Genomic DNA, 72,089 nt, shown 5'->3' with positions numbered 1-72,089 from the left:
AGTGGTAGGCATGTTGTGTAAATCTATTTTATTTCCAGGTTGTAAGGCAACAAAATCGAAATAATGCCAAGGGGGTGAATACTTTTGCAAGGCACTGTATTTGGGGAGTTTATGTCGTTTCTCCCATTCTTCTCTGCAGATCCTCTCAAGTTCTGTCAGGTTGGATGGGGAGCGTCGCTGCACAGCTGGTTCAAGTCCGGGCTCTGGCTGGGCTACTCAAGAACATTCAGAGACTTCTCCCGAAGCCACTCCTCTATTGTCTTGGCTGTGTGCTTAGGGTTGTTGTCCTGTTGGAAGGTGAACATTCGCCCCAGTCTGAGGTCCTGAGTGCTCTGGAGCAGGTGTTCATCAACGATCTCTCTCTACTTTGCTCCGTTCATCTTTCCCTCGATCCTGACTAGTCTCCCAGTCCCAGCCGCTAAAGGACATTCTCACAGCATGATGCTGCCACCACCATGCTTCACCGTAAGGATGGTGCCAGGTTTCCTCCAGACGTGACACTGGCATTCAGGCAAAAGAGTTCAATCTTGGTTTCATCAGACCAGAGAATCGTGTTTCTCATGGTCTGAAAGTCCTTTACGTGTCTTTTGGAAAACTTCAAGCAGGCTGTCATGTGCCTTTTACTGAGTTGTAGCTTCCGTCTGGCCACTCTACGATAAAGGCCAGATTGGTGGAGTGCTGCAGAGATTGTCCTTCTGGAAGGTTCTCCCATATCCACAAAGGAACTCTGGAACTCTGTCAGAGTGACCATTGGGTTCTTGGTCAGCTCCCTGTCCAAGGCCCTTCTCCCCCGATGGCTCAGTTTGGCCAGGCGGCCAGCTCTAGGAAGAGTCTTGGTGGTTACAAACTTATTCCATTTAAATATGATGGAGATCACTGTGTTCTTTGGGATATTCAATGTTGACATTTTTTTGCTACCCTTTCCGAAATCTGTGTCTCGACACAATCCTGTCTCCTAGCTTTACAGATAATTACTTCGACCTCAAGGCTTGGTTTTTGCTCTGACATGCACTGTCAACTGTGGGACCTTATATAGAGAGGTGTGTGACTTTCCAAATCATGTCCAATCAATTGAATATACCCCAGGTGGACTCCAATCAAGTTGTAGAAACATCTCAAGGATGATCAATGGAAACAGAATGTACCTGAGCTCAATTTTGAGTCTGAATACTTATGTAAATAAGGTTTTTCAGTTTTATTTTTAATACATTTGGAAAAATGTCTTAAAATCTGTTTTTACATTGTCATTATGGGGTATTGTGTGTAGATTGATCAGATTTAAAAACTTTTTTGAATAAGGTTGCAACGTAACGAAATGTGGAAAAAGTCAAGTGGTCTGAATACTTTTCCGAATGCACTATAATTCATATCTAGAATCCGTTAGTATCAATATAATCTGTTTCCACATCTTTACGTAAGCTGGCAATGGCAAGACATCTGAGCCTCTATATTGGATTTTTTTAAACCCTTTGGCAGTGTGTGGGTATTTATCTTTCTGCTCGAAACCTATGCCCCTGTGACTGACCGTTTATTAGGGACTGAGAAAAAGGAGCAGACGGCAACGTACTGTTTCTATGGTAGCAACCATTTTACTTTCATTAGCTATTATCCTACTATAGCTAACATCCATCCTAAAATAGTTTCTCTCTGTAGGAACTTAGAAAAGCATTGAAAGTCCTGTACCTGCCAGGCCGTGTCACAGTGGTTCCTGTATTGTAGTGTGCTCTCATAGCAGTGTTCTCCTACATCACGGTTAGGGTTCCTCCACGACACAAAGACAACATCAGAGCTGTCAGATAGGTCCAAACAAATTTTGTCTGGGTTTATAGCTGGAAAAAAAATGTTGTCAGTCACTTTTATGGTTATATAAAAAGGTTAAGGTCCCAAATAGCTTTAATACCCTGTGAGTTTGGATGAGGCCTCAACAGTCCAGTGTTATGGATAGGATCCTTAAGAAATAATATATTAATTTAGGATATGAGAAAATATTAATGCATTGTAAGACTTGTCATAAGCATGTGTGACCCCCTAATGTCTAATTGTCATCTGGTAATGATCCTGACAAATGTCAGCCATTTTTGATCAGTCGAAAATCCTTCATATGGAGACATAACATATATTATAAGACATTATAAAAGCCCACCCAATTGTTGTTATTAAATAATTGCTTACAAAAAAGTAAAGAAAGCCATATACAGTGCCTATGGAAAGTATTCAGACCCCTTGACTTTTTCCACATTTTGTTAAGTTACAGCCTTATTCTAAGATTGATTAAATAGTTTTTCCCTCATCAATGTACACACAATACCCCATAATGACAAAGCAAAAACAGTTTTTTTTTAATCAGATGTGTGCTTTTATAGACAGCTGTGTGCTTTTCCAAATCATGTCCAATCATTTGAATTTACCACAGGTGTACTCCAATCAAGTTGTAGAAACATCTCAAGGATGATCAATGAAAACAGGATGCACCTGAGCTCAATTTGAGTCTCATAGCGTCCCACATGTCCCAGAGAGGTGACGTGAAGATCAGTCAATCCGGAAAATTTCAAGAACTTTGAAAGTTTCTTCAAGTGCAGTCACAAAAACCATCAAGCGCTATGATGAAACTGACTCTCATGAGGACCGCCACAGTATAGGAAGACCCAGAGTTAGCTCTGCTGCAGAGAATAAGTTCAGCCTCAGAAATTGCAGGCCAAATAAATGCTTCACAGAGTTCAAGTAACAGACACATCTCAACATCAACTGTTCGGAGGAGACTGCGGGAATCATGGTAGAATTGCTGCAAAGAAACCACTACTTAAGGACACCAATAAGAAGAGACTTGCTTGGGCCAAGAAACAGCAATGGACATTAGACCGGTGGAAATCTGTCCTTTGGTCTGATGAGTCCAAATTTGAGATTTTTGGTTCCAACTGCTGTGTCTTTGATGAGACGCGGAGTAGGTGAACGGATGATCTCCGCATGTGTGGTTCCCACCGTGATGCATGGAGGAGGAGGTGTGATGGTGTGGGGGTGCTTTGCTGGTGACACTGTCATTGATTTATTTAGAATTCAAGGCACACATAACCAGCATGGCTACCACAACATTCTGCAGCGATATGCCATCCCATCTAGTTTGCGCTTAGTGGGACTATAATTTGTTTTCAATACACCTCCAGTATGTGTAAGGGCTATTTGACCAAGAAGGAGAGTGATGGAGTGGTACCTCAGATGACCTGGCCTCCACAATCACCCGACCTCAACCCAAATAAGATGGTTTGACATGAGTTGGCCAAGAATGTGCAAAGCTGTCATCAAGGCAAAGGGTGGATACTTTGAAGGATCTAAAATATATTATGATTTGTTTAACACTTTTTTGGTTACTACATGATTCCATGTGTGCTATTTCATAGTTTTGATGTCTTCACTCTTATTCTACAATGTAGAAAATAGTAAAAAATAAAGAATGAGTAGGTGTGTCCAAACTTTTGACTGGTACAGTACACTGAGTGTACAAAACCATTGGGAATGCTCTTTCCGTGACATCGACGTAGATTGACCAGGTGAATCCAGATAAAAGCTCTGATCCCTTATTGATGTCACCTGTTAAATCCACTTCAAATCAGTGTAGATGAAGGGGAGAAGACAGGATTTTTAAGCCTTGAGAAAATTGAGACATGGATTTTGTATGTGTGCCATTCAGAGGGTGAATGGGCAAGACAAAAGATGTTAGCGCTTTTGAACGGGGAATGGTAGTAGGTGCCAGGCGCTGCTGGGTTTTTCACACTCAACAGTTTCCCATGTCTATCAAGAATGGTCCACCAAACAAAGGACATCCGGCCAACGGCAGGCGACCTTACAGAGTTCCACTTCTTTCAGCAAAAAATCAAGAAATTGCGGTTGCGGTGGGCTAACGAACGAAAACGCTGGACACTGGAGAATTGGAAAAACATTGCCTTGTCTGATGAATCCTGGTTCCTGCTGTTACACGCTGATGTGAGGACTAGGGTATGGAGAAAACCACATGACGTAGGTGCATACATCATGCCACGTGTCAACATTGCAGGCTGGTGGTGGTTGTGGTGGGCCATTCATAAAAGTGGAGCAATGTTTTGAATGCCACAGGATATCTGAAAATCATTGCCAATCAGATGCATCCCTTCATGGCAGCAGTGTATCCATCTGCAAATTGATATTTTTCAGAAGGATAATGCCCCATGCCAAAAGGCTAGGATTGTCCAGGAATAGTTCCACGAACATGACAGTGAATTCAGCTTACTGCAGTGGCCTGCCAGGTCACCAGATCTCAATCTAATTTATCATCTGTGGGATGAGATGGAACAAGCTATTCAGAGTAGAGCCACAACCACTAACGTAAGGGAATTGGGGATTTTTTTCACCCAACTTTTAACCAAAATCTAAAGACATGGTGACATTGTTTTGTTGATTTCATATTGAATTCATGTTAGTTGACAACTCAACCAAATGTAAATCAAAACTAGACATTGAAATGATGTCTGTGCCCAGTGGGTTGTCACTTTGTAATCATGAACGTTTAATAAATAACCTTTTTCATTGTACATACCTGTCTTTTGGCTGTGTTTGACGTGGGATCCTAGCTATCTGCTTTTGACATACATTTCCGATAAGTGCAAATATTATTTGTTTTCTTTCAAATACTTTGAGTGTTTTGAGCCTTGCACTTTTGGGACTATTACATTGATTCTATTGCACCAGGCAAGCTCAATCAAACACAGCAAAGATACAGTATTTCAAAGAAAATATATGCTATTTGAGCCCAGGTATGCAATCTGCGATCATTTACGAGAGGGGGAAAGGAACGCGTGAAGAGTTTTGGAAAACAGACTCATGTATTTTGTTTGGAGATGGTTTGCTGTGGCAACCTGATATATTTTGCAGTTAACTAATTTTGTGTTAACTACTGTGCACCAAATTCCTAAAGACCATAGTTGATTCTTACCATGGCACAGTATAGAGTGGCACCAATGTGTGAATATTTACATGTAATTACATCAAAATGCTATTCATGAATGGTAACCTGATCATTTACAGTAAAGCCCCTCTTACCTTCTCTAATGGACTTTTGATGATCTAATGGTATTCTTATTTCTTTGGTCTTCTTTGGATGGTCTTTCCTGGCTTCGGAGCAGAGCACCAGTATAGACAAGAGCCAAGCGAAGAGAGCACTGGTACACATGGCATACTACCCTAAAACATCTCCCTACACATACACAACACTCCACACACACACCTGCCCCCCTTACTCTGCAGATACACACTCCTGACCCCTCTGTAAGCAGGCACAAACACGTGAACGCACCTGCCCTCTACTCCTAGAAAAACTCTCTGTATCCTAACCGTTAGATTCACAAACACACACTCTCATAATCTGAGCTACTGTCACTAGCCACCACAGAAGGACACAGTTTCAGCTACTGAAGTCAGTGTCAACCACATCAAGACACCTCCACCTTACTCAGAGGTGGCTCATATTCTGACGTGTGATGCCTCACCAGGCAAGTGTCATATTTCATCTTTCCTCATGCCTCCCACTGCCTTCCTGCAGTACCCATGATGCTACAGTGTATTCCTGCTCTTCTGCCTATAAAAGGGCATCCGTACCCACACACAGGGGACTCCCCAGATACTAGATGCCCACCTTGTTACCCCCCACCAAAGGCTGGTAGTAGGGGGGAAAAATGTGTTAGAGGTAAACAAAGGCACAATAACCTTGCAGTGATTCGATGTGTGACGAGGCTCTCTTCTTCGATCACAAATACCAGTATTAGGGGAAAAATGTCCCCTCAAAATTAGGGGTCAACGGGATAGGACACAAACCATTTTGATTTTATATTGAAGCTTTGTTGTATCAAAGCTCCCCTAACTTCTGCTCTCAAGATTTTCAATCACATAGCTGAATGGCGAAGGTGTAGATACTTTCTGAGTTTGGTGTACAGAATATTATAATAAATGTATCTGCTCCCATTAATGTGATTCTTGGGTCGTCTTGCGTAAATTCAACTCAATATGAATTTTCTTGACAAAAATGTATGCTTGTATTCTTATCTCGTATGAGACAGTGTGTGTGTGTGTGTGTGTGTGTGTGTGTGTGTGTGTGTGTGTGTGTGTGTATCTTTATCTGTTAGATGTGGTCCAGTAATCTGCCTGACCGGAACAGACTGGACAGTCTGCGAGTGAAAAGTTTGCTCTCCATCGCAGCACCACTGATATGAGAGATACCGCTCCATAGCTCTAAACCACACATATGCTAACCTCGTTTCTAGGCTATTGCGCACAGGGCATATTAGCCTGGTACATCAACCATTCTAAGTTGGCCTCAGTGGGAGTGACCATAGAATGTTATGGGAGGGAACCTACTGAGTAAAGTATTTGTTATCATTTACTTTTGCGAATCAAACGACTGCAAGGCTTGGTTCAGAAACCAATTCCTATTATGGCAGGAGTTTCACACGTCTTTCTTATTGGCTAACAAAGGCCAAATCTGACGCATTGGTCCATCAGTTTCTCCTCGCAATTGGGGCGGAAGTGAGTCTGGGAACAAGATTACAGATATGCTAAGATTACATTTTTGTACAACCTCATATACATACAGTTTGAGTAAATCTTGTTTTTTGGGGGTATTTCAGATAGATGTTAACACAAGCTGATAGTGTGATTTAAAAAAAATCTGGTTAGACAAAATACTGAGACCGCAGAAACAAACATTAGCCGTGTCTGAATACCCATACTTGAGTCCTAAATAGTAGGCCGTTTGAGGAAAAAAATATAGTTTTATAGTATGTGAAATTTAGAAAAGCAAGTATACATGAAATGAAATGCCAGGATGTCATACTAAATTAGTTTTTTCATCTAATAGAATTCGATGCACACTATTGAGGAAGAGAATTGTTCTTTCTTTATGTCCGACAACAGCTGATAATTAGAATAGGGGATGCACTCTACAGAAATGTATGAATGGTGGGGAACAACAGTGTTTCTATCACCGTCCTGACCATAGAGAGCTCTTATTTTCTATGGTAGAGTAGGTCAGGGTGTGACTGGGGGGGGGGAGTTATCTAGTTCATTTTCTCTATGTTGTTTGGTTCTAGTTTCTGTTTTTCTATGTTGGGGTTTTTGGATGATCCCCAATTAGAGGCAGCTGGTCATCGTTGTCTCTAATTGGGGATCATATTTAAGTAGTTGTTTTTCCCACCTTTGTTTGTGGGAGATTATTTTGAGTTAGTGCATGTTGCACCTCTTTGTCACGGTTTGTTGTTTTGTATTAGTTTATTGTATGTCTTGCACAGTTTCACATATAAATATAGATGTGGAACGATACGCACGCTGCGCCTTGGTCTCCTTCATACGACGAACATGACAGCTTCATTTTGTAAATTGGGAGGTGTCGGATCAGAAAGTGAGCGCAAGAGAGGGGTGACCTGGGGAACGCTGAGGTACCGGAACACATGAAGGGGAAAGAAATCACTTTTATAATAAGGCATTGCATGCATATCAACGCATTGGCATAGTCCGGGAAAAATGTGGCTTTTTATGAATGCATTTCATGCAATTGTATGTAATTTGACATAACTGGAGACTTTGGCAGAATCTTTTTAAAACCACACAAATGATCGAATTCACAGCTAGGCAATTTTTTAAGAAGCTATTGATCCTCTGTGGCTAATTAGAGGCATTTTCATGGAGTAGGCTATTCTAAATTATTTCATTTGTTTCTGAACAGACAGCAGTAGCTCTATAACTTTAGCAAATTTATTTCAATTTATCACGGGTGCTGCAGCTCCAGAACCCTTCACGCGGCTATGATTCTATAAGGAAATAAATGATGAAGTGCAATGCTGTAGAGATGAGTTGTAGGCTCACGTCTATCACAGCATAGAGAGATCATAAAAAGTGAATCTCAAATAGGTTCTGGAAAGAAACAGTCCAAAATGGAGAGGTGCAGGATCCAGCTCAAATTAAGCACTGGGAACAAGTGCGATTGCACATTCAGGTGACACCTTCTCAGTATGGATGACTAGTATGTTAGTATTTGTTGCTCATTGCATACGTTTTTACTAAGCAGTATGTTCTAAATAGTATGTAGTACGATTAGTATACAGTATGCAGTTTAAATAAGTAGTAGGCAAGACAGATTTCGGACACCACCACTGTGATATGGCTGCACAAGCAGATGCTACCTACAATTGTGCTCAAAGCTGTAAAATCACTAAGGCATTTTTATCCTAATGAGTATGATACTAATCATACATCGAGATAAAAATCATCCTTATCCTCTTCAAAAAGTCCTTCTTAAATGTTTTCAATTATGATTTTTTGTTCGATGACTGATAACACAATGCATGTTCACCCTGGCCATCCCATTCTCAATCAAACCATCAACACACTGATGGAAACCAAACAATTCCAAAGGCGCTCGTGATCAAATCAACAACAGGACAACAATGGAAATACCTTTTTAAATGTTTTTGTGTTATCCTCAAGGATTTTTAAATGCATTGCATGTGTTTTAATTTTTTTGTCAAATAAAAACATTTCCCCACAGTTTCCACAGCCACTAACTACAGTCGACTCTGTGACATGCTGGAGGCTGAGTGTGAACCGTTTATCTCCACGGCCCATCAGACAGTTCTGTGAACATCTCACCTCAGCCAGACAACAACATTACTTAGAAGCTGTCCCCAGTATTAGGAGGAGGAAGAGGGGGGAAGACAGAGATGATAGCCAAGCTCTCTTTCTCTCTCTCTCTCTCTCTCTCTCTGTAGGATGGGGGCTAGAGGTCTGTCGCAGTGCTCTAGTCATATCAATCGTGATATTTTAATTTGGTCTGGAAATGTGGCAGTTGTGTTAATGCATGTACGTAGCATTTGACTTCTGTGCATTTGACTTCTGTTTGGTAGTGTTGAGGATATGTTGATCTGTGTTGCTGTAACAGAAACCACTACATGGTATTGCGAATTTTCTAATTTGACTTCTCTGGGGTCATCTATGGGAATTGCCTTTTTGGGCTAGACAGCTAAACTGCAATACTGGAGCTAGCCTGTAGATGCAGTGGAAAGCGTGCTTCAAGACCGGAACCCTGGGGCCTTCCTTGCACGCTGCACTTTCTATTACACACTCACTGGCTACTCTTAGTTTCCACACTGGACTGTGAATCCAAACCAAAACTAAAACAGTAGCCTATACAAACAATTGTGACAATTTAAAATACCAAACTTTTTTTTCCAGTTCAGCACACCTGTCTTAAATAATAAACTAATCATAATCGTCCAAAAAGATCTCAATCAAGTTGAAAACAATTAAGAGCTAGGCTGGAACAAAAGCCTGCACACCAGGGCTGCAGTTCCTCAGCCTTGATTCTCTACTCATGGTACTCCTGGGCTGGGCTGTGGTTTCGGGATGAGAGGTGTCAGACACTCACAGACAGAACAGGTCAATGTGGGGAGGGGGAAGGAAAGCAAAGAGTCAAAGAAAGAAACCGGAGAGGATAGGCAAAGTCTTTGAATCCCGCAGAATTCCTCTCCTCCTCCACTGCATGCATCCTCTGGGAAGAGATTGGAGCCTGTGGTGAGAGCAAGGTAAGACAGGGCCTGTCAGGAACAAAGCTCCAAATTCACATGATATGTTTAGCTAAAAGGGTGAAAGATAAAATGAATCAAAGCTTTGGCAGGATAAGTGACAACGGAACAATAAAGTCAAGGCATTTGCCGTGGGACCAGCAGGAGACAAACATCATTTATAAGTTGTTCTCTGGGTGGGGTGGGGGTTAAGAATAGTATGAGGGTTAAGAGCAGGGGTCAGCGTTTCACAGCGAGAGAGAGCTACTGCCTCGTCTGTTTTAACCAGCAACAATCTGTTATCAGTGGCTGAGGGCCACCAACTTCAATTGCACTTGCACAAAAATAGATTCATGGTGCACTTCGTAGCCAACATAAATATCTACTCAACACAAACCACACAGGCTAAGTTGTCTATTTGTTTTGTGGTATAAAGTGACACAGGGTTACGAATGTTCTCGTGAACTGTTTGAAAATGAAATCACATCCTGCCAGATGTAGTAAAACAATGCTGTTTATACATGTAACTATAGATTTGAAAAGCAGAATATTGTTGCCTATTGATGTAGTTCTCTGCATACACAGTAAAATTCACCATCTTTGATAGAGATCAGATTATACTCATTGTCATGGGAACAGTGACGTCATGACAACTTGTGTTTAGTGTAATAGTTCCCCAGGTGTCAACCACAACCCAGACCACAGGTTCCTCTCAGCAGACAAGACGGAGCTCGAGTTACAATACACGTCAAAAAAAAAAAAAAAAAAGGCCTAGAGCAAGTATAAAAACAAGTCATATCTGTTGCTGTGTTTCCTTCCGTTATTGGGGGAGGACTTACATTTTTGGCAAAATATTCAGAAAAAAGACTAATGATACAGTGCCTTCAGAAAGTATTCATACCGCTTAACATTTCTGACCAATCTCCACACAATATTGCATAATGACAAAGTGAAAACATGTTTTCAGAAAGGTTAACAAATGAATTGAAAATTAAATACAGAAATATCTCATTTACATAAGTATTCTTTGTGGGCAATACTCGGCCTTGTCTCAGGATGGTAAGTTGGTGGTTGAAGATATCCCTCTAGTGGTGTGGGGGCTTTGGCAAATTGGGTGGGGTTATATCCTGCCTGTTTGGCCCTGTCCGGGGGTATCATCAGATGGGGCCACAGTGTCTCCTGAGCCCTCCTGTCTCAGCCTCCAGTATTTATGCTGCAGTAGTTTTTGTGTCGGGGGGCTAGGGTCAGTCTGTCATATCTGGAGTATTTCTCCTGTCTTATCTGGTGTCCTGTGTGAATTTAAGTATGCTCTCTCCAATTCTCTCTTTCTCTCTTTCTTTCTCTCTCTCGGAGGACCTGAGCCTAGGACCATGCCTCAGGACTACCTGGCATGATGACTCCTTGTTGTCCCCAGTACACCTGGCCATGCTGCTGCTCCAGTTTCAACTGTTCTGCTATGGAACCCTGACCTGTTCACTATGATTACTATTATTTGACCATGCTGGTCATTTATGAACATTTGAACATCTTGGCCATGTTCTGTTATAATCTCCACTCGGCACAGCCAGAAGAGGACTGGCCACCCCTCATAGCCTGGTTCCTCTCTAGGTTTCTTCCTAGGTTTTGGCCTTTCTAGGGAGTTCTTCCTAGCCACCGTGCTTCGACACCTGCATTGCTTGCTGTTTGTGGTTTTAGGCTGGGTTTCTGTACAGCACTTTGATATATCAGCTGATGAAAGAAGGGCTATATAAATACATTTGATTTGATATTCACACTGCATTGCTATTGATCCTTCTTGAGATGTCACTACAACATGATTGGAGTCAACCTGTGGCCAATTCAATTGTTTGGACATGATTTACAGTATAATTGGCTCATTCATCCCCCTCCGCTCCCCTGTAACTGTTCCCCAGGTCGTTGCTGTAAATGAGAATGTGTTCTCAGTCAACTTACCTGATAAAATAACGGTACAATAAAATAAAAATACAATTTGGAAAGAAACACACCTGTCTATATAAGGTCCCACAGTTGACAGTGCATGTCAGAGCAGAAACTATACTATGACGTCCAAGGAACTGTCCGTAGATCTCCAAGACAGAATTGAGATAAGGCATATATCTGGGGAAGGGTATGAAACCATTTCAAGTGGGTTGAAAGTTTCCAAGAACACAGTGGTCTCATCATTTAAAAAATATGAAACTACCCAGACTGCCTAGAGCGGACCATCTGACCAAACTGAACAACTGGGCAAGAAGGACCTTGGTCAGGGTGACCAAGAACCCAATTAACTCTCTGACAGAACTACAGAGTTCCTTGGTGAGATTGGAGAACAGAAGGACAACAATCTCTACAGCACTTTACCAATCTGGCCTTTATGGGAGAGTGGCCAGACGGAAGCCACTCCTGAGAAGGCAAAATGTTCTGTGATCTGATGAGACAAACACTTTACTGTAAAGCGCTATGTCTGGGGGAAAAAAACAGGTACAGCTCATCACCCGTCTAACACCATCCCTACCATGAAGCATGGTGGGGGTAGCATCAGTGGAGCAGGGACTGGAAGACTGGTAAGGATAGAGGGAACAATGAATGGAGCTAAATACAGGCAAATCCTTGATGAGAACCTGCTCAGAGTGAAAACGACATTAGAATGGGGCAAAGATTTATATTCCAACAGGACAATGGCCCCAAGGATACAGCCAAAGCAACACAGAACAAGAATGTGAAAGTCCTTAAGGGGCCCAGCCAAAGCCCAGACTTGAATCCCATTGAAAATCTGTGGAATGACTTGAAGATTGCTGTTCACTGCCACTCCTCATCTAACTTAACAGAACTTGAGAAAATCTGCAAAGAAGAATGGGAGAAAATCACCAAATCCCGATGTGCAAAGCTGATACAGACATACCCATGATGACTCAAAGCTGTAATCGCCACCAAAGGTGCTTCTACAAAGTATTGACTCAGGTTTGACTACTTATGTAAATGAGATATTTCTGTATTCCATTTTCAAAAAATGCAATTGTGATGTATGGGTAATTAATGTTACTATTAGGCTACATAAATAACTTAGCAGTTTCTAAGTCAATTGATGTAGGTTAGTTGAGCGTTCAATATGTTTATTGTGTGGTTAAGGCAAAGGGGGTATGTTAAGCGGTATGAAAACGATAAAACATGTTCCAATTAAAGCTCTGAAAATATAAACCAATTGGCCCAAATACTAAAATGCAACTATTTTCATTTTCCATCCTACAGTGGAAGTGACAGCAATGAATCAATGCCCAAAATAATGAGGGGTAAAATAGGTGATTATATTGAACGCACAAAATTAAGAAATACAGTGCCTTCAGAAAGCAGTCACACCCCTTGACTTTTTCCACATATTGTTGTGTTACAGCCTGAATTTAAGATATTTTGTCACTGACCTTTGTTACACAATACCACAATGTCAAAGTGGAATTATGTTTTTTGAAATTTTACAAATGAATAAAAAATGAAAAGCTGAACATTTGGACTTTGTGTGCAATAATAGTGTTTAACATAATTTTTTTGAATGACTACCTCATCTCTGTACCCCACACACAAAATTGTCTGTAAGGTCCCTCAGTCGAGCAGTGAATTTCAAACACAGGTTCAACCACAAAGACCACAGCGGTTTTCCAATGCCTCGCAAAGGGCACTTATTGGTAGAAGTTATTTTTTTAAGCAGACACTGAAAATCCCTTTGAGCATGGTGAATTTATTAATTACACTTTGGATAGGGTATCATAAACCCATTCACTACAAAGATACAGGGGTCTTTCCTAACTCAGTTGCCGAAAACACACACACACAAACACACACTCCGCTCCACCACAACATGCAAGCTTGTATGATTGACAGTCACAGTAAACATGTTGCAGCGTATTGTGTGTGTGTGTGTGAATGAGTGGAGATGAGACCAAGTCTGTCTGCTGCTAGCTGAGATTGCCCCCATGAGAGATCCAAAATAACAAGAAAGGGGCCCTCAGTGGGTCGGATGAAAGCCCGTCTCCAACCATTTCAGCACGGAAAGAAACGGAAAGTCCCCTCCCCTACTGTAGGTCTGACTAACTGACATCACACTCATCTTTTAGGAAAGGAAAGAGATAATCTCTAGTTGTCTGTTTGACTATGATGAGGTTTTCCACATACAATGTTACCTAATGAGATAATGTCAAAATGAACACTCAATTCTCTCCATTTACTCTATTCAATTTTTCACATATTCCATCTTACATGGGTGAGTGAGTGAGTGAGTGAGTGAGCGAGAAGGGCTCTGAGCATTTTACACAAAGTAAGTTGTGATACTGTACATGGAACATAATTATTTACATCATTTGCACACACTGTATAGATTTTTCTATTGTGTAATTGACTGTACGTTTGTTTATCCCATGTGTAACTCTGTACTGTTGTTTTTGTTGCACTGCTTTGCTTTATCTTGGCCAGGTCGCAGTTGTAAATGAAAACTTGTTCTCAACTGGCCTATCTGGTTAAATAAATAAAATAAAATAAAATAATTCACAAAAACATTTCACTAATTAGAAATCTTGGCATATTTCAGACATTTTGTCTTATTAGTTATTATGATACATGTAATTGTTGTCGAAAGTTGATACATCATCTTTGGTGACAGACAGGATCCAGCCAAGTTGTGAAAATTGTCATCTGTCCCCTTAAACCTGCTGATATACGTTCATGATCACACGGTCCACACATACAGTTCTTTCCTTGAATATTCCTCCTCTGTCACACCTGAGAGATACACATTAACAAGACTCCAGCAAGTCTCCATTGTTATTTCAAACTGGTAGAAGCACTCCTGTTATTTTTTCTTCTATCTTTGAAACAAATTAATGAAACTCTTCCTAATTTGAACAATTGTGCAAATCAAATGTTAGTTGAGGAGCTAGCTATCATCTCACTAATAATCTGAAGTAGTGGTCTGGTCAGTAATTATTTACAGTTGAAGTCAGAAGATTACATACACTTAGGTTGGAGTCATTAAAACTCGTTTTTCAACCACTCCACAAATTTCTTGTTAACAATCTATAGTTTTGTCAAGTCGGTTAGGACATCTACTTTGTGCATGACACAAGTAATTTTTCCAACAATTGTTTACAGACAGATTATTTCACTTATAATTCACTGTATCACAATTCCAGTGGGTCAGAAGTGTACATACATTAAGTTGACTGTGCCTTTAAACCGCTTGGAAAATTCCAGAAAATTATGTAATGGCTTTAGAAGCTTCTGATAGGCTAATTCACATCATTTAAATCAATTGGAGGTGTACCTGTGGATGTATTTCAAGGCCTACCTTCAAACTCAGTGCCTCTTTGCTTGACATCATGGTAAAAATCAAAAGAAATCAGCCAAGACCTCTGAAAAAGAAATGTAGACCTCCACAAGTCTGGTTCATCCTTGGGAGCAATTTTCAAATGCCTGAAGATACCACGTTCATCTGTACAAACAATAAAACGCAAGTATAAATACCATGGGACCACGCAGACGTCATACCGCTCAGGAAGGAGACGCGTTCTGTCTCCTAGAGATTAACGTACGTTGGTGCGAAAAGTGCAAATCAATCCCAGAACAACAGCAAAGGACCTATGGGTCGTCCCTGTGGCTCAGTTGGTAGAGCATGGTGTTTGCAACGCCAGGGTTGTGGGTTCAATTCCCACGGGGGGCCAGTACAAAAAAAAAGCAAAAATGCATGAAATGTATGCATTGACTACTGTAAGTTGCTCTGGATAAGAGCGTCTGCTAAATGACACATTTTTTTTTAAATGAATGCTGGAGGAAACAGGTACAAAAGTATCTATATCCACAGTAAAACAAATCCTATATCAACATAACCTGAAAAGCCGCTCAGCAAGGAAAAAGCCACTGCTCCAAAACCAAAATAAAAAAGGCAGACTGGTTTGCATCTGCACATGGGGACAAAGATTGTACTTTTGGAGAAATGTCCTCTGGTCTGATGAAATAGAACTGTTTGGCCATAATGACCATCGTTATGTTTGGAGGAAAAAGGGGGAGGCTTGCAAGCCGACGAACACCATCCCAACTGTGAAGCACGGTGGTGGCAGCATCATGTTGTGGGGGTGCTTTACTGCAGGAGAGATTGGTGCACTTCACAAAACAGATGGCATCATGAGGGAGGAAAATTATGTGGATATATTGAAGCAACATCTCAAGACATCAGTCAGGAAGTTAAAGCTTGGTCGCAAATGGGTCTTCCAAATGAACAATGACCCCAAGCATACTTCCAAAGTTGTGGCAAAATGGCTTAAGGACAACAAAGTCAAGGTATTGGAGTGGATCATCACAAAGCCCTGACCTCAATCCTATAGAAAATGTGTGGGCAGAACTGAAAAATCATGTGCGAGCAAGGAGGCCTCCAAACCTGACACAGTTACACCAGCTCTGTCAGGAGGAATGGGCCAAAATTAATCCAACTTATTGTGGGAAGCTTGTGGAAGGCTACCCAAAACATTTGAGTTAAACAAGTTAAACAATTTAAAGGCAATGCTACCAAATACTAATTGAGTGTATGTAAACTTCTGACCCACTGGGAATGTGATGAAAGAAATAAAAGCTCAAATAAATCACTCTTTACTATTATTCTGACATTTCACATTCTTAAAATAAAGTGTTGATCGTAACTGAGCTAAAACAGGGAATTTTTACTAGGATTAAATGTCAGGAATTGTGAAAAACTGAGTTTAAATATATTTGGCTAAGGTGTATGTAAACTTCCGACTTCAACTGTAGGTGCCTTTTAGTTCCATTTTAAAGAATGATTAGACAATTAACAAATGGATTGTCTAAAAGCACACATGAATAGCAGTGATACTGTACTTAACAAATTATTGTAAAAATTGTTGATCATCACACATTTATTTGAATTGATAGTTTTGTCAACTCTGAAAAATAGCACAATATAGTACGATATGATATCACTCTACAGCATAGACTTTCTTTCAGAATAGCAATTTCTTAGTTGCACAACAATTAAACAAAATGGGAGTAGACAGACAATCTCAAAATGTCACTACAGACACCCTGGTTCAAATCCAGACTGTATCACAACTGGCTGTGATTGGGAGTCCCATAGGGCGGCGCACAATTGGTCCAGCGTTGTCCAGGATTGGCTGGTGTAGGCCGCCATTGTAAATAAGAACTTGTTCTTAACTGACATGCTAGTTTAAAGAAATAAAAGGCTCTGTCGCAGCTGGATGCAACCAGGAGACGGCACACAACTGGCCCAGAGTCATCCAGGTTAGGGGAGGGTTTGGCCGGCAGGGATACCTTGTCCCATCGTGCTTTAGCAAATCCTGTGGTGGGCCAGGCGCATGCATGCTGGCTCGGTTGCCAGGTGTACCGCGTTTCCTCTGACACATTGGTTCAGCTGGCTTCTGGGTTAAGCGGGCATTGTGTCAAGAAGCAGTGTGGCTTGGCTGGGTTGTGTTTCAGAGGACGCACAGCTCTCGACCTTTGCCTCTCCCGAGTCCGTACGGGAGCTGCAGCGATGGGACAAGACTGTAACTACCAATTGGATACCGCAAAATGGGATACAAATGATTTGTTAACCATACTTGTGTAAGAACTTGCTCCTGCAGTTCCTTTCGAGGTTTACATTTTTTGCAGAGAAAAACAAGACAATTTTGGTGAAGACATACTGTATATTGGTGTAGCTTCACTTTAACTCTAAAATATTCATGTTGCTGTTTTCTTGGCCAACATTGCCCTCATGTGGGTAAAATATGGGGTGCACTAAATACCTCACTACTCAGCAACAAAGCAGGTCCATGGGTCTATATACCTTTGGGATCCCATACTTGGTATGGTTATGCTGTAGGTATTTAAGTACACATCAAGTAAGTATCAGAAAACAAAGAGTGAAGTGTCATTAATGTCCACACAGAAGTAAGCTCATATACAGTACCAGTCAAAAGTTTGGACACACCTACTCATTCAAGAGATTTTCTTTATTTTATACATTGTAGAATAATAGTGAAGACATAAAAGCTATGAAATAACACGTTGAATCATGTAGTTACCAAAAAGTGTTAAACAAATCAAAATATATTTTATATTTTAGGTTCTTCAAAGTAACCACCCTTTGCCTTGATGACAGTTTTGCACACTCCTGGCATTCTCTCAACCAGCTTCACCTGGAATGCTTTTCCAACAGTCTTGAAGGAGTTCCCACATATGCTGTCACTTGTTGGCTGCATTTCCTTCACTCTGTGGTCCAACTCATCCCAAGTGATCTCAATTGGGTTGAGGTCGGGTGATTGTGGAGGCCAGGTCATCTGATGTAGCACTCCATCACTCTCCTTCTTGGTCAAATACCCCTTACCCAAAACACACCTCCAGGCTGTGTCATTGTCCTGTTAAAAAACAAATGCTAGTCCCACTAAGTGCAAACCAGATGGGAATGAGTATCACTGCAGAATGCTGTGGTAGCCATGCTGGTTAAGTGTGCCTTGAATACTAAATAAATCACTGACAGTGTCACCAGCAAAGCACCCCCACACCATCACACCTCCTCCTCCATGCTTCACGGTGGGAACCACACATCTGGAGATCATTCGTTCACCGACTCTGCGTCTCACAAAGACACGGTGGTTGGAAACAAAAATCTCAAATTTGGACTCATCTGACCAAAGGATAGATTTCCACCGGTCTAATGTCAATTGCTCATGTTTCTTGGCCCAAGCAAGTCTCTTCTTATTAGTGATGTCCTTTAGTAGTGGTTTCTTTGCAGCAATTTGATCATGAAGGCGTGATTCATGCAGTCTCCTCTGAACAGTTGATGTTGAGATGTGTCTGTTACTTGAACTCTGAAGCATTTATTTGGGCTGCAATTTCTGAGACTGGTAACTCTAATGAACTTATCCTATGCAGCAGAGGAAACTCTGGGTCTTCCATTCTTGTGGCGGTCCTCATGAGATCCAGTTTCATCATAGCGCCTGATGGTTTTTGCTACTGCACTTGAAGAAACATTCAAAGTTCCTGACATTTTCTGGATTGAGTGACCTTCATGTCTTAAAGTAATGATGGACTGTCATTTCTCTTTGCTTATTTGAGTTGTTCTTGCCATAATATGGTCTTGGTCTTTTACCAAATAGGGCTAGCTTCTTGTCCGCTTCTTCTCCGCTACCTTGTCACAACACAACTGATTGGCCCAAACGCATTAAGGAAAGAAATTCCACAAATTAACTTTTAACAAGGCACACCTGTTAATTGAAATGCATTCCATGTGTGTTATTTCATAGTTTACAATGTAGAAAATAGTCAAAATAATGAAAAACCTTTGAACGAGTTGGTGTGTCCAAACCTTTGACTGGTACTGTATGCATGTACAGTAAGTACACACATATATACACACACAGATACACACTGATCAAAAATATAAACGCAACATCTAAAGTGTGGGTCCCATGTTTCATGAGCTGAAATAAAAGATCCCAGAAATGTTCTATAGGCACAAAAAGCTTATTTCGCTCAATATTTGTGCACAAATTTGGTTACATCCCTCTTAGTGAGCATTTCTCCTTTGCCAAGATAATCCATCCACCTGACAGGTGTGGCATATCAAGAAGCTGATTAAACAGCCCGTGCTAGGGACAATAAAAGGCCACACTAAAATGTGCAGTTTTGTCACACAACTCAATTGGCATGATGACTGCAAGAATGTCCATCAGAGCTGTTGCCAGATAATTGAATTTATCATATCAGTTTTTAGAGAATTTGGCAATAATTCCAACCGGCCTCACAATCGTAGACCATCTGCAACCAAGCCAGCCCAGGATCTACACTTCTTTACCTGCGGGATCGTCTGCGACCAGCCACCTGATAAAACTGGGTTTGCACAACCAAATAATTTCTGCACAAACTGTCAGAAACCGCCTCAGGGAAGCGCATCTGCATGAAGTTTTGAACAGACTGCAGTTCGGCATCGTAACCGACTTCAGTGGGCAAATGCTCACCTTCGATTGCCACTGGCACGCTGGAGAAGTGTGCTCTTCATGGATGAATACCGGTTTGAACTGTACCAGGCAGATGATAGACCGCGTGTATGGCATTGTGTGGGCGAATGGTTTGCTGATGTCAACGTTGTAAACAGAGTGCCTCATGGAGGCGGTGAGGTTATGGTATGGGCAGGCATAAGCTACGGACAATGCGCACAATTGCATTTTATCGATGGCAATTTAAATGCACAGAGATACCGTGACAAGATCCTGTGGCCCTTTGTTGTGCTATTCATCTGCCACCATAACCTCATGTTTTTGCATAATGCACAGCCCCATGTCGCAAGGATCTGTACACAATTCCTGGAAGCTGAAAAAGTCCCAGTTCTTTCATGGCCTGCACACTCACCAGACATGTCACCCATTGAGAAAGTTTGGGATACTCTGAATCGACGTATGACAGTGGGTTCCAGTTCCTGCCAATATTCAGCAACCCATTCATCCTGCAGGCTTTCCAACTCAACACTGAAATGAAAGTTTCAAACAATAAACCTATTTCAAATCAAATTTTATTGGTCACATACAAGTGTTTAGCAGATGTTATTGCGGGTGTAGCGAAATGCTTGCGTTTCTAGCTCCGACAGTGCAGCAATATTTAACAATTTCACATATACCCAATACACACAAATCTAAGTAAACGAATGGAATTAAGAATATATAAATATATGGATTAGCAATGTCAGAGCAGCATAGACTAAGATACAGTAGAATAGAATACAGTATATACATATGAGATGAGTAATGCAAAATATGTAAACATTATTAAAGTGACTAGTATTCCATTTATTAAAGTGGCCAGTGATTTCGGGTCCATGTAGTTAGGCAGCAGCCTCTAATGTGCTAATGATGGCCTTGAGAAAGAAGCTGTTTTTCAGTCTCTCGGTCCCAGCTTTGATGCACCTGTAATGACCTCACCTTCTGGATGATAGCGGTGTGAACAGGCAGTGGCTCGGGTGGTTGCGGTCCTTGATCTTTTTGGCCTTCCTGTGACATCGGGTGCTGTAGGTGTCCTGGAAGGCAGGTAGTTTACCCCGGTGATGCGTTGGGCAGACCGCACCACCCTCTGGAGAGTGCACCCCCTGCGGTTGCGGGCAGTGCAGTTGCCATACCAGGCACTGATACAGCCCGACAGGATACTCTCAATTGTGCATCTGTAAAAGTTTGAGGGTTTTTAAGGTACCAAGCAAAATTTCTTCAGCCTCCTGAGGTTTAAAAGGGGCTGTTGCGCCTTCTTCACCACACTGTCTGTGTGGGTGAACCATTTCAGTTTGTCAGTATGCCGAGGAACTTCAAGCTTTCCACCTTCTCCAATGCGGTCCTGTCGATGTGGATGGGGGGGTGCTCCCTCTGCTGCTTCCTGAAGTCCATAATCATCTTTGTTTTGTTGACATTGAGTGAGATTATTTTCCTGGCACCACACTTCGAGCCCTCACCTCTTCCCTGTAGGCTGTTTCGCCATTGTTGGTAATCAAACCTACCACTGTTGTGTCATCTGCAAATTGATGATTGAGTTGGAGGCGTGCGTGGCCACAGTCATGAATGAACAGGGAGTACAGGAGTGGGGCTGAGCACACACACTTGTGGGGCCCCAGTGTTGAGGATCAACGAAGTGGAAGTGTTTCCTACCTTCACCACCTGGGGGCAGCCCGTCAGGAAGTCAAGACCCAGTTGCACAGGGCGGGGTTCAGACCCAGGGCTTCGAGCTTAATGATGAGCTTGGAGGGTACTATGGTGTTGAATGCTGAGCTATAGTCAATGAACAGCATTCTTACATAGGTATTCCTCTTGTCCAGATGAGATAGGACAGTGTGACGGCAATTGCATCGTCTGTGGATCTATTGGGGCGGTAAGCAAATTGAAGTGGGTTTAGGGTGACAGGTAGAGGTGATATGATCCTTGACTAGTCTCTCAAAGCACTTCATGATGACAGAAGTGAGCTCTATGGGGCGATAGTCATTTAGTTCAGTTACCTTTGCTTTCTTGGGTACAGGAACAACGGTGGGCATCTTGTAGCACGTGGGGACAGCAGACTGTGATAGGGAGAGATTGAATATGTCCGTAAACACACTAGCCAGCTGGTCTGCCCATGCTCTGAGGATGCGGCTAGGGGTGCCGTCTGGGCCGGTATCCTTGCGAAGGTTAACAAGCTTAAATGTCTTACTCACGTCGGTCACGGAGAAGGAGAGTCCACAGTCCTTGGTAGCGGGCCGCGTCGGTGGCACTGGGTGAAGAAGGTGTTTAGCTTGTCTTAGCTCATCTTAGTTTAAATCAGGTGTTACAGTGCTGAGCTGGAGTTAAATCCTGCACACCATAGCTTTCTGAGACCAGGATTAGGTGACCACTGCTGTACACAGTTGCATTAACATTTAATGAAATGTTAACATTACAACATTGTTATTCAAAACACAGGGACAAATCTGATTTAAGACAAGCCCCGCCAAAGCAGAAAGACTGCAAACACATGGTTACAAATAGTGTACACAGAGAGGAAAAGAACACAACAGCTGAATTATTTCAGACAAAATATTTATTTCATTATTGAAACAATTCAGACAGGACAATTGTCAAACGGCAAACAACGAAGTGTTGTGGTGGTCTCAAGTCTAACAATGTTGGGAAAGTGGTCAGTTAAACCATGTTGGTTGTCTTTGCTGTCATCAGCTGTCATGACAGTTTTATGCTACCAGTTCTCAGTCTCAGAATTAGAAGTTCATCCATGTTTCTCAAACGTCAAATTTAGAAGTTGTTCCAACCATCACATTTTGAAGTGTTTAAGGTTAAGTTTAGGCATTAACTCTGAATTGTTGTGGTTAAGTTCAGGCATTATCTCAATGGTTAAGGTTCGGGATAGGCTTACGCTCATCCATCATCTCCAACACCCTTAGCACAGCGTTTCCCAAACTTGGTCCTCGTGACAGCAAATTAAAATGAGCAAAGCTTGATGATTAGTTTATTATTTGAGTCAGCTGTGTAGTGCTAGGGAAAAAAACTAAACATGCACCCCTTGGGGTCCCGAGGACCGAGTTTGGGAAACCCTGCCCTAGCAAAACCAAAACCAACTTGAAGGTAACGGCACTCACTGTTGCCACTAGTGGCCGGTTTCCACGTCATCTCCCTACATCCTCAAAAATGGATGGACGTCGAATACTGACTTATATCACGGGTGACCTGGCTGGCTTAATGACAAAGATTTCAAGGATTACTGTGAGATCCAAGTCAGCTGCATAGACATACCTCTGGTAGTGTCTATATTGCAGTGTTTGAAAGAAATGTCTTCACTGTGGTCCATTGAAATTCACAACATTGTGGTCCATTTTTATAATGAATTAAAAGTCAAATTAAACTGTCTTGGTCATTGTGGGGAACGGTAACATGTCTCAAAGCCAAGGGAGGTGGCGGCTCCGCAGTCACAGAATCTATCATCCAAAATAAACCCCCAGCCCCATTTCCCTAACACTTCCTGACCCCTTTGAAGATCAACATGAAATGGATGGGTAAAAGTAATATGGAGTGAGGCCCTGTCTGAATACCTCTAAGAGTCCTTCCTTCCTACCTTTCTTGAAGTAATCGTTGATCTGATATGACAGGATGGCTGTAAGCACAGTTTGCAATCACCCATCCCTGCGTCATGTCAGATCAATGAACCTTTAGTATTTAAACAGGACCTCAGTGTCTAGTGGTTGGGGCAAGAGTTTGATTCTAGACTGGGGAGGTATTTCATTGATTTATTTTCTTTATTGGTTTCAAGGTTGTTTGTCTCCAAGTCACTCAGCGACACACAGGATGGCATCCAGGAGGTTGTGTGTGTGTTTGACTTGCGCTGTGGTGAAGCCGTGGCTCTTCAGTAGGAGGCTGTATTCAGAGGCGCTCCTTTGTCTCCCCTCGGTCATACTGAGGGCCTGAAGTAGGCCTCTGCTCGGCCCCTTCCTGTCCTCATCCAAAAAGATCTCACTCACCAGCACGCAGCAGCCTGGGACGGGTATGGCATACACAGGATGTATGCATACATATTTAACGTTGTGTATACAATCAGTATTAACATTAGCATGTGAAAGTCACATTCATAATATGCAATAAAGGCATTTTGAACTATGATACACATAAATTGGACTAGTCAATTGGTAGTTTTTTTTAATAAGGCAATCATGTAGTATTTCTTAAAAGCAGAAACAGTCAGGTACCTAGGCTAGTCAATGATGTGTGCCCTCTGCTTTTCACTTTTGATTTGCAGAGTTTAACATGCAACTTGCACACTGTTAAAACACTACGCTGTTATAGCCTTGTGGTTCATTCCGTTTAGGCTTGAGCCAACTCCTCTGTTCATTAGAACTTATTTAATCTGCCTAATAAACTTATGCTTTTTACACCCTTTGGTGGGTGGGCAACAGAACATATCATCGCATGACTCAAAGTTTACTTTGATATGATGGTTGTTATTATCAATATTTGCGTATAAAAGCGTTTACACTGCAAATGTCACTATCCATTTCACCGACTAAAATGTGAACACTAGGACATTTTACCGAAAGATTTTCTGTTTTTATCAGGCCTGTCGTGAGTTTTTTTTTTTTATGGGTCAGGTAATTCATCCACATAAAATTGTTGGATGGAAATGTTAATTCTGTTGCTAAATGTATGAGTAATGTATGGCATGACAACAACAGATGAGTTGGCTTTGGCACATACACCATGGGACAAGGCTAACTCTTTACACAAGCACAAGTGATACACAAAAAAATGTCTAGCCAATGTGTGAATCATTATCCTTATCAGGGTCAGAAATCAGAATCCAAAAAGAATATATTGTTTTTCACTCTTACCAGGATTGCATGCTTTCGCAATTTTACTCAGCAAGATGTGTACTTTCTCATCCGACCAGTCGTGGAGAATTCTTGCCAAGATGTATACGTCTGCCTTGGGAAGCTCATCTTTGAAGAAATCTCCTGTTCAGACATTACAAAGAAAAAAACATTCATTACTTTTTACATGTAGCCTGACAGAAAACAAATTCATGATCAAAATGACACGTATTGCTAAATGTAAATGTTATTGTGCATCTACAGAACACATTACCCATGATGATAACAGTATTCTAAAATCCATTCCACCCTCTGCACGTCATTAAACAAACCTGCTACAAAAGATACTCTGTCGTCTGCGTCATGTGGCCGGAAGTGACCGCTCATCTCAATGACTTCAGGTAAGTCGAACATGGTCACAGACAACCCCGGGTGTGCTTTGGCAAACTCATACGCCATGGCCCCAGTGCATCCTGGATGAAGGAAAAAACACTGATGATTGGTATGGATTGATTCCGATAGGGAATCAGGTGTAGCCTATTTAAGGGCATACTTCTAGCCAGAGGCTTTCTAATGTAAATCACATTGCACACTGAAGATGATAACAGAAGGGCCATTTGAGATTTTACTACAATATTGTAGCAACACAATGTGATGGCCATTTTAAATGGAATTGAGGTTTAGGTTACTATGACCACACCTCCCAGGTCACAGGCCGTCTTATATTTGGAGAGGTCAAAGGCCGTTGCCACGTCTCTACCAGAAACCTTTGCGATGCTGTGCATGGCCTTCATGAATCGCAGCTTCACTTCATGTCTGCTGTAGTAGGCATCCTATAACAATGAACAAAAAAGGACGAAAACAAAAACAGTTACCGCTCCAATACTCAGTTCTACAGTGAGAAAACAAAACATTAGGAACACTTTCCTAATATTGAGTTGCACATCCTTTTGCCCTCAGAACAGCCTCAATTCATCAGGGCATGGACTCTACAAGGTGTTGAAAGCATTCCATAGGGATGCTGGCCCATGTTCACTCCAATGCTTCCCACAGTTGGCTGGATGTCCTTTGGGTGGTGGACCATTCTTGATACACACAGAAAACTGTTGAGCGTGAAAATCCCAGCAGCGTTACAGTTCTTGATACAAACCGGTGCACCTGGCACCTACTACCATACCCCATTCAAAGGCACTTAAATATTTTGTCTTGCCCATTCACCCTCTGATGGCACACATACACAATCCATGTCTCAATTGTCTCAAGGCTTAAAAATCCTTCCTTAAACTGTCTCCTCCCCTTCATCTACAAGGACTGAAGTGGATTCAACAAATGACATCAGTAAGGGATCATAGCTTTCACCTGGATTCACCTGGTCAGTCTATGTCATGGAAAGAGTAGGTGTTAATGTTTGTATATTCAAATGTTTACTTATAAACAATAATACAAAACCATTCTATCTGGTGTTAACTGGAGAGCTGCATGGACTGTACATTTTAATCCCAGCTGAGTGCCTTCACACCCGATACAACTAATCAACGCATCTCCCACACCTTGACTAGCTGATTCTGCTAAGCTTGAACAAAAAGCTGCCGTACTGTGGCTCTCCAGGAACAAGACTGATCTGCTGGATAATTACCAAGGTAACTGGAATGTGACATGAAACTTGAGATTGTTATTACCTGGAAAAGGTTATCAGAGGATTTTCCGAAGGCCTTCTCGTGCTGGTTGGTCCCCTCCCTCACAGCGGTCTCCAGGTGGGTGAAGAGAGGCCACACCAGTTCGTTACAGTGCTGGATGTACCCCTGCAGAGAGAGGGGACCGTCCGACAGCAGGAAATGCCTGGACATCGCTGTGTTTGCGTACTCTAGGGAGAAATTGGCATGTCAGAAGACATGTCACAAATCACTCCGTGACACACACAGCTAGACGCCATGAACAATGTCTATGAAAAAAGAAAGAATATGTCTAACAGAAGGAAGCAAATTATAGAGGAAGACAATGTGAGAAATTGAGACAGTATACCTTTTCCCGTTCTTTGCAGGAGTCCCAGAGAGACGCAGGCCTCCAGCAGGCGTTCGGTCCCCTTCATAGAAGCTTTGATCTCCTGGGCCACATCCTCAGCCTGCAGCTCCCCTGTCTTACTGCTCCTTAACACGTCAAACACATGCAGCTTGGATGCTGTGAACAACACCTAGGAGACAAAACAAAGGGAAAACGTTCAATGCGAGACTAGAGAAAGAAGAGGAGTAATAGAAAATTCCAATTCATGTTTTAACCTACCTCAAGCAAAAGTAGTTTGATTAATAAGCCTAAAATTAAACTTCATGCAACCTCAGCTTGAACATGAATAACATAAAACCTAGCAGTATGGGGAACTAAAACACAATAGCAAGGAACTCAATGTTTTATTACAGTACATACAGTTCAAGATGGAAGTTTACATACACCTTAGCCAAATACATTTAAACTCCTGACATTTATTCCTAGTAAAAAGTCCTTGTTTTAGGTCAGTTAGGATCACCACTTTATTTTAAGAATGTGAAGTGTCAGAATAATAGTAGAGAGAATGATTTATTTCAGCTTGTATTTCTTTCATCACATTCCCAGTGGGCCAGAAGTTTACATACACTCAATTAGTATTTGGTAGCGTCGCCTTTAAATTGTTTAACTTGGGTCAAGCATTTTGTGTAGCCTTCCACAAGCTTTCCACAATAAGTTGGGTGAATTTTGGCCCATTCCTCCTAACAGAGCTAGTGTAACTGAGTCAGGTTTGTAGGCCTCCTTGCTCGCACATGCTTTTTCAGGTCTGCCCACAAATTTTCCATGGGATTGAGGTTAGGGCTTTGTGATGGCCACTCCAATACCTTGATTTTGTTGTCCTCAAGCCATTTTGTCACAACTTTGGAAGTATGCTTGGGGTCATTGTCCATTTGGAAGACCCATTTGCGACCAAGCTTTAACTTCCTGACTGATTTCTTGAAATGTTGCTTAAATATTTCCATGTAATTTTCCTCCTCCTCAGGCCATCTATTTTGTGAAGTGCACCAGTCCCTCACTACATGATGCTGCCACCCCCGTGCTTCACGGTTGGGATGGTGTTCTTCGGCTTGCAAGCCTCGCCCTTTTTCCTCCAAACAAAACGATGGTCATTATGGCCAAACAGTTCTATTTTTGTTTCATCAGACCAGAGGACATTTCTCCAAAAAGTATGATCTTTGTCCCCATGTGCAGTTGCAAACCATAGTCTGCTTTTTTTAATGGTGGTTTTGGAGCAGTGGCTTCTTCCTTGCTGAGCAGCCTTTCAGGTTATGTCGATATAGGACTCGTTTTACTGTGGATATAGATACTTTTGTACCTGTTTCCTCAAGCATCTTCACAAGGTCCTTTGCTATTGTTCTGGGACTGAAGTACGTTCATCTCTAGGAGACAGAATGCGTCTCCTTCCTGAGCGGTATGACGGCTGCGTGGTCCCATGGTGTTTATACTTGCGTACTATTGTTTGTACAGATGAACGTGGTACCTTCAGGCATTTGGAAATTGATCCTAAGAATGAACCAGACTTGTGGAGGTCTACAATTTTTTGTCCTGAGGTCTTGGCTGATTTCTTTAGATTTTCCCATGATGTCAAGCAACAAAGGCACTGAGTTTGAAGGTAGGCCTTGAAATACATCCACGGGTACACCTCCAATAGACTCAAATTAAAGCCATGACATAATTTTCTGGAATTTTCCAAGCTGTTTAAAGGCACAGTCAACTTAGTGTATGTAAACTTCTGACCCACTGGAATTGTGATACAGTGAATTATAAGTGAAATAATCTGTTTGTAAACAATTGTTGGAAAAATTATGATGAAAAATTAGATGTCCTAACCGACTTGCCAAAACTATAGTTTGTTAACAAGAAATTTGTGGAGTGGTTGAAAAACGAGTTTTAATGACTCCAACCTAAGTGTATGTAAACTTCCGACTTCAACTGTAAATACATATCCATCCACAGGATACCTTTGAGGCTTTAAATCCATCCATGAGCTCAATCATCTTGCTCAACTTTTCCTTGCCGTCTTCCGTCTCGTTCTCCCTCACATTCTGCATCTGCATGGTGCCCCTGCTGGTCAAGTTTGGTGCTGCAGGGTCGCTGGTGCCCTGGGGCTCATCCTCCCCGTTCTCAGAGCACTTAGACAGGTTGTTGACCAACGTCCAGGGCACCTCGCCCTCTCCACAACCTCTCTCCTCCTGTTTCCCCTTGATGGATGGATGAATGGGATAAATTATAAATGGATTCAATTCAATAAACTTTATTGTCCATGTAACACATTAAAAACAATTCATTCAAAACACCAACACTGACATATGACAAATGAAGTGTTGTGCAATAATTGCTAAGGGTAAAAGACGTATTTCAATGCATTGACATGTGTACTGACGTGGGCTGTGCTGGCTGAAGGGATGTTTTGTCCTTGGCTGTCCGGAGGGCCATTATGGATTGGGCTGCCTGGGGGGCTGCTGGCGGCTGGCTCGGCTGGAGGGACCGTGTCGACAGGGCTGCCTTGGGGGCTGGTCTGGGCGCTGTTGTGTGTCAGGCTGCCTGGGGGGCTGAAGATGAGACCCAGCTTCTTGCAGAACTGGTTGAGCGGGAAGCCCACCACATTCAGGAAGTCTCCGTGTACATACTCCACCAGCATACCACCCAGAGCCTGGATACCATAGCCGCCAGCCTTGTCCCTGTCACACACACACACATACAGAGAGACCCAGACCCATGCACACACACAAACAGAGAAACATACACACACACACACACACACACACACAGAGACACAACACACACACAGGTCTCACACAAATTGAGAGACAGTGAGACACACAGAGAAAGAGAGCGATAGAGAGAGAGGGGCCACATAGAAAGACATGACACCAAGAAACAGGGAACGAACACACACACACACACACAGGGGGCAATCATGTGACGTGTCAGGCAATACTGTGTCAGAACTGGCCACGGTATTCGAGACCACACAGCAGAACATGCTTCTATGATTGAACTAAGGCTCATTGACCCTCACTTATTTGTTTCAGGCTGAAATTATATAACAAAATCCATACCTTATCTCAATAAAGTGACGCAAGCATGGACTGGTGGGCGTGTATCAAAGTCCACAAATCCATGGGTTCACAAGGTTTGAATTCAGTGAAGTGACCCCAATTGCCTCTGTGAGGTGAGGTTGGGTTCTAAACTTAGAAAAATCTATTGGCATTACACCATAGCCAGTAATGCAAACAGAAGAAGAGAGGTGAAACTCACATGGGTTCTCCGCTATTGATGTACTCCCAGAGTAAATCATCAGACAGATCTGCAAACTTCACCTTGGTCTCCTCATAGAAGTCAATCACTTGATAATCAATCTCTTCATCTGGAAAGAACGGGACCTAGTCAGTTGTAAAACTGAATGCATTCAACTGAAATGTGTCTTCGCATTTAACCCAACCCCTCAGAATCAGATAGGGAACCATTGAATATTCCATGACAAAAATAAACATGTACAACTTTAAAGCAGACAACTTCCCAACCTACCCTTTTACCTATTTTATGTTTAAGGCATACCTTCTTTCTCATGGCAGAGAATGATCGCCACTCCGGTAAAAACACTGTGTTCTTTACCACTCAACCTGTTCAGAAACACAAAAACAAAGATAAAATGGGATAACTACATTTTCCTATTGTTATTATTATTTTGAAATGTACACAGAATTAGCCAGAGGCAAAATTCTCTCAAAACCTTGAAAGCATTCGGTAGGCATCTTGCTTGTCCACTGGCTTCTCAAGAATCAGTCCATCCACTGTCTGAGAAAAGAAGACAACCAATACAGTGTAAAGGAGATAATAACCACTATGATATGAAGGATAGAAGACATTGATATTGCTGTCTTTGCTTACAACAACAGTGTCTGCTCCGATCACAATGTCTGGAGTTTTCAGGTGTTTCTAGAACAAATTAAGAAACCACAGACATTCAAAAGTATATATTTGTTTGTTCAGTGAGGTAAGCATATTAACAGACAAATATGGTAATGATATTGTAATAATAATAACAGTAAGCAAAGGCTTCACTGACAAATGGCATCCTCTTGGCCACCTCCAGGGCCTTCTGCTTGGCAGTCTCCACAGCATACTCATGGGGCGTTTTGAACAGCCTCTTGTCTAACGTTTCCTTGAACCAGGATGGGACAACCTCAAATCGTAAACCCTGTGACATAAACGGAATAACAAGGCATCATCACCATCAGATACTACATGTCATTACTGTACCTTAGAGGCTCAGTTTGAATAGGCTTTTAAAAAAAAAAGTTTGCTTTCTTACTCCCTTAACGGAAGTAATCATTTCACTTTCATGACATGGATAGGTGATTGCAAATGTCCAATATTGTAGAAACCTTGCTTTCACTTATTTATCCTATCAAAGAGGAAGAGGGTAAGGAAGGAGGCCTCGGTCTTACCACATTGGTGAGTATCTCCAGCCTCCTTGGAGATGCACTAGCCAGGACGACCAGCTTACCGGTCAGCTTGGAAATGACAGGATTCATCAACACCATGGTGACCTCACTGCAGCATATACAAGTTAAACATTAGGCTACTAGTTCGTCTCTGTCTGTTTGGTGTCAGATGCCTGTGACTTTGCCTTGAAGTAGCCTTGTACATACCATTGTACACATGCCTTGTACATACCATTTGCGGTCACACTTTACTGCGTACATACAATGCACGTGTTCCATGTTAATGGTATGCAGAGAAAGACAATGAACTACAGTGTGTACTGTGGCAGGCTCTGTAGCCCTGTGGTAATGCCATGTGGTAACTGGTGCAAAAGGCACACATGTGGCCTCTACATTCATTTCATCAGGTCAATATGCTTTTGTAGGCTACACCTCATTGTTCTCTTGTATCAAAAATACACTGACGTGGAATTTGTGGCAATGGATCAAAGGGCTATCCTAGAACGAACCTATTCATTGACGCTAAATACCTTTCGCACCTATTGGCAATATTATCTTCTGCCTGGTGTAGTTTTGTTGAGAGCCCCGACGATCGTTCTGAACGTTAAAACACATTGCATGCGGTACGGTTTTGGAAACACAAGGAACATACCTTTCATATCAGCTATACATTTTTTTTTTTTTACTAAAAGGTTAAATTACTTCACACCTTTATAGGGTTATGGTTAAGTTTCCCACACGATCATTTTTCCACGTTACTACACTTGTTTAGGGAAAACAGATAGAAGACAGAGGCATGCCTGTGCTAATTAGCTAACTGCGTCTCTGAACACGTATGTAGACAGAAGACACACACCACGAATGTGTTGACGCTGAAAAATACTGCTGCAAATGTATATTTAAATATACAATAACTGTATATTTAACATTTGTGAAAAGATTTTTATTGCGTTTGTGAAATTATGTAGAGCGTTTTATGTTTAAAGAACCAGCCCGCAATTAAGAATCGATTCAAGTTTAGATGGAGTGTTTGAGTGTTTTAGCTGCCAGAGCCAATTCCCATTTAAAAAGAAAATGTAAGGTCACTGGACAATAAGGTCGGAGTAACGTTAGGCTCCATTTAGTCCTTTATTGGGCTATCCTAGAATATGCTATGAATAGACCGAATTATTATGTTAGCTGGCTTAGAAGTTAGTTGACAACTTGAAAGGTCTGGTTAGTGTTTGTATGGATCAGTGATAATTACTGACATGGAAACAAGTAACGTTAACGTTACCATGTTCCACATTTCACTGCTTAGCTTGAGAAACTCTTCCTCGGACCATGCAAGTTCAGCTATTCAGTTAAGACATCTCAATCCTCAAGAAAGGTTTACAACATGCAGCATACAACCTTGGGCAATGCTGCTTAAGTGTAATTCAATAAATTACACTTTGAAATCTACGGCCGCTAAATGAAAAAAACATTACCTGCAGATCTTCCATACGAATGAATTCCTTGTTGCGCTACAAGAGAACGCATGCGCAAGCATAGCGGAAGAAGAATCGAGAGGTTCAGCCAATCCTATGACATCTTTTTGCGTGTCATCATAAAACGTACAGTAGCCTACCAGCCAACAGAGGGCGTACATCAAGTAAGAGCAGAATGAATGGAGATTCATGGGAATTAATCCTCATTGCAAACAATGCGTCAGAATATGGATTATATCATTTAGCTTTCTGAAACATTGTGCAGTCTTTGTCGGCTTGTAATGCTTTATTAATAGAACAGCTATGCACCTATGTTGAGCACCATAATGCCAGTATGCATAGCCCATGAGGTGTTAAAATGTACTCATCATGAAGAGGGTATTCATAGAAAGTGGAATGGAAATATTAAGATATTTCTGAGTGGATATTATACGTGTACTCCTAGCCATAAAGAAGTGGACATCCTTTTTTTTCCAAATAGAAAAATTATTAATTCAAACGAGAAACAGGAAACCTCTATTGGATAGTTTTATTTAACTTTTTTTTCAAATCTCTTCATGAAAACTAACAAAACAGAAGGAAAGTGTCTTAACAAGAATGTGATTTTACTGTCATGTGCAAAAAATATCTAAGGCATGTTACACATATCTATAGCATAACATACTGCAGTTCAGGCATCAGCTGAATCCAACAGTTCACAATTTGGTAGAAAACCGTGCAAACAGTTTAGAAAATGTAGAGACTTTCAACAGCATCAAACTCAGCACCTTTAATGTTATTTTGCCTCCTTTTCATCATGACATTTAAGTGGCAGGAGTTTTTGTTGATCATGTAACCGGACCAGGAAAAACTCTGGGCCCTAAATCCATGATGAATAATTATGTTCTTCTTGGCTCAAGTGTGAAATACTGCTTTATAAGACAGTTCACGTCACCTTATGTTTCCTAACACAAAAAGCTACTGTCTATGACAACTAGAAACACGATGTAAGGATTTTCATAAGTCACATTACACAAGGGAACAATTGACAAAGCATATTGTTGACAACCTAAACATTTTCCTCATCTCCTATCACACACTCAAACGCTGAAACACACATGCACATACGCACACACAATTATTTGCTTAATATATTCTAAAGGTTCTACATCCAACACTGCAAATACATTTTGAATATCTTAAATATAATTCTCACTACTTCATATAATTTATTTGTGATAAAATCTATAGACTTTCTTTGAAAAACATCCCAGTCAAATGGAATCACTAAAAAGGCTTATAAATATGATCTCACTTGATGAGGTATTCCTTAGTAGAGACAGACACATAAGGGAAGATTACATTACACAGATACATTTTAGCCCTGGACTAAAAAGCTTCTCCCTTGACCATGCTTTTTATTCCAGGACTAGGCGTAATCTGTGTCCGGGAAACTGGCTTATAATGTGCTGCCTCAGGTACACTCTCATTAAAACAATGACACAATGTCTCATGTGGAATATACAAAATATAACTATAATATATATGTATATATAACTGTTATCAGGCAGTGGTTTCTGAAATGAGTGAATGTACCAGACGTGTAAACACCACGGATGAAGTATCCTGTCATGAAACAACTGTACATATAGTGTAAAAAAAAAAAAGCATCATGAATGGAGGTCATTACCCAAGGGTGACACAACATGGGAATAACACACAGGTAAGAAACAAACATCTTCCACTGGATATCATAAGGTGAATGCACCAAGTTGTAAGTCGCTCTGGATAAGAGCATCTGCTAAATGACGTAAATGTAAATGTCTATAACTTCGGTCCCATCATGCTTAGAGAACATTCTCTTGTGATGTACAGTATACAACCAAATGGGAACACAATGAAAATGTTTCCATTATGTTCTGGGAATGTTTGATTTTTGTTACCCTCTTCCTCCTGTCGGGGCGGGCCAATCTTAAAAGCCTTTCACATTATTTGCGCAAAGGTTTTGATGCAGAAGTGTCGGAAAGTTCAAATGATGTGACCTGTGAGTGCAGCTCCATCAACCCCAAAGCCGTGTTGTTTAGTAATGCACAAACCTACAATCTGGCAGCCCAATACGCATCAAGAATGTGAAAGGAATATCAGAGCGGACTACGGACTGGACTAATCTTCACTACTCTTTTCCGAGCCTGTTCCCATGGCGATGGCCTCATAGCAGTGATCTGCCGCAACGTGTTCTGGCGACTGGCCGCTGGGGAGCTCGTAACCTTTGCTCGCTGAGCCCATGCATTTGCGAGTGCCAGGTTGGTAGAGCTGCATGGCCGGTCGGTCCTGTATGGAGAGGAGGTAGGAACACGGGAGAGAAAAGCGACAATCTGGTTCACAACGCAAAATGGCTGCTAAACAATCAGTTGTTTTCCTGGACACACATTGAGCCTAGTTCTGGACAAAAAAAGCTATTTCAATGGAGATTCTACATTGAGAGCGCTTTTAATCCTGGACTAGGCTTAATCTTTGTCCGGGAAATCATCCCTAAGAGGGCTATTTACAGTAAGTGAATAATGTTCATTCTGACAGAGGACAGAAAATGAAACCTGTCTAATAGATGTTTACTGTAAGATTCTGATAATGTCAGAGTTTTGTGCCTAGATCTACATTTTTATCGTTGAGAATGGGAGTGTCTATATTAATTTATGAATTAAACGACTGAGTAATTGAAAAGCTCTATAAGTTACATGTGAACTCAGCAAAAAAAAGAAACGTCCTCACTGTCAACTGCATTTATTTTCAGCAAACTTAACATGTATAAATATTTGAATGAACATAACAAGATTCAACAACTGATACATAAACTGAACAAGTTCCACAGACATGTGACTAACAGAAATGGAATAATGTGTCCCTGAACAGGGGGGGGGCAAAAATCAACAGTCAGTATCTGGTGTTTCCACCAGCTTCATTAAGTACTGCAGTGCAACTCCTCCTCATGGACTGCACCAGATTTGCCAGTACTTGATGTGAGATGTCACCCCACTCTTCCACCAAGGCACCTGCAAGTTCCCGGACATTTCTGGGGGGAATGGCCCTAGCCCTCACCCTCCGATCCAACAGGTCCCAGACATGCTCAATGGGATTGAGATCCGGGCTCTTCGCTGGCCACGGCAGAACACTGACATTCCTATCTTGCAGGAAATCACGCACAGAACGAGCAGTATGGCTGGTGGCATTGTCATAATGGAGGGTCATGTCAGGATCAGCCTGCAGGAAGGGTACCACATGAGGGAGGAGGATGTCTTCCCTGTAACGCACAGCGTTGAGATTGCCTGCAATAACAACAAGCTCAGTCCGATGATACTGTGACACACCACCCAAGACCATGACGGACCCTGCACCTCCAAATTGATCCCGCTCCAGAGTACAGGCCTCGGTGTAACGCTCATTCCTTCGAAAATAAACGCGAATCCGACCACCACCCCTGGTGACACAAAACCGTGACTCGTCAGTGAAGAGCACTTTTTCCCAGTCCTGTCTGATCCAGCAACAGTGGGTTTGCACCCATAGGCGACATTGTTGCCGTGATGTCTGGTGAGGACCTGCCTTACAACAGGCCTACAAGCCCTCAGTCCAGCCTCTCTCAGCCTATTGCGGACAGTCAAAGCTAATGGAGGGATTGTGCATTCCTGATGTAACTCGGGCAGTTGTTGTTGCCATCCTGTACCGGTCCCGCAGGGGTGATGTTCGGTTGTACCAATCCTGTGCAGGTGTTGTTACAGTCTGCCACTGCGAGGACGATCAGCTGTCCGTCCTGTCTCCCTGTAGCGCTGTTTTAGGCGTCTCACAGTACGGACATTGCAATTTATTGCCCTAGCCACATCTGCAGTCCTCATGCCTCCTTGCAGCATGCCTAAGGCACGTTCACGCAGATGAGCAGGGACCCTGGGCATCTTTCTTTTGGCGTTTTTCAGAGTCAGTAGAAAGGCCTCTTTAGTGTCCTAAGTTTTCATAACTGTGACCTTAATTGCCTACCGTCTGTAAGCTGTTAGTGTCTTAATGAACATGCACCTGTGGAAAGGTCATTAATTGTTTATGATTCATTGAACAAGCATGAGAAAGTGTTTAAACCATTAACAATGAAGATCTATTTGGATTTTTACCTATTATCTTTTTAAGACAGGGTCGTGTCTTTTTTTGCTGAGTTTTATTATTATTATTATTATTATTATTATGGGTTCAGCACCTAAGCTGGTGAAATCCTATTGTATTTGTTGCCGTTGATTATTACGGGTTCAAGCAGTGAAGCTGGTGAAACCATTTTTGTATTTCTTCTCGTCATTATTATTATACCAATTCTGCAAATTTGGTGAAAAAAAACCAACAAATTCCCATGAGATAAGGCCTAGGAAGAAAGAAAGTTGCATGATGGTAAATGGCCATGGGCCACTCCCGCTGATGCAATGCCATTAGCCACATGGTGACGCTACAACAAGCAATTGAAAATGCAACCTTTAAAAAGGTCACGCCCTTCACTCCATAATTTGGTACATAGGTCCCTCTCCTCACAAGGAACAAATTTGCCTCATGAACCTGTAAGGTCCACCATAATGGATTTTCTGCCATTTAGAATTTTGTGAAAAACACTTAAATGACATCTACTCCGGAACCACTGGACTGATCTAGACTAAATGTAATATATAGCATCTATGGATAAAGGTCTCAACACAATATGTTCCAGGTCAAGACTCAAAATATGCAAGCACATTGAGAGCGACCACACGGTGGTGCTATAATGGGCACGTTTATCTCTCTTGATCTGTTTGACTCAGTGATACAATTTGGCATAAATGCTCAGGGATATGAATCTAGCTAACCTGTAAAGTATGGTTCAGTTCGGCAGCATGGTACTTTTTTGCTCCAAATTACATCAAAAGCATATTGTTAGATGTTAGATGCTGTACACGCAGATGCCCCAGATGACCTGGGTTTAAAAAGTATTTTGTCTTTCTTTATGGGCTTTTAATTGAGCTTGCCTGGTGCAATAAATTACTCCCAAAAGTGCAACCCCCCCCCCCCCCTCATCCCACATGTAGAAAGCCTAGCTGTAGCTGTACCTTGGTAGTGGAAGCTGGTAGTAGAAAGGATAGCTGACTGTACCTTGTTTGGCAGAGCCCCTCCTATCTGGTGTGGCCCCTCTGACTGGGACGTCCCTCTGTCCTGATGGGCTAACACAGACTGAGAGACACGAGCCTGGATCAATAGGAGTAACGTGTAGATATGTAATGTTCTTATGTGTAGTGCATATGTACTGTAATTTTCACTGTTTTCAACACGATGTAGGATGACAGTACATACGATCATCTTATGATGTAAATCATCTCATGCACAATAAAGTTGTATTGAAATAAAAATGTCTCCACTGCACTGTAACAGTATAACACTGTCTTCACAGCTGACGAAACACAGACTTGGGTATACATGCTGCATGACAAACAGCTGGAAATGTGTTCAGTGGTTCCTCCTTTAAAAGTCACGTCATACTGTGGCACACTTTGCGTGCTGCCGCAGCATTCTGTGGCACGTCATTTAATTCTCAGCCATTTTTTCTGTTACTGCAAGTTATTGCTAGTTTGACCACCAGAGGGCATCTTTGAGAAGCATTTGATAGTATTCCGTATTGGCATTACCAGAGATTTTAAAACCTTTCCTGTAATAACATAGAATATGGGATTCATTTGATTAATATTATGGTGTTTCTATTCAGAGAAAAACGAAACCCTCAGGGTTTCCGTTAGGATGGAAAATACGGCGATGTACAACATGATGGTTGGGAGTAGGCTACAGGATTGGAGGATTCTAAATTGTTTGCCTTCATTAGACAACTTATGTAAATATTTATGTAAATAGGTGATATTTATTCCTATAGTAATTCGTTATGGATCCATAACTAAATCAACATCTGCATTTTGAAAGAGTCCCATGTTAACTACAGTATGTATTGTAGACTGCACAGTAGCCTAATAAACAAACACATTTCGTTAATAAAATAATTATTTAAAAAAACTTTCAAAATGCAGATGTTGATTTAGTTATGGATCCATAACGAATTACTAAGGGGAAAAAATATCACTGATTTACAGAAATATTGGAACAAAGTTGTAACCACAGCGGCTATGTATTCTGTGCCCACTCGTGGTATCTCTCTTCGGTTACACATCCTTGGAATAGCAGAAAAGCATAATGGCGGCCCTTGCTGTGCCTGGTGAGCAGTTGGTCAAGTTCTGTTGTCAGAAGAGGAATGGAAATGTCAGGGTGAACCGAAAACCTGACGAATCCGCCACGTAATATATGTTGACTCTGCCTGTCAGAGGTCACAGGTGTGCCTGGCATGGATTGTGACGCCATATATATATGGGATTAATTTGATTAAAATTATATATATATATATATATAATTTTTTTAATTCTCAGAACATTAACCATGTGTGTTTGCTTGTTTTGTAGTTGACCCAATGATTCGTCTGACAAACAAAGAACTTTGCGTCCTGCAGGCCCAGGCATGGATCAAAGCTGGCAAGACATTCAATAATGTCAGCTTCACAGAAGAATCAACCGTGGCCCTTCAGCAATTTGCTCAAAATTGCTACAGAAAAAGGAAGAAGATCAAGAAGATTAACGAAAGCATAAAGATGTTGATGAAGAAATGCTGTTTTGAGTTAGAAATGTAACACTTTAGAGTACTTAAGCATCGAATACATTGCAAGTTGAGGGACTTTCACAGCAGTAGTCGGGCTATAAAAAGTATATTGTCCTGCTAATAGGAATCATTTGCATGATGGGCTACATTCTTTATTGTAACCACAATGTCATACATAATTTGTATCTACCTTTTCAATTACTTTTAGAGTTTGGGAATTACAAATGTGCGCTTTATTTTTAGTTACATTGTTTGTTCGAACGTGCAGAGTTTTTCTTTTATGTTTCTGTTCAAACGTGCAGACTTTTTCCTTTTGATGATTGTTCTATGTAGGATGCTACATTTTTGACCAGTTGCAATTGTAAGTAGGCCTAATAAAGCCTATAACTGGCTGAGGTAGGCTAAATTATTTTATATAGGTCTAGGCTCCAAAGAAATAGACTCCAATTAAGCCCTCTTGTTGTTTGGCACTCGCACATCTGAGCTATCTTTTTTGCAGGTGCACAGCCGGATAAGATGAGGAAAAAGAAGAAGGAACCCGCACACTGCCTTTGACCGTATCACTGATCTTTAATAAGCTTTACGTATCGGCCTCAAAGCCTTCGTCAGAGCTTTTATGAGTTTTTTTAAATTAGCACCCTTATGTAGACCTAGCCACACCACATCATAAATATTCAAATAAAGTGTGTACATAAAACGTATTAAACACGTCTGTAAAACCACAATGAGGACATCGACCTACCAAGCAAGTTTTCATAAATCATTGGGTCCAGTGTAAGTAAAACGTCAGAGTAATCTGAAATAGGGGCATAATTCATGTTGAAATTTACAACATAACATACATAGGCATTGCATAATTAAGACCTTTAGGAAATAATGTCTGGAGGGTGAAAATCCCAAAACATTCTGGCTGATTTTCTTTTGTGGCTGGCAGTTGGCATGGACCAATTTATCGTGTAAATAAAACATGCCAGTGTTTCTTGACCGCATCTCCCACTTTTTGCGTGTTCAAAGTATATGTAGTTGTGAACATTAGAGTGTTCTTTAGCGGGTCTTTTTTGTAGCAGTTCATTGTCGTGGTTTCCCCAATGCCAAATTAAGAGTTTCATGCACATTGTGGAGAATAGCCTCCTCTTAGAAACCTTTTGCGCATCTCCGCTGCTTTTTCTAGATAGTCCTGAAAATGTGAACCCCCCCCAACTTGAGCTTGGTTTGAAACACCCTCCTCCCTAGCTCGGCTATTAGACAATTCTTTAGTAAAGGTTGAATAGTCTATTGTTCAGCTAATAGGCCATCCTGCTATGCTTGTGAAAAACTAATAATAATACTTTTCCCTTACCAAGTTAAAGATTCCAATTGACAGTGTTTTTAGCCACAATCAGCCCCAACCCCAATTAATACATTTGGGCACAGTCGATAGCGTGCTGGTCTTCGGGCTAGAATGTTGAGGGTTCGAAACCTGCAACAAATTATTCCTGTATGTACACCGTAAAAAGTATTGTTGCAAGGTTGGATTCTTTTGGACTTTAAGTATTTAAGTAAAAAAAAAAAAAAAAAAAAGGTTGTTTTACATTCTTGTGATATGTTCTGTTTTTTACGATATAACCACGATATGATTGGTCATATAAAAATCTAGGGACCCAAATGCATAATGAGTGCTCTAACTACCCCTTGTGGTGGTCTGGAGCAATGAAGCCGTGACGCTGGGTACCTCTAAGTCCCGCGGTGTAAGCTCGCAACTTTTAAAAGAGGAATCACTATACGGTGGTGTCGTGTCTTCGGCTATGCCGGATAAAGTGATATGACATGCTATTCTATAAAATCATTTCTCTGTAATTAATATTACCTGATTAAGCTAATCAGGTAAATGTAATTAACTACAAAGTCAGGGCACCACGAAATAATGTTTATAGAGCTGTTATCTTCCGAATAAACTCTTAAAGACCTAGTAATCTTTTACATCAGTAGCAGTCAATATATTCAGTCACATCTGAAAGTTGTACATCTTCACGAACCCTGGCTAACAAGTTGAATCAGCAATACAAAATTTGGTTTAATTATTTATTTACTAAATACCTAAATAAAATCACACAAAATGACATCTACACAGAATGGATCATACAATGATTACAAATTATGTCATAAAGGAAAACGTCCCGAGCGGACGGGACAGATATTACAGCTGGTTACACAAAGAGAGGGGGGTTGGGTTTTGAATGAAAGAGCGGGAAGACTGAGTAGCAAAGGGAGAAGCTATGCTATCGTAAATACAGAATCTTATGCATTCTAAATAACCGCCCATTTGGAAAAAGAAAATGCAAGGAATATTAACTCTGAGCTGCGCTTCAATAGGTTGGTCATAGATGGAATGCCGGTTTGCCCAGCAGGGATCCCTTGTCCTCTGAAGAATGTCTCTGGTGGTAAATTGGATACGTTGTAGTATCGTTGTGTGTGTTAGACTGGATACGTTGTCCGTCCTTTCCTAGCCCACGTTTACAGCGGCTGCTGCTAACTCAACGGCTAGGAGGTATCACTTCTGGAGTGAATAAGAGTTCAAAGTTCATACCAAGTTGCCATACTTTTAAGCTCGTGCTATATTCTGGCTGGTATAGTCGAAATTCATCCTTTCGGTGTGTCGATCGTCACCTTCACATTGAACACGATACTAATTTCGTTACGTTATTATCTGAGCCCTTTTAACGTAGGACCGTGATCGGAACAGAAAGTTGCATTTTCGGCAACGGGTTTATATAGTGGTGAAAGAAGGACATGTTTCATAGTTTACAACCAAAGTCTGTTCACTTGGGCGGGGACTCTGAGTGAGAAGAGTTTCTCTATGACAAACCGTTCTCTCATTTAAGAAGCTAAAATTACATTTCATCTTCTCACAAATAGTTTCATATTTAAACATTTAAATTGCACAACAATTCCATGTGAATCTGATAACTAGAATGTGTCGACTTTCCAAGATACAGTTTATGTCATCCTGTCATTAGTAGTAATGTCTCAGACAACAACTGATCTGAGATCATATTCATTAAGTACCAATGCATATTTTCAACTGGTTGGATTACCGTTTCCCACCTTTCGACGTTACCAGACTCTCTATGTTACAAAGGCTTTACAAGAGTCAACTCTATAAAGTAGAGAGAGAGAAAAGGGGAAAGGTATTTATGGGGGTCATAAACCTCCCCCAACAGGCCAACATCATGACAGTGGGGTTATATCGTAAAAAACAGAACATATCACAAGAAAGTAAAAAAACCTTTGTTAACTTAAAAATACTTAAGTCCAAACGAATCCAACCTTGCAACAATACTTTTTACAGTGTACGTACAGGAATAGGGGCACTGTAATGTAAAACGTAACCTACTGTACATTACCAATGTTCTTTCAATAAAAATGAACCACAAAAAAAAAAAACTACCCCAACACCAGACCCTCTCTTGCTCACCTTGTCGCTCACCTTGTTCCAGGTGCAGTCCTTCCTGCTAGCGCCAATGCCCTCCCTGTCCTCCTTACCCACCTTGTCGCCCGTACTGGGGCAGTAGGAGTAGGAGCCGTGGTGGTGGCCATCTTTCTTGGCCCGGTCCTGGCAGTAGCCTTTGCCCCACTTGGTCTCCTCCTTGCGCCGTATGAACTTGTCAAACTCATAGTGGTGGCGCTGTCGTTTCCTCTCCTCGTCTCTTCCTCTGTGGTCTTTGTCTCTCTGCCTGCGGCCATGTTCTCCCTTATCGCCATCTATCTGACCCCTAGTTGCAGGAAAGGGAAGAACAGTTAGAATGGTTATCACACTGGAGGGTTGTGGTATCAGTTTAAGACCTTGGCCCTGAATAGAAACATTTGTTTTGTAAAAGGTAAGGTTGTAGGTGGGTCATGCCAAAGTCGGCATCCCACTGTGATAAGGAAGTTTCGCTCAAAGTAAAAAGGCCCTTTCTCACCAAGTCTGTGATTCGGACGAAAAAAGAATTATACGAGCATGTCTTGTTTTTTTTTATCTGTATTGTTGTCTATCACTTGTTTTCTTTGGTGCAATTAAATAAAACAAGAACAATAAAACAAAAGTATTGTCCTACTGCAATCCGTCAATTATTTATTCAGAACTGGATAGATTTTTGCTTACAACTATGGGGCAAAACAGACAGTTGGCTTAGATTGTTGACAATATGTAAACTATATTTAATCTCCAAATGTTTATGGAAAACATAAATACATTTGCACAATGAGCACTTGTCTCTCAAATAGATCGTTACAGTTGTTGGTTAGCTAGCTAGCGAATTTTAGCAATGACGTGAAATCAGTCAAAACAAGACATGGTGTCAAGAACAAGATAAAACTAGCTGAAATGAGCCACCATTGATTCCCGACATGGCAGACCTTTTCATTTTTGATAGCTATCTGACTGTTCCGGCCACATTGATGCGCACAAATCATTTGCGTGAACTTGTCAGCCAACCTAAGCTGAAATTGTTATCTGGGACACTGACACTGACAGGTCTGTGGGTTTCGTTCTGTGAATGAATGAATGAATGAATAAATAAATACATTTCCCTGCCTGTTTTTTGACATTAACATTGCTGCACTGATGCAATGTATCAATAGCCAATGTGATCACATCACACTAGCTACACGTTCCTCTCGCCATTCAAACTTCCCTGCCAGTTCATTGCCAATGCTGTAGCCAAGAGGATCGATCTATGCTTGTCTCCTCGAATAGGCCTAGGCTTGAAATAAGTTTCAAACTATATTGCTGTTCATTGTCAATATAGGTTGCCCATTCAAGCGCTAGAGAGAGGGGGAAGAGAAAGTCGAGTTGCCAGCAGAGATGCATGAATTGCGCATGAAGGGAATAGTAAGGAAGACCGAGAGATGTGTAACATGCTGACCACACCGCTCACGTCGCAAAATAAATGTACACATACATGTTATTCAATCATTGCACCCACACCGCTCGCTGACATGGCCAGGCGCTAAAATAGAAATGGGTTATATTTGTGACGCTCAACGTCCTGCAAGTCCGGCGTCTCCCATCTCCTCATTGGTTTTTAGGAGCATATACCCACATGGGTGATTGAAAGATGAACTTAGGTGCACACTCCAGTAGGTTGCTGTAAAGTTGGTTGCCAACTGCCATATAAAGTAAAATAAGCCGTAAGGAAGGAGGAGAGGTGACGAGAAACAAATTCGGTTTACCGTTTTATCTGTGGATTAATTGTCGGAGTTGAGGACCTTGTGGATTTCAGGTAAAATAACAACCCCATGTTTATATAGGGGTTGGGTTAAATGCGGAAGACACATTTCAGTTGAATACATTCATACCAGGACAAATTAGCTAGCAACAGCAAGTAAATGTTTAATGATTTTTGACCTGTCCCCAAATAAATATAATTGGTTCAGAGTTTGTTTTGATATTTCAACCTGTGTGTCCTGATCGCTTCTGGTGTGGGTGAACAAAATCAACGTGTCCAGTTTGGTCAGCATGTAAGTTAGACATTAATTAAATGCTTACTTACAGGCCCTTCCCAACAATTCAGAGAGAAAAGATAGAGAGAGATAGAGAGAGATATGGCACCAGTACCGAGTCTATGTGCAAGGGCATAATAATATATTATTGAATCATTCGTATAGCATATATTTCTTTTTTTAATTGACCTACTAAAGTGAATCTGGGCGATCACCTGTTCTAAAAGCAAAGACAGACAAAATCCGTCGGAGTTTAACCTAATCAATAAGTGGTTGCACAGATTTAGATAAAGCACTCAAGTTAAAACGAAGTGTCAAAATAACCACACATTGCTTAAAAAAAAATGGCTGATCATTAGGCTATGGAAAGGTTGCGTGCATGTGTATTTTCTAATGGTTGTCAATGTTATCTTCATACAGCCTATATCACCGCTGTCTCTACATCAATTTTAATGATAGGCTTCATTGATTGAGCACTATTCTATAATGTAGACTAGTTTTTGATATCCAACAGAAATTATATTGTTTGTTAATGGAGAAATTTGATTTGCTTGTGTCTGAGTGAGATGCTCTGCAGGAGGCTTTGATTGGTGGGTCCTTTTAGGTGGGTTAGTGGGTGTGAGTGTAGGCTATGAGTTCATTCATTCTTTATCTCCATTCAGATTATTTTATTAAACTGACCTAGCCTGTCTGGACTTCATCTCTTTAATCAGATAGAAAGAAAACTGTAGGCAGCAAGCATCATGATGGTCAGCATACTGTATGTGTGAGGAATGATGACAGGTGCCAGTTTTGCGTTTCCTCGCTTATTAAAATGTGCCACTGAATGAAACGTAGCCAATAATATCATATTTAGTCATGATCCATCCTATAGATGAATAGCCTATCCTAATATTTTCAGTCGCATATTGTTTTTCCAGTAGTGTATTATTTCTCATTACTGCATCCTCCGTAACTACTATGAATAGCATATTGCTACTGAGAATGGCCACAGCAGCGTTGGTGATATTATACGAATTGTTTGGGAAAAGTGGAAGGAAATATGCATCACATTTTGTGTGAATGGTTTTAGTGCGTCAAAATCTGAATCTGTATTTTTGGTAAATTCGGATGAAAAGATTGCAATGCAGTTGTTGAGAAAAGGGCTTAAGGCATAGAAAACATCCCACCACTAGCTAACTCCAATTTTGGTTTGTCATAACCGAGAAAAACAAAGCATCGGAGACTAGAATCAAAAATATATTTAAAAAAAATCTACATGAATAGTGCACTTAAAAAAGGTACTTACTTGTCCTTGGCTTCCTTGAACTTCATTTGTCCACTGGGTTTGTCCCACTTGGCCCTCTCCGTATCCCCACTGTCCCCTTTGTCCTTGAGCCTGTCAGAGTCCATGTCATCGTCCCGGTCACTCTTCTTTAGGAGCTGAGGCAAGCCCAAAACACACTTACTACCCAAAAACTACTAACAGTTATTAGCAAAACACAGTCACTAACTATCTATTCTTTCGTCAAAGCCTTAAATGGCCAGTTGCTACATACCTTTTTTGACTTATAATTTATAATTGATTCTTGAAGAATCCCTTAAAAATGCCTCATGAGCTTAATTCAACTCTCCTACACAATCAGAACCCAAACTGCAGTTGAAGTCAGAACTTTACATACACCCTAGCCAAATACATTTAAACTCCGTTTTTCACAATTCCTGACATTTAATCCTAGTAAAAAGTCCCTGTTTTACGTCAGTTACTATCACCACTTTATTTTAATAATGTGAAATGTCAGAATAGTAGAGAGAATTATTTATTTCAGCTATTATTTCTTTCATCACATTCCCAGTGGGTCAGAAGTTTACATACACTCAATTAGTATTTGGTAGCATTGCCTTTAAATTGTTTAACTTGGGTCAAACTTTTCGGGTAGCCTTCCACAAGCTTCCCACAATAAGTTGGGTGAATTTTGGCCCATTCCTCCTGACAGAGCTGGTGTAACTGAGTCAGGTTTGTAGGCTTCCTTGCTCGCACACACTTTCAGTTCTGCCAATACATTTTCTATATGATTGAGGTTAGGGCTTTGTGATGGCCACTCCAATACCTTGACTTTGTTGTCATTATGCCATTTTGCCACAACTTTGGTGGTATGCTTGGGGTCATTGTTCATTTGGAAGACCCATTTGCGACCAAGCTTTAACCTCTATGGGCTAGGTGGGACGCTAGCGTGCCACCCGTGGTGCACTCCATCAACAGCAGGTGCATTTCAAGAGCGGCAAATTTGAATCCGAATAAATGTCAAAATTCAAATTTTTCAAACATACAACTATTTTACACCCTTTGAAAGATAAACATCTCCTTAATCTAACCACGTTTTACGATTTCAAAAAGGTTTTACGGCGAAAGCATAAATTTAGAGTATGTTAGGACAGTACATTTACAAGAGTTGTGTGTAATGTTTTGTCAATTCAAAGACAGGGTCACCAAAACCATAAAACCAGCTAAAATGATGCACTAACCTTTTACAATCTCCATCAGATGACACTCCTAGGACATTATGTTAGACAATGCATGCATTTTTAGTTCTATCAAGTTCATATTTATATCCAAAAACAGCGTTTTACTATGGCATTGATGTTGAGGAAATCGTTTCCCTTCAATAACCGGCAGTCAAGTCAGCGTCACAAATTAAATAATTAAAATTAGAAAACATTGGTAAAATATTATATTGTCATTTAAAGAATTATAGATTTACATCTCTTGAAGGCAATCAACTTGCCAGATTTAAAAATAACCTTACTGGGAAATCACACTTTACAATAATCTGAGCACTGCGCCCAGAAAAATACGCGTTGCGATACAGACTAGACGTCATGTTGGGGAGATCTAAAATCGAAAATACTATGTAAATAATCCATTACCTTTGATTCTCTTCATCAGATGTCACTTCCAGGTATCACAGGTCCATAACGAATGTAGTTTTGTTCAAAAAAGCTCATCATTTATGTCCAAAAATCTCCGTCTTGTTAGCACATGATCTAAGCCAGCCGGACTTCTCGTCATGAACGAGGGGAAAAAATATATTTACGTTCGTTCAAACATGTCAAACGTTGTATAGCATAAATCATTAGGGCCTTTTTTAACCAGAACATGAATAATATTCAAGGTGGACGAATGCATACTCTTTTATAACGTATTGGAACGAGGGTACCCAACATGAACTCTCGCGCCAGGTGTCTAATGGGCCATCATCGTTCCATAGCTCTTGTTCGGTCAGATCTCCCTCCAGAAGACTCAAAACACTTTGTAAAGGCTGGTGACATCTAGTGGAAGCAATAGGAAGTGCCAAAATATTCCTCAGCCCCTGTGTTTTTCAATGGGATAGGTTTAAAGGTAATACAACACATCAGGTATCCACTTCCTGTCAGAAAATGTCTCAGGGTTTTGCCTGCCAAATGAGTTCTGTTATACTCACAGACACCATTCAAACAGTTTTAGAAAATTTAGGGTGTTTTCTATCCATATGTAATAAGTATATGCATATTCTAGTTACTGGGTAGGAGTGGTAACCAGATTAAATCGGGTATGTTTTTTTATCCAGCCGTGTCAATACTGCCCCCTAGCCCTAACAGGTTAACTTCCTGACTGATGTCTTGAGATGCTGCTTCAATATATCCACATAATTTTCCTCCCTCATGATGCCATCTATTTCGAAGTGCACCAGTTCCTCCTGCAGCAAAGCACCCCCACAACATGATGTGGCCACCCCCGTGCTTCATGGTTGGGATGGTGTTCTTTGGCTTGCAAGCCTCCCCCTTTTTCTTCCAAGCATAACGATGGTCATTATAGCCAAACAGTTGTATTTTTGTTTCATCAGACCAGAGGACAATTCTCCAAAAAGTATGATCTTTGTCCCCATGTGCAGTTGCAAACCGTAGTCTGCCTTTTTTATGGCGGTTTTGGAGCAGTGGCTTCTTCCTTGCTGAGCGGCCTTTCAGGTTATGTCGATTTAGGACTTGTTTTACTGTGGATATAGATACTTTTGTACCTGTTTCCTCCAGCATCTTCACAAGGTCCTTTGCTGTTGTTCTGGGATTGACTTGCACTTTTCGCACCAAAGTACGTTCATCTCTAGGAGACAACTCGTCTCCTTCCTGAGCGGTATGACAGCTGCGTGGTCCCATGGTGTTTATACTTGCGTACTATTGTTTGTACAGATGAACGTGGTACCTTCAGGCATTTGGGAATTGCTCTCAAGGATGAACCAGACTTGTGGACGTCTACAATTTTTTTTCTGAGGTCTGGGCTGATTTCTTTTGATTTTCCCATGATGTCAAGCAAAGAGGCACTGAATTTGAAGGTAGGCCTTGAAATACATCCACAGGTACACCTCCAATTGACTCAAATGATGTCAATTAGCTTATCAGAAGCTTCTAAAGCCATGACATAATTTTCTGGAATTTTCCAAGCTGTTTAAAGGCACAGTCAACTTAGTATATGTAAACTTCTAACCCACTGGAATTGTGATACAGTGAATTATAAGTGAAATTATCTGTCTGTAAACAATTGTTGGAAAAATTGGTAGATGTCCTAATTTGTGGAGTGGTTGAAGAACAAGATTCAATGACTCCAACCTAAGTGTATGTAAACTTCCGAATTCAACTGTATATGTTTGTTTTACTCCAATGTTTGTAAACAAAGTAAATGTACACAAACACTATATAGCCTCAAAATATGGCTAAAACTCAAATTTTGGTCATCCTTAGCACTATAAATTTGAGAGTAATTACATTTCTCCAGCCCCATCCCTCAGTTTTTTACCTAAACGGGCTGGGAGGGAGATTTGTTATTATTTTTCCTGCTGATTCCAGATTTAACTCTGGGTCCCAAGTTTACTAACTAATACTTAAGACTAACAAAACCCAGCACACAGAGGGCTTCCTAAACGCTTGAATTTAGTGAATGTGCATATACTACTCAAAATGTTCTTTGATTTGAACTTAGTTTCAACAGAACCAGTGACCACCTTTATCTTGATCTCCTTCTCCGACAGCTTCTTCAGTTTATCCGCCTCCTTGCGTTTGCGTCTCTCCTCCTCCCTCCGCTTCCTTTTCTCCTCCTCCCTCTGGCGTTTCTTCTCCATCTCCCTGCGTCGGCGCTCCTCTCTCTTTTCCTCTCTTATCCTCTGCAGAAAAATGGCATCTCATAGTGAGAGTTAATCTACAGTGGTTCCTAAATTAAAAGTTTTGAGTTTATGCTGTAGAGCACTGCGGTAGATGGTGGCACTTTGCATCACCGCAAGGGGGAGCTAGAACACTGATTATGCTTTTGGGTTCGGAGTAAAGCGCTGGTACCAAGGTGCTAATGTGTCTCTCTTCTCACTGAATGATGTGCATTGATGAATGGGTGATAGAAACTGATAATTGCCTCTTGAATTCGAATAAAGTGAATGATGAGGATGAAGAAGAAGAGGGTGATTGCATTTAGGGTGGCAGGTAGCCTAGTGGTTAGAGCGTTGGGCCAGTAACTGAAAGGTTGCTGGATCAAATCCCGAGCTGACAAGGTAAAAATCTGTAGTTCTGCCCCTGAACAAGGCAGTTAACCCACAGCTCCCTGGTAGGCAGTTAAATAAAGGTTAAATAGAAATGTATAAGAATTGCTCTTCCTCTGTCCCACGTGCACACCCAGAAAAAGGTACCTATTTTTTTGTTTCTACTTTGTCAGAAGAAGCTGTAAGTGGACTGTAGCCTATTACTTACTATAACTGTTGTTACACTAATGCTTTTATTGTAAGACCAACAAAAATTTAATGTTATATTCCATTATAGTCTTAAAATATCTGTTGCTGTGTTTGACTGAAAATACGTGAGTGATGACTCCTAAATTAATAAATTGATGGTGCAGCCATATAGCCTCGGCTACTAAGCATGGGTAAATAAAACTCAAAACATGATATTCTGTTATTTTGAAATACATTGTCATGGCGTCAAGGGTCTATTGATATGATACCGAGTTAATTTCTATTTTTAGGGACTTGTATCAAACAGGTGAACAATCTTTTTTTTTACTATTTGGAACAGTGTAAACACAACAAATACAAAAATAATGTTTTATCTGTTTTAAGATTAAAAACATTTGCATTTATTCTTGAATGCAATTCCTTTAGCCAACATGTTGCAGTTTATGTATTGTTTACTTAGTCAAGGCTCCCTTTGATTTTATGAATTAAGGTCACTAATTAGTAAAGAATTCCCCTCACCTGGTTGTCTAGGTCTTAATTGAAAGGAAAAACCCAAAACCAGCAGACACTAGGTCCTCCATGGAATGAGTTTAACACCCCTGATCTACAGTATTTGTTCATCAACATCTTAATGTCAATGTTTTAAAATACTGAAGTTTATTTCAACTGCATTTGAACTAAGTTTGAGTTGCACTTCCACTCCATGACCATGGGTAAAAGGTTGCTGAGATGATCAATGTATTTACTGCATTGTTGTATTGTAAGTTGAGCCAAAACTTCTTCTCGAGCCAAAACGCTTGTAGGCTTGGTAGAATTATGGATGAATGTTTTCAGTTGATAATAAATAAATAAAATATATAAGATATACTGTAGGCCTATCCAGCTGTAGGTGACACTTTGCCCTTTGGAACCACACAATTACCAGGTGAAGAGTAGGCTGTTTGCCTGCCTCAACGGCGAGTGTGGCCTCTTTGAAGCGATAGAGGAAATCAACAACATCCTTCTTTCACAATAGCTGTTATCTGCAGTTTTGTGCTGGGAACTGTCCCACTCTGTGATCAATAGCTCCCGCTCCACAAGCACCCACTCTTTGTTTATATAATGGGCTGTAAGGCACAAGTATCCTTTTTATTTTCTTCTTTTCTCGCTCAACTCCAGGACCACCCGCCAACTGATTTTTGGGCTGACGAGACAGTTCTTTATTTTTATTCATGGTAATTCACTACGAAGCTGTATTTTTGCAAGACTCTATAGTGCTAGAGGAGAGACTCTCGGACAGAAACATTCACACCACCAATAACTCGGCAAGGTGTTAAAACCCCAATTTGTGCCACAGTTTAGGCTACCGTTAAATGCTGCGGTCAGTCATCTGAGCGAGGATAGGAGCGAGCGAAGTGTGCCTATTGATTTTGACCTTCTGAATGAATAGGTTTATGGAATGTTACCGAATAGATAACAATAGAAAAAAACATTTGGTGGCATCTCGATTTACAGAATATCCCTCCCTCATTTACACAACAAATATACAAAAGTATCCTAATTAGCGGGAGAGATAGGAGCATCTTCTTGTCACACAGTGCTGAAGTTTATAATGGCTGTCAGTCAAAACGCATACAGTGCTGTGAATAGGAGAACCGGCTACAACTAAAATGTTCGTAAATAAAGGCCAGGATATAATGGAACGAGTCACATTTGAATAGAAACAAATCAGATTTCGGCCTATAACCATCCAAATATTTCATACAAAATTCTGTCCATATCGGGACTCAGCTTGCTTGATCTTCCTTTTTTTCTTCCTATCGGTCTACAATGAATTATATAATTCAATTTTAATCATGAAGTGTATTCCTAAATTGCATGTCATGGTGATCTAAAAAGGAGCATTAACGGCAAGCACTGTAAAAGGCGCTGCATGGTCAATCCGACGTCTGCATTGGCCACACAGCATTTACTCTGATGTGGCCTCCGCAGAAGTCAGAGCAAACATACTTTTGGAAGTTTTGGAATTGATTAGGCTCCCCATTAGCCGCTGCAAAAGCATCAGCTACTCTTCCTGAGGTCCACATGAAACATAACATAATACATAGTACAGAACATTATTAATTGTCAAGGAAGTGAGTTTGTAGTTTGTACAGGACCTCCGGCCCTCACCTACCGTCAACCAATTATGTCAATGCGGAGCTATATAGAGCCCTCCGTATTGTTACAAAATTTGAGAGGTGCACAGCGATGTGGTACGGAGCTCAATTTGGCCTCTCTATGACTCCGTAATTGCGTCATACCATCCATACGGCGCCTCCGACCACATTTTCGGATCAAGCATAAATTGGCTTTACCGTGGTATGACGCAACTTTTAATTGAGGAAGCACTGTATATAAACACATTATTTTTCACTGTTACATTGCTCTTACCTGCTTCTCAAGTTTCTTATTCTTGATGTACTCCAGAAGAGGTGTTGTTCTTTTGGCTGAAATTAAATCACATATAATGCAAAGTCAGATTGATTGAATGCCTGACTTATTGGTTGATTGATTGATCCTAGTACCTATGAGTTCCCTTGTCTTGGCCTCGATCTCTCCGAGCAGGGTTTCAGGGTTGGCCATGGACTTCTCATCACAGGAGTAGTTCTCCAGAAACCGACAGTACTCTGGGTCTGCGGGGGGAGAAGGATTAGGATGAGTCAAGAAGAGGGATGAGGTCCATCAGTCACACTGTTACCAAGGATGTAGTGGTAAAGAAAAAGGGGGGTAAAATATAGGGTTAAAGCTTCAGATGACAGGCGGTAATGTTGTCATAGCTAAATACGCTAATTTGGTGTGTATCTCTATTCAGAAAATAGAAAGGTTATCTGCATTTGTGTGCGTTTATCCTTCACTACATCCCAGATTTTTTTTATATTTGTGTTATTTATCAGATGCTGAATAAATGCATAAAGTACAATGAGGGGGCTGAAAACCCATATACTAGAAATGTAAAGGGTAGCATGGGTTCCAGTCTGTGTTTGCCAGTCCCAACATGTTGACATTAAATGCAGAAACAATCAGGCTATATGTCTGGATAGTTTCTAAAAGATACACAGGTCCAGCACCCACCTTCTTCAATGCTTCCAGCTTTGGCATCTTTCTTTTTGAGTTTCTTCTTGGATACTTTCTGAAAGGGCGCAAACTCTACCACAGCTGGGTACTCCTGGCCTGAGCAAATATTGACATGGAAACAGATCATCACTAGACAACACCTGACACAATGATCAAACCATTACCATGGCATCTGGGGTTGTGACACCCTCCTGTCTCATGACAGATTAGAGCCTACACACACACACACACACACAGGCAATAAAGCACCACAACAAAAAAAAAAAAAGCATCACAAGAAAACACTGAACGTTGACCATTGAAGATGTGTTTTATTGCATTATATATATCCAGCAGCATTATACTTCGACCCACTGTTTACAGTGCCTTCGGAAAGTATTCAGACCGCTTGACTTTTTCCACATTTTGTTAGGTTACAGCCTTATTCTAAAATTGATACGTTTTTTTTTTCCCCACTCTCAATCTACACACAAAACCCCATAATGACAAAGCAAAACCAGGTTTAGAAATGTTTGCCAATTTGTAAAACAACAACAAAAAACTGAAATATCACATTTACATAAGTATTCAGACCCTTTTACTCAGCACTTTGTTGAAGCACCTTTGGCAGTGATTACAGTCTTGAGTCTTCTTGGGTATGACACTACAAGCTTGTCACACCTGTATTTGGAGAGTTTCTCCCATTTTTCTCTGCAGAACCTCTCAAGCTCTGTCAGGTTAGATGGGGAGTGTTGCTGCACAGCTATTTTCAGGTCTCTCCAGAGATGTTCGATCGGGTTCAAGTCCGGGCTCTGGCTGGGCCACTCAAGGACATTCAGAGACTTGTTCCGAAGCCACTCCTGCATTGTCTTGGCTGTGTACTTAGGGTTGTTGTCCTGTTGGAAGGTGAACCTTCGCCCCCAGTCTGATAACATGAGCGCTCTTGAGCATGTTTTCATCAAGGATCTCTCTGTACTTTGCTCTGTTCATCTTTGCCTCGATCCTGACTTGTCTCCCTGTCCCTGCCCCTGCAAAACATCTCCAAAGCATGGTGCTGCCACCGCCATGCTTCACCATAGGGATGGTGCCAGGTTTCCTCCAGATGTGATGCTTGGCATTCAGGCCAAAGAGTTCAAGCTTGGTTTCATCAGACCAGAGAATCTTGTTTCTCATGGTCTGAGAGTCTTTAGGTGCTTTTTGGAAAACTCCAAGTGGCTGTCATGTGCCATTTACTGAGGAGTGGCTTCCGTCTGGCCACTCTACCATAAAGGACAGATTTGTGGAGTGCTGCAGAGATGGCTGTCCTTCTGGAAGGTTCTCCCATCTCCACAGATGAACTCTAGAGCTCTGTCAGAGTGACCATCGGGTTCTTGTACACCTCCCTGACCAAGGCCTTTCTCCCCCGATTGTTCAGTTTGGGGCAGCCAGTCCTGGTGGTTCCAAACTTCTTTATTTTAAGAATGTTGGAGGCCACTGTGTTCTTGGGAACTTTCAATGCTGCAGAAATGTTTGGTACCCTTTCTCAGATCTGTGCCTCGACACAATCCTATCTTGGTTTTTTCTCTGACATGCACAACATGTCCAATCAATTGAATTTACGACAGGTGGAGTCCAATAAAGTCATAGAAACATCTAAAGGATGATCAATGGAAACAGGATTGACCTGAGCTCAATTTCAAGTCTTACAGCAAATGGTCTGAATACTTATGTAAATAAGGTATCTGTTTTTTATTTTACATACATTAGCAAAACATTCTAAAAACCTGTTTTCACTTTGTCATTATGGGTTATTGTGCGTAGATTGCTAAGGAATTGTTTTTGTTTAATACATTTTAGAATACGGCTGTAAACATAACAAAATGTGGAAAAGTCAAGGGTTCTGAATACTTTCTGAAGGCACCATACTTCTACCCACAGGACTATCTGCTCAAAAACATTGTGTAAACACTAACTACTAAGCACTAACACATTGGTAATAGGAAATATTTAGGATAGGTTTCCCTGACACAGATTAAGCCTAGTCCTGCACTAAAAAGCAAGATCGATGGAGAATCTCCAGAATAGGAAGAAGAGTGGCAGGCCCCGATGCACAACTGAGCAAGAGGACAAGTACATTAGAGTGTCTAGTTTGAGAAACAGACGCCTCACAAGTCCTCAACTGGCAGCTTCATTAAATAGTACCCGCAAAAAACACCAGTCTCAATGTCAACAGTGAAGAGGCGTCTCCGGGATGCTGGCCTTCTAGGCAGAGTTCCTCTGTCCAGTGTCTGTGTTCTTTTGCCCATCTTAACCTTTTCTTTTTATTGGTCAGTCTGAGATATGGCTTTTTCTTTGCAACTCTGCCTAGAAGGCCAGCATCCCGGAGTCGCCATTTCTCAGAACAAGAATAGAATGACGAGTTTCAATAGAAAGTTCTTAGTTTCTGGACATTTTGAGCCTGTAATCGAACCCACAAATGCTGATGCTCCAGATACTCAACTAGTCTAAAAAAGGCCAGTTTTATTGCTTCTTTAAATCAGGACAACATTTTTCAACTGTGCTAACATATTTGCATAAGGGTTTTGTAATGATCAATTAGCCTGTTAAAAATTATAAACTTGGATTAGCTAACACAACATGCCATTGGAACACAGGAGTGATGGTTGCTGATAATGGGCCTCTGTACGCCTATGTAGATATTCCATTAAAAATCAGCCATTTCCAGCTACAATAGTCATTTACAACATTAACCTGTTGGGGGTAGGGGGCAGTATTGACACGGCCGGATAAAAAACGTACCCGATTTAATCTGGTTACTACTCCTGCCCAGTAACTAGAATATGCATAGAATTATTGGCTTTGGATAGAAAACACCCTAAAGTTTCTAAAAACTGTTTGAATGGTGTCTGTGAGTATAACAGAACTCATATGGCAGGCAAAAACCTGAGAAGATTCCTTACAGGAAGTGCCCTCTCTGACAAGATCTTGTTCTTCTTGTCTCTGTTTATTGAAGACTGAGGATCTTTGCTGTAACGTGACACTTCCTACGGCTCCCATAGGCTCTCAGAGCCCGGGAAAAAGCTGAATGATATCGAGGCAGTCTCTGGCTGAAACACATTTGCGCTTTTGGCAAGTGGCCGATCAGAGGACAATGGGCTTAGGCGCGTGCACGAGTCGACCCCATGCTTTATTTTCTTTCGTCTTTTTACCTAAACGCAGATTCCCGGTCGGAATATTATCGCTTTTTTACGAGAAAAATTGCATAAAAATTGATTTTAAAGCGGTTGACATGCTTCGAAGTACGGTAATGGAATATTTAGATTTTTTTTTGTCACGAAATGCGTCGTGCTCATCACCCTTCTTTACCCTTTCGGATAGGTAATAACATTTTTCTTATAGTAAATCTGACTTTGGTGAGTGCTAAACTTGCTGGGTGTCTAAATAGCTAGCCCTGTGATGCCGGGCTATCTACTTAGAATATTGCAAAATGTGCTTTCACCGAAAAGCTATTTTAAATTCGGACATATCGAATGCATAGAGGAGTTCTGTATCTATAATTCTTAAAATAATTGTTATGCTTTTTGTGAACGTTTATCTTGAGTAATTTAGTACATTTTTTGTAAATTCACCGGAAGTTTGCGGGGGGTATGCTAGTTCTGAACGTCACATGCTAATGTCAAAAGCTGGTTTTTGATATAAATATGAACAAAACATGCATGTATTGTATAACATAATGTCCTAGGTGTGTCATCTGATGAAGATCATCAAAGGTTAGTGCTGCATTTAGCTGTCTTCTGGGTTTTTGTGACATTATATGCTAGCTTGAAAAATGGGTGTCTGATTATTTCTGGCAGGGTACTCTGCTGACATAATCTAATGTTTTTCTTTCGTTGTAAAGCCTTTTTGAAATCGGACAGTGTGCTTAGATTAACGAGAGTCGTGTCTTTAAAATGGTGTAAAATAGTCATATGTTTGAGAAATTGAAGTAATAGCATTTCTAAGGTATTTGAATAACGCGCCACGGGATTCCACTGGCTGTTACGTAGGTGGGACGAAATCGTCCCACTGGCCCTGGAGAAGTTAATAACAATGTCTACACTGTATTTCTGATCAATTTGTTGTTATTTTAATGGACAAAAATGTTTTGCTTTTCTTTCAAAAAACAAAGATATTTGTAAGTGACTCCAAACTTTTGAACGGTAGTGTACATAAAAAAATATACCTTTGTTATCAATGAAAACATAGCCATCAAAGCGGTCTCTGAAGAGCAGGATGTCCTCTGGGTTTTTGAAGTTGATGTAAGCTCTGGAGAACAAGTGTGGGTAGAGGCTGCATGGAATTAACAGGTTATTTTAGAAAGCTATTCCATCAAGAGCAGCATATCTAAAATGTGGAGTTAAAAGGTTGATGACATATTCTCTGATACACTCTGATTTTAGGTGGTAACCTAAAAGCTTTGTTAGCTTTGTTTTGGCAAGATCATTTAGAATTCATCCACTCAGGCTGAATCGGCCTTAACAGCAAATGTGGTATGGACTTTACAAACCGAGGTTTGGTGAAGCCAATTGTTTAATATTTGTGGGTAATGTCAATATCATGATGTTGGCATCACACGATGCAGATCTGAGAAAAACACTGATCTGTGCAGGCACCCTGTCCCAACACATGGAGTAGCCTACTAAATATACACCTTTGATCTGCAGGGAAGAACTCAAAGTAGTCAAAGGATGGAAGAGGACTGAGCTGTTCTTCCAGCTGGTCCTTGGATAGGTTGGGTGGAAGTCGCCTTATTACTACCTGGAACCGAGAAGGACATACATGCACAAACACAAAATAGTGGGTTGAAATTACACTAGAATTGGCAAGACACCAAAGACTCCTAATCATTGAATTCGTACTGTGTGTCTTGGTTGTTTGATTACATAATGACGATGTTTTCATATCTAGTTATAGACAAATTCCATTGCCTTGACAGGTAGACCTAAATATAGTCTACAACACACAAGCATGTGCTTGTTTACAGGTGGGTATTTTTGTTCATTGAATTGAGCAATGTGTTGTAAGCATTCTTTGGGCCACCTTATCAACATAGCATAAGCTACAGTAGCGTTACATGCATACGATAGTACAGCAAACAGACATATTACTTTGTTCAAACATAGGCCTATAACATCAGATACACTATATTTCACCTTTATTTAACCAGATAGGCAAGTTGAGAACAAGTTCTCATTTACAAAAAAGTATATGGACACCTCTTGAAATTAGTGGAATCGGCTATTTCAGCCACACTCGTTGCTGACAGGTGGATAAAATCAAGCACACAGCCATGCAATCGCCATAGACAAACATTGGCAGGATTATGGCCTTACTAAAGAGCTCTGTGACTTTCAACGTGGCACTGTCATCAGATGGCACCTTTCCAGTAAATCAGTTAGTCAAATTTCTGCCCTGGAAACTGGAAATGACTTCTATGGTTTGGCAGATACCAGGAGAACGCTACCTGCCCAAACGCATAGTGCCAACTGTAAAGTCTGGTGGAGGAGGAAAAATGGTCTGGGGCTGTATTTCATGGTTGGGCTAGGCCCCTTACTTCCAGTTACATTCTAGATGATTCTGTGCTTCCAACTTTGTGGCAACAGTTTGGGGAAGGCCCTTTCCTGGTTCAGCATGACAATGTCCCCCATGCACAAAGTGAGGTCCATACAGAAACGGTGTGTTGAGATCGGTGAGGAAGAACTTGACTGGCCTGCACAGAGCCCTGACCTCAACCCCATCAAACACTTTTGTGATTAATTGGTAAGCCGACTGCGAGCCAGGCCTAATCGCCCAACATCAGTGCCCGACTTCACTAATGTTCTTGTGGCTAAATGGAAGCAAGTCCCCGCAGCAATGTTCCAACATCTAGTGGAAAGCCTTCCCAGAAGAGTGGAGGCTGTTATAGCAGCAAAGGGGAGGAACAACTCGATTTTGGAATGAACTGTTCAACAGCAGGTGTCAACATACTTTTGGTCATGTAGTGTATGTTGTTGTTGACATATATTGCATGCGCCTAATGCAGATCGTTAGAAAATTTGGTAGGAGCATTGCGATGCAGTACAGATAGCTCAATTTGGCATCTGCGTGCCTTCCGGGGGCTCCGTAAATGCGTCACACCCTCCATAAAGAGAACCGACAACATTTTCGGATCAAGCATAAATTGTATCTTAGCATACCTCTCGCGTTCGCTGCCTGTGGTGCCGATTATGTTGCCTCGTCCATATCTGCGGCCGACTACAATAACAAACACGCCATCACAGCGCTCTGCCTACCTTAGTAAATACCTCCTTCTTCTCTTCTTTCTGCTTCGAGTTGACAAAGACGGCGTCATGTTCCCTCGGAATATCTCTAAATTGTATCTCGACGACACTTCTCTCCCTGCCTCTGGGCATTTGGTCCTTTTCAGACCTCATCTCTCTCCATCTCTCTTCCTCTCCAGTGGAAGTCACGTTGTCCCCTCGCGAGAGTTCTAAACCAAGTACCGCGATTCTTGTGTCGCTGTGTTGTTCATGTCGTGCGCTCTTCACATTTATCAGTTTGAGAAAATATCTATAAAAAAAATACGTTGTTAATATACAATAAGTGCGACTTCGATTTTTTTAATTTAACTAGTCAAGTCAGTTAAGAACAAATTCTTATTTACAATGACGGTCTAGGAACAGTGGGTTAACGACAGTGTTTTACCTTGTCAGCTCAGGAATTCGATCTAGCAACCTTTCGGGTTACTGGCCCAACGCTCTAACAACTAGGCTTCCTGCCTTGACATAATTAGTGGAAGTTGAACTTTGTTGCACACATATCGACAAAAATGTTTACATGATGAAAAAGTTTGACTGCAGAATTTATTACTCAGCATTGATGCAAAACACTGTCTGTGTTATCAAGGCGTTAAGCCTCATCACACCTACAGCTCATTGCGTACACCAGAAGTACATTTATTTTCAGTGGAACGTTTGCCTTGCAGCATTGCACTGCAGGGGCAGTGTGTTGGATTTATCAAACGTATGCCTCGATCACACAGATAGCGTTAGCGCAAAATGGTATGCAGCAAAAATTCAACATTCACCTTCTGCTACCATTTCTATCGAGCTGTCTACGCATAGTCAATCTATTCATACAGTTTGACGCATACATTCGATAAATCCAATGTCAGAAGTTTACATACACCTTATTCAAATACATTTAGAACTCAGTTTTCACATTTCCTGACATTTAATCATTGAAAAAATTCACCTGTCTTAGGTCAGTTAGAATCACCATTTTATTTTAAGAATGTGAAATGTCCGAATAAGAGTAGAGAGACAAAGCCCTGACCTCAATCCCATAGAAAAGTTGTGGGCAGAACTGAAAAAGCGTGTGCAAACAAGGAGGCCTACAAACCTCACTCAGTTACACCAGCTCTGTCAGGTGGAATGGGCCAAAATTCACCCAACTTATTGTGGGAAGCTTGTGGAAGGCTACCCGAAAAGTTTGACCCACGTTAATCAATTTAAAGGCAATGCTACCAAATACTCATTGAGTGTATGTAAACTTCTGACCCACTGGGAATGTGATGAAAGAAATAAAAGCTGGAATAAATCACTCTCTACTATTATTCTGACATTTCACATTCTTAAAATAAAGGGGTGATCCTAACTGACCTAAGACAAGGGATTTTTACAAGGATTAAATGTCAGGAATTGTGAAAAACTGAGTTTAAATGTATTTGGCTAAGGTGTATGTAAACTTCCGACTTCAACTATCGAACCGAACAGGTGGCGCTGCAAGCAGGGTTCACCACAATTTACAGTCGAACTAGAGATTCCGAATCAGTGAACAGGAGCCGCCACCAGAAACAAGATAGGCACAATTCCTTCACCTGTTATCACTCATTCTGAAATATTGGGGAGATGAGAGTCGTAGGCTGAACCAATTATAGGATACGGACCTCGAAAACCTGAGCTTATTCAGTAGTCCCATTGTATTATGACCGGTCGTAGCTTTGTGGTATATGGTGAGTCTCGGAAGTTAAGTCCAAGGAGGTTGGTACCTGTAGAGGGTAAGTCCTAGGGGGTAAAACCCGAGTGGTTTAGTTATTGTGACTACTATAAAATATAGGGTAAGTTCCGGAAGGTAAGCCCGAGCAGGTTAGTACCTGCAATGGGTAAGTCCTAGGGGGTAAGACCGGGTGGGGTCCCCGCTAAACCTGTAACGAGAGGGTGAAAGTCTCAGCCATATATTAGCAGTAGCAATATAGAGACTATTATGACATTAAATTTAACGTTACACATTCCCAGATCATGGTGAGAGTAGCAAAGATAGTGTTGGCACCTCAAGACATTATTGTCAACTTTCAAGAAACCTGTGACTCAAAGTTTTGTTAGGCTGGATACTATTCCAACATCATTATTAAACTCTTACCTATTTCTAACAGCCAGCAAACACTTGACATATCTACCAGAAGATTGGGACTGATCTAACCTAAGCACAAGATAGTATTATCCACAGGTATAGACTGTAGCAGAACACAGAAGGTAATTGGAGATAGGTGGCTAGGGGACCGGGTATGAGTTGGGAGTTAGGTAAGGGAGTATATGAAAGGGTCAGTCCTAGATCTATCTGTGAACCACAAACAGTAGAAGAGCAGGATACAGATTCCATGCAGTAGCTATTCTCACGGCAGTTGCTGTAGGGACAGTAACTGAAGGAGCAGTAGTAGTAGCGAAGGAGGATATAGTAACAGCATGGAACTGGACTACGGCTCAAATGAGGGGTATTGTGAAGTATGCATCATGGGCAGTGTTAGCAGTAGCAGGGGTTACTTTGGTAGCATTGTTGGGATATCATATGCTGAGGGCATTGATGTCGAAACGTTTATACAGTACTGAGTTACCTCAAGAAGAGGTAAAGATGATTAAGGCCACTGCACGTGTATATCGGATGGCTATGGAGGAAGGAGATGGGGAGCAAAGTGAGAATGACATGGCTTGGGAACATCTCTCGGAACCTGTGGTCTGACGGGGAAACCTGGGTGAAAGCATGAGGAGTTTTTTTAGGGCCTTCATTTTTGCCAAACCCAGCAGAAAAGTATCCTTAATGCACAGGCAGGCGAATAGAGAGCGTGGAATTGTCATGTTATCAAACTTTGGTTTTTCTTTGCATGTATAATTATGCATAGTTTAACACATTATTCATACTGCTATGTCTTGTGTTTCTTTTTTATTTTCAAGTCTCGTGCTATCACACTCTTAGAAACCAGAAGGAGAAAGTTGAAATGGAAGAATTCAACAGCTCCAGCAGACACGTTATTATCAGTGTTCTATGAGAAATGGAAGTAAGAGTGTGCATAGTGTGACTATAGAACAGAGGCCATAAGTTTGTAAACCTCAATGTGAATGTTAATCATGTTTTATTTTTTGTTAGTGTTTTATTATCATTGTTTGTTCATTACTTGTTCCAAGTCATTTCCAAGTTTATGTAAGTTGAACATTAGGAAGTTAATGTTCAAGAGGAGAGACTGTTGGGTTCTGAAAATATGAAATGTACTTATTACTGAGGGAAAGAGGGGAATGTATAACGTTTACATTCTGTCCGGATATGTTATTGTTCGCCATCAGGGATCCTATGGGAGGAAAAAGACACAATCTGGTACGAGTCAACATGACAGCCGTGAGTTGGGGAGGAGTGAGCACTTTGGGGCAGAGGTCAGGTCAGATGACGTGACGAAAAACAGATATCACTAAGGTTCTGTCTAGCAACAGAGATGCATTGGCTGTTCAGATGTGTAGGATCATCAAAAGTCGTCCTATAAATTCTCAGACAACCCAAAGATTCCTTGATGCCTTCCCAGACTCCCTCTGTCTACACAAGGATGTCAGAGGACATAAATCAGTTAACCACCTAACAGAGGAACTCAATGTAACCTCGCACAATACCCTAGATGCAGTTGCACCCCTAAAAACATTTGTCATAAGAAACTAGCTCCCTGGTATACAGAAAATACCCGAGCTCTGTAGCAAGCTTCCAGAAAATTGGAACGGAAATGGCGCCACACCAAACTGGAAGTCTTCCGACTAGCTTGGAAAGACAGTACCGTGCAGTATCGAAGAGCCCTCACTGCTGCTCGATCATCCTATTTTTCAAACTTAATTGAGGAAAATAAGAACAATCCCACATTTATTTTTGATACTGTCGCAAAGCTAACTAAAAAGCAGCATTCCCCAAGAAAGGATGGCTTTCACTTACATTTACATTTACATTTAAGTCATTTAGCAGACGCTCTTATCCAGAGCGACTTACAAAATGGTGCATTCACCTTATGATATCCAGTGGAACAACCACTTTACAATAGTGCATCTAAATATTTTAAGGGGGGGGGGGGGGTTAGAAGGATTACTTTATCCTATCCTAGGTATTCCTTAAAGAGGTGGGGTTTCAGGTGTCTCCGGAAGGTGGTGATTGACTCTGCTGTCCTGGCGTCGTGAGGGAGCTTGTTCCACCATTGGGGTGCCAGAGCAGCGAACAGTTTTGACTGGGCTGAGCGGGAACTGTGCTTCCTCAGAGGTAGGGGGGCCAGCAGGCCAGTGGTGGATGAACGCAGTGCCCTTGTTTGGGTGTAGGGCCTGATCAGAGCCTGAAGGTATGGAGGTGCCGTTCCCTTCACAGCTCCGTAGGCAATCACCATGGTCTTGTAGCGGATGCGAGCTTCAACTGGAAGCCAGTGGAGAGAGCGGAGGAGCGGGGTGACGTGAGAGAACTTGGGAAGGTTGAACACCAGACGGGCTGCGGCGTTCTGGATGAGTTGTAGGGGTTTAATGGCACAGGCAGGGAGCCCAGCCAACAGCGAGTTGCAGTAATCCAGACGGGAGATGACAAGTGCCTGGATTAGGACCTGCGCCGCTTCCTGTGTGAGGTAGGGTCGTACTCTGCGAATGTTGTAGAGCATGAACCTACAGGATCGGGTCACTGCCTTGATGTTAGTGGAGAACGACAGGGTGTTGTCCAGGATCACGCCAAGGTTCTTAGCACTCTGGGAGGAGGACACAAGGGAGTTGTCAACCGTGATGGCGAGATCATGGAACGGGCAGTCCTTCCCCGGGAGGAAGAGCAGCTCCGTCTTGCCGAGGTTCAGCTTGAGCTGGTGATCCGTCATCCACACTGATATGTCTGACAGACATGCAGAGATGCGATTCGCCGCCTGGTTATCAGAAGGGGGAAAGGAGAAGATTAATTGTGTGTCGTCTGCATAGCAATGATAGGAGAGACCATGTGAGGATATGACAGAGCCAAGTGACTTGGTGTATAGCGAGAATAGGAGAGGGCCTAGAACAGAGCCCTGGGGGACACCAGTGGTGAGAGCGCATGGTGCGGAGACAGATTCTCGCCATGCCACCTGGTAGGAGCGACCTGTCAGGTAGGACGCAATCCAAGCGTGGGCCACGCCAGAGATGCCCAACTCGGAGAGAGGGTGGAGAGGAGGATCTGATGGTTCACAGTATCAAAGGCAGCAGATAGGTCTAGAAGTATGAGAGCAGAGGAGAGAGAGTTAGCTTTAGCAGTGCGGAGAGCCTCCGTGACACAGAGAAGAGCAGTCTCAGTTGAATGCCCAGTCTTGAAACCTGACTGATTAGGATCAAGAAGGTCATTCTGAGAGAGATAGCAGGAGAGCTGGCCAAGGACGGCACGTTCAAGAGTTTGAGAGAAAAGAAAGAAGGGATACTGGTCTGTAGTTGTTGACATCGGAGGGATCGAGTGTAGGTTTTTTCAGAAGGGGTGCAACTCTCGCTCTCTTGAAGAGGGAAGGGACGTAGCCAGCGGTCAAGGATGAGTTGATGAGCGAGGTGAGGAAGGGGAGAAGGTCTCCGGAAATGGTCTGGAGAAGAGAGGAGGGGATAGGGTCAAGTGGGCAGGTTGTTGGGCGGCCGGCCGTCACAAGACGCGAGATTTCATCTGGAGAGAGAGGGGAGAAAGAGGTCAAAGCACAGGGTAGGGCAGTGTGAGCAGGACCAGCGGTGTCGTTTGACTTAGCAAACGAGGATCGGATATTGTCAACCTTCTTTTCAAAATGGTTGACGAAGTCATCCGCAGAGAGGGAGGAGGGGGGGGGGAGGGGGAGGAGGATTCAGGAGGGAGGAGAAGGTAGCAAAGAGCTTCCTAGGGTTAGAGGCAGATGCTTGGAATTTAGAGTGGTAGAAAGTGGCTTTAGCAGCAGAGACAGAAGAGGAGAATGTAGAGAGGAGGGAGTGAAAGGATGCCAGGTCCGCAGGGTGGCGAGTTTTCCTCCATTTCCGCTCGGCTGCCCGGAGCCCTGTTCTGTGAGCTCGTAGTGAGTCGTCGAGCCACGGAGCAGGAGGGGAGGACCGAGCCGGCCTGGAGGATAGGGGACAGAGAAAATCAAAGGATGCAGAAAGGGAGGAGAGGAGGGTTGAGGAGGCAGAATCAGGAGATAGGTTGGAGAAGGTTTGAGCAGAGGGAAGAGATGATAGGGTGGAAGAGGAGAGAGTAGCGGGAGAGAGAGAGCGAAGGTTGGGACGGCGCAATACCATCCGAGTAGGGGCAGAGTGAGAAGTGTTGGATGAGAGCAAGAGGGAAAAGGATACAAGGTAGTGGTCGGAGATTTGGAGGGGAGTTGCAATGAGATTAGTGGAAGAACAGCATCTAGTAAAGATGAGGTCAAGCGTATTGCCTGCCTTGTGAGTAGGGGGGGAAGGTGAGAGGGTGAGGTCAAAAGAGGAGAGGAGTGGAAAGAAGGAGGCAGAGAGGAATGAGTCAAAGGTAGACGTGGGGGGGTTAAAGTCACCCAGAACTGTGAGAGGTGAGCCATCCTCAGGAAAGGAACTTATCAAGGCGTCAAGCTCATTGATGAACTCTCCAAGGGAACCTGGAGGGCGATAAATGATAAGGATGTTAAGCTTGAAAGGGCTGGTAACTGTGACAGCATGGAATTCAAATGAGGAGATAGACAGATGGGTCAGGGGAGAAAGAGAGAATGTCCACTTGGGAGAGATGAGGATTCCAGTGCCACCACCCCGCTGGCTCGATGCTCTAGGGGTATGCGAGAACACGTGGGCAGACGAAGAGAGAGCAGTAGGAGTAGCAGTGTTATCTGTGGTAATCCATGTTTCCGTCAGCGCCAGGAAGTCTAGGGACTGGAGGGTAGCATAGGCTGAGATGAACTCAGCCTTGTTGGCTGCAGACCGGCAGTTCCAGAGGCTGCCGGAGACCTGGAACTCCACGTGGGTCGTGCGCGCTGGGACCACCAGGTTGGAGTGGCAGCGGCCACGCGGTGTGAAGCGTTTGTATGGCCTGTGCAGAGAGGAGAGAACAGGGATAGACAGACACATAGTTGACAAGCTACAGAAGTGTTGTTTCTTGTATTATTGTCTCCTGTGTCTTTAGAGAACTGTTTCACTTTGATATCCTTTTTCTTCTGTCCTGATTTTCTCTTTCTTTTCTTCTGTTAACTAGATATTCTTTGTTGTTCTTCGTTAGCTAGCTAGCTTCTTCCAAAAGAGTCCCTAGCAACTGCTTAGCAACTGGTAAACAATTCAGCTAGCTAAGATAACTACAATTTTATGAAAAATAGTTATTTTTCAAAAGCCTATCTTCTTTGTTTGTTGCTTGTTTTTTCTCCTATTCAGTCTTGCAGTTTTCTTTTGCTTTTTTCCGATGTACTTCACTCTAAAAACCATGTAAATTTCAATATTTGTAGGAGCTCATTTTTCAGCTGCTGCTGCTCAAATTGGAGTTCCGGAACACAGTTCACTTCAGCAGTACTAAATTCATGAACTTCTTTGAGGAAAAGATCATGATCATTAGAAAGCAAATTACGGACTCCTCTTTAAGTCTGCGTATTCCTCCAAACCTCAGTCGTCCTGAGTCTGCACAACTCTGCCAGGACCTAGGATCAAGGGAGACACTCAAGTGTTTTAGTACTATATCTCTTGACACAATGATGAAAATAATCATGGTCTCTAAACCTTCAAGCTTCATACTGGACCCTATTCCAACTAAACTACTGAAAGAGCTGCTTCCTGTGCTTGGCCCTCCTATGTTGAACATAATAAATGGCTCTCTATCCACCGGATGTGTACCAAACTCACTAAAAGTGGCAGTAATAAAGCCTCTCTTGAAAAAGCCAAACCTTGACCCAGAAAATATAAAAAACTATCGGCCTATATCGAATCTCCCATTCCTCTCAAAAAAAATTAAAAAGCTGTTGCAACTCGCGGCCTTCCTGAAGACAAACAATGTATACGAAATGCTTCAGTCTGGTTTTAGACCCCATCATAGCACTGAGACTGCACTTGTGAAGGTGGTAAATTACCTTTTTTTTATCATATTACTCCAATGCTAGCCTCCCTACACTGGCTTCCTGTTAAGGCAAGGGCTGATTTCAAGGTTTTACTGCTAACCTACAAAGCATTACATGGGCTTGCTCCTACCTATCTTTCTGATTTGGTCCTGCCGTACATACCTACACGTACGCTACGGTCACAAGACGCAGGCCTCCTAATTGTCCCTAGAATTTCTAAGCAAACAGCTGGAGGCAGGGCTTTCTCCTATAGAGCTCAATTTTTATGGGATGGTCTGCCTACCCATGTGAGAGACGCAGACTCAGTCTCAACCTTTAAGTCTTTATTGAAGACTCATCTCTTCAGTAGGTCCTATGATTGAGTGTAGTCTAGCCCAGGGGTGTAAAGGTGAACGGAAAGGCACTGGAGCAACGAACCGCCCTTGCGGTCTCTGCCTGGCCGGTTCCCCTCTCTCCACTGGGATTCTCTGCCTCTAACCCTATTACAGGGGCTGAGTCACTGGCTTACTGGTGCTCTTCCATGGCGTCACTTGAGTGGGTTGAGTCACCCCCCCCCCCCCTTGGGTTGTGTCGTGGCGGAGATCTTTGTGGGCTATACTCGGCCTTTTCTCAGGATGGTAAGTTGGTGGTTGAAGTTATCCCTCTAGTGGTGTGGGGGCTGTGCTTTGGCAAAGTGGGTGGGGTTATATCCTGCCTGTTTGGCCCTGTCTGGGGGTATCATCGGATGGGGCCACAGTGTCTCCTGGCCCCTCCTGTCTCAGCCTCCAGTATTTATGCTGCAGTAGTTTATGTGTCGGGGGTGTAGGGTCAGTCTGTTAAATCTGGAGAATTTCTCCTGTCTTATCCAGTGTCCTGTGTGAATTTAAGTATGCTCTCTCTAATTCTCTCTTTCTCTTTTTCTTTCTCTCTCTCGGAGGACCTGAGCCCTACGACCATGCCTCAGGACTACCTGGCATGATGACTCCTTCCTGTCCCCAGTCCACCTGGCCGTGCTGCTGCTCCAGTTTCAACTGTTCTGCCTGCGGCTATGGAACCCTGAACCCTGACCTGTTCACCGGACATCCTACCTGTCCCACACCTGCTGTTTTCAACTCTCTAGAGACAGCAGGAGCGGTAGAGATACTCTCAATGATCGGCTATGAAAGGCCAACAGACATTTACTCCTGAGGTGCTGACCTGTTGCACCCTCAACAACTACTGTGATTATTATTATTTAACCATGCTGGTCATTAATGAACATTTGAACATCTTGGCCATGTTCTGTTATAATCTCCACCCGGCACAGCCAGAAGAGAACTGGCCAATCCTCATAGCCTGGTTCCTCTCTAGGTTTCTTCTTAGGTTTTGGCCTTTCTAGGGAGTTTTTCCTAGCCACCGTGCTTCTACACCTGCATTGCTTGCTGTTTGGGGTTTTAGGCTGGGTTTCTGTACAGCACTTTGAGATATCAGCTGATGTAAGAAGGGCTATATAAAATTGATATGAATTTGATTTGATTAGGAGGAAACTCAGTATAGGAAAAAGGGTTAAATATCAGTGCTTGTGTGAATATGTCTTGTCTTATTCAGCTCTATGACCCAATGGGGGAATAAACTTGGTTTGAGCTTTATTAAGCGTCCGTTAAATTTCATAAGGTTCATTTAGAACCTAACACATGGATGGGGGCCAACAACATAGCACTGGAGGCAATCCGTGTGCGGGAAGGCTTCACCGCCTACTTCTTTGCGCCCGAGTGGCGCAGCGGTCTAAGGCACTGAATCTCAGTGCTAGAGGTGTCACTACAGACCAGAGGTGTGGACTCGAGTCACATTACTTGTGGTTAATTAAATAAAGGTGGGAAAAAAGAGCACATTATGACTTGTTTAGGACTCGAAACTCAAAGTTAAAGACTTGAGACTTGAAAGGTCTTGACTTGAGACTTGACTCGGACTTGCCTGTCTTGACTTGGGACTTGACTTAAGAATTGAGACATACTTGTGACTTGTAAAACAATGACTTCCCACCTCTGCTACAGACACTCTGGTTCGAATCCAGGCTGTATCACGACCGGCCGTGATTGGGAGAGGCCCATAGGGCGGCACAAAATTGGCCCAGCGTCGTCCGGCTTTGGCCGGTGTAGACTGTCATTGTAAATAAGAATTTGTTCTTAACTGACTTGCCTAGTTAAATAAATAAATAAAAGAAATAAAAATTAAAACTGGCGGGGACAAAAATGCAATTTCAGAATGTGGGGGGGACATGTCCCTCATCCCCAGTGAAAGTTGTGCTCCTGCTCAGTACACACAAATATATACTGGATAACGAGCCACAGTGTGCGGTGGTCGGCCCGGTCAGGTCTTTGACATATTCGCCCTGCTGAAAGATCAGCCACAAAATGTTGGCACCATTGTAACAGGTAGTAATCAAGCCCTGTTCTCCAGTATGGGAATAGAAGAGGAATAGGTTGGACAACTCCAAATAATCTTGGCTCTGACACACAAACACAAGCTTTGCAGGTCCATCAACCCATTACCTCTCACACCCAACAGGAACCTGTGGATAATGAGAGAACCTTCATAAAATCTGCAGAATGTTAATAACCTATTTATTGACACTTTATGTTGTGTCCTGTATTACTTAGTTTGAAGTGAGACACCTTCGGTTATTCATAACACATCCATAAAGACTCTATATCGCATGATGTTGTACTTTAAAGTCAGACCATTTTGGTCAATTTAACACATATATACATTTCTTGTATCATATGACGCTGTACTTACTATAAAGTTAGACACCTTTGGTCATTCATAACACGTACATAATGGCTTAATGATGTAAACACAAATGTATTAACTCTCTTTCGCGCTCTCCTTCTGTCTGAAAGGGTTTTTCACTATCACTTTCTCCCTTTGCCTGAGAGGGAAAAGGGGGCATCTCCTTTTATTTCTACTTCACCTCTTATTTCCATGGTTCCAGTTATTATCGGAAACTGTCCATTGGTGTACGGTGGAGGGTTGGTGATCCACTCTGATTTTTTTTTGTCTGGTTTTTCATCATTTTTTTCAAAGTTTATCTTGCCGTTTTCATGCTTTTCAGCAGTTCTTTGCCTTCTGCTTTAAAAAATTTTAGCGCTTCGTTCTCCTTTTCTCTTTTGTTTCTCCTTTTCTTTCCCTTGTCGCTTTTTATCAGGATCTCCATTTCTTCACACAATGAGACGTCCAACGTTCCTTCTGCTGGCCATTTGGTGCTCATTTTCCTTGTGCGTTCTTTCCATTTCTTAGACATTTTTGTTATTTCTTCTTTGCATAAGGGATGCCTAGCCCCCAGAATTTCTACTGGTGTTTTACTCATTTTGCCGTCTGTCATTCTGTTCTTTTATTTATTAAAACCAGTCTCTTTCTCTTGTTCTCTGATATATCCCTATTCTTCCTGGGCTAAATATTCCTAATGGTCTGTTAAGCCACGGATAGCTTGACCACACCCTGTTTCCTCCCACTGTTATCCACGTTACTTTAACGTCTCTAGTAAATGTGCTTGGTTGGTATATTATTACTCCTGTCTCCCCGTGTCTATAATCGTTCTCTCTTTGTATGTATAGTTTTACTTCAAATGTTATTATAACTATGTTTCCCTGTACTGTATATTATTCTGTCTGGCATCTCAGTACACAGGTCTTATAAATCTTACCGAGCAATCGCTGATAATTTTTCTACACTTGCACGTGACATGCCTTTGCCAAATCGGGTCAAATTGTTATTGCAGGCCATACACTCACCCAGACCTCGATCGAGTTGGAGCGGTATCGTGAGTGACCTACCCGTTCAGACCGCTAAATCAAGTCAGAGCGGTATCCGTAGGATTTTACTATTTATTTGTGCTGACAGTGCGGACAGACAGTTGCCACCCCAAACCGAACCAAGCAGACCAGCCAGTCAGGGAAAACAGATGCACCGCACCAGAGTGAACAAAATCTCAAGATGAGCGGTCCGGCAAGCGGGATGAACTGAATTAGACAAAACAATCCCAACTCAAACAGGTCAATCATGCGGTTCAAATTAATCACCTGAACAGAGCAAGTGAACGGCCCCACCCAACTGAGCCACCTGACACCAATGAAGCACACAACTCCCAATCCACAATGCCCACACAAGTATTTCTACATATTCTTTAATTATTGTAATCCCCAAAGCTTTTTCCTTAACATTCATGTATGCATTTTTCGATTTCAAAAGCTCCCAGTATCTTTTAGTTTGTTTAAAATGTAGAGAGACCTACTTGGTGCTTCTATTGCTGTGGCAGGACTCCCGAAGCAAATCACACAAACATTAACTATAAGTAAGTACTGAGCTTACCAGATTTAGGTTGGCCACCCGTTTGTGAGACTCGCCCAGAAGACCCGTCATCAGCCACAGAGGTTTCACCGTTCACTGGTCCCTTGTAGCCAATCCCATTTGTGACGCCATTTACGTTGTGGAA

At 41.8% G+C, this 72,089-nt stretch overlaps 3 protein-coding genes across 9 annotated transcripts in view; all 3 read right to left on the bottom strand.

Moving 5' to 3' along the window:
- Positions 1-5,490, bottom strand: part of crlf2 (cytokine receptor like factor 2) — an 8,545-nt gene extending 3,055 nt beyond the window's left edge. Inside the window, exons 1-2 of the mRNA XM_045707669.1 lie at positions 5,071-5,490; positions 1,684-1,829 (exon numbers count right to left, since the gene is read on the bottom strand). Of these exons, the coding sequence (XP_045563625.1) occupies positions 1,684-1,829; positions 5,071-5,200 (276 nt within the window). The 5' untranslated portion in view covers positions 5,201-5,490. The remainder of the gene's footprint in view (positions 1-1,683; positions 1,830-5,070) is intronic.
- Positions 5,491-22,142: 16,652 nt separating this feature from the next.
- On the bottom strand, positions 22,143-32,523 carry asmtl (acetylserotonin O-methyltransferase-like). Of its 2 annotated transcripts, XM_014172806.2 has the most exons (15): positions 32,393-32,523; positions 30,927-31,032; positions 30,545-30,676; positions 30,367-30,414; positions 30,209-30,273; positions 30,034-30,098; positions 29,734-29,842; positions 28,856-29,153; positions 28,434-28,673; positions 26,455-26,623; positions 26,112-26,296; positions 25,133-25,265; positions 24,765-24,905; positions 24,454-24,576; positions 22,143-23,603 (listed from the first exon to the last, which is right to left on the bottom strand). In XM_014172806.2, the coding sequence occupies exons 1-15, from the start codon at positions 32,452-32,454 to the stop codon at positions 23,398-23,400; spliced, it is 2,082 nt and encodes a 693-aa protein (XP_014028281.1). In that variant the 5' UTR covers positions 32,455-32,523; the 3' UTR covers positions 22,143-23,397. The 2 variants fall into 2 exon arrangements, with proteins under 2 accessions (XP_014028281.1, XP_014028282.1); XM_014172807.2 differs by lacking the exon at positions 30,367-30,414.
- Positions 32,524-32,903: 380 nt separating this feature from the next.
- On the bottom strand, positions 32,904-59,836 carry LOC106586023 (regulator of nonsense transcripts 3A). Of its 6 annotated transcripts, none has more exons than XR_006761934.1 (12): positions 59,616-59,829; positions 57,995-58,101; positions 57,527-57,633; positions 53,344-53,442; positions 52,797-52,904; positions 52,663-52,718; positions 49,537-49,695; positions 45,813-45,946; positions 42,516-42,813; positions 39,804-39,857; positions 37,523-37,600; positions 34,456-34,702 (listed from the first exon to the last, which is right to left on the bottom strand). XR_006761934.1 is itself a non-coding variant. In XM_045707405.1 (11 exons), exons 1-11 carry the CDS (start codon positions 59,754-59,756, stop codon positions 34,535-34,537), a joined length of 1,431 nt encoding a protein of 476 aa, XP_045563361.1. In that variant the 5' UTR covers positions 59,757-59,836; the 3' UTR covers positions 32,904-34,534. The 6 variants fall into 6 exon arrangements, 4 of the variants coding, with proteins under 4 accessions (XP_045563361.1, XP_014028284.1, XP_014028285.1 ...); XR_006761935.1 differs by having other exon boundaries at positions 42,588-42,813; positions 59,616-59,827; XM_045707405.1 differs by lacking the exon at positions 39,804-39,857 and having other exon boundaries at positions 32,904-34,702; positions 57,527-57,609; positions 59,616-59,836.
- Positions 59,837-72,089: the final 12,253 nt, after the last annotated feature.

This window comes from Salmo salar, chromosome ssa25 (assembly GCF_905237065.1).
Source record: "Salmo salar chromosome ssa25, Ssal_v3.1, whole genome shotgun sequence".
Taxonomy (NCBI): Eukaryota; Metazoa; Chordata; class Actinopteri; order Salmoniformes; family Salmonidae; genus Salmo; species Salmo salar.
Note: the sequence above shows the minus strand (reverse complement) of the source record. Positions and strands in the feature narration are given on the sequence as shown.

Excerpts from the sequence above, each read along its gene's own strand:
- asmtl (XM_014172806.2), bottom strand. The coding sequence starts at position 32,454 with ATGCTTGCGCATGCGTTCTCTTGTAGCGCAACAAGGAATTCATTCGTA. Across the intron at positions 30,274-30,366 it reads TCGGAGCAGACACTGTTGTT|ACAGTGGATGGACTGATTCT; the intron begins GTAAGCAAAGAC and ends TTCTTTTCTCAG. Across the intron at positions 26,624-28,433 it reads ATGGATTTAAAGCCTCAAAG|GTGTTGTTCACAGCATCCAA; the intron begins GTATCCTGTGGA and ends TTTGTCTCCTAG.
- LOC106586023 (XM_014172809.2), bottom strand. The coding sequence starts at position 59,756 with ATGAGGTCTGAAAAGGACCAAATGCCCAGAGGCAGGGAGAGAAGTGTC. Across the intron at positions 37,601-42,515 it reads GGAACAAGGTGAGCGACAAG|TCTGTGTTAGCCCATCAGGA; the intron begins GTGAGCAAGAGA and ends CGTGTCTCTCAG. Across the intron at positions 34,703-37,522 it reads GAGGGGCTCTGCCAAACAAG|GACCGACCGGCCATGCAGCT; the intron begins GTACAGTCAGCT and ends CTCTCCATACAG.